The sequence below is a fragment of the Chiloscyllium plagiosum genome, unplaced genomic scaffold, assembly GCF_037043375.1.
Source record: "Chiloscyllium plagiosum isolate Xiang-an unplaced genomic scaffold, Cpla_swu_hap1 HiC_scaffold_14, whole genome shotgun sequence".
Taxonomy (NCBI): Eukaryota; Metazoa; Chordata; class Chondrichthyes; order Orectolobiformes; family Hemiscylliidae; genus Chiloscyllium; species Chiloscyllium plagiosum.
The window spans coordinates 118,805,327-118,876,321 of record NW_028270152.1 but is presented as its reverse complement, the minus strand read 5'-3'; the positions used below and the strand labels follow the sequence as shown (position 1 = coordinate 118,876,321).

Genomic DNA, 70,995 nt, shown 5'->3' with positions numbered 1-70,995 from the left:
CCCGAATCAAAAATGCCTCTCCCCCTCCTCTCTTGTCTCCCTTCCTATTCTTCCTATAGCATCTATACCCTGGAACATTAAGCTGCCAGTCCTACCCATCCCTGAGTGATGCCTCTGTAATTGCTATAATATCGCAGTGCCATGTTCAAAACCATACCCTGAGCTCCTCTGCCTTCCCGGTCAGGCCTCTTCTATTGAAGTAAATGCAGTTCAACTGCTCAGTCCGACCTCATTCTGTGCCTTGCCCTTGCCTGCCTTGACTATTTGACTTCTGAACTGTACCAGCCTCAGACATATCTCTTTCCTCACTATCTTCTTGGGTTTACACCCACTCCCTCACTGGTTTAATGCCTCCCGAATATAACCAGCAAGTCTCCCTGCCTAGACATTAGACACCTTCCAAATCAGGTACAATCCATCCTTCTTATGCAGGTCAACTCTACTCCAGAGGAGATCACAATGATCCAAAAAACGTGAATCCTTTTCCCCTGCACCAGCTCCTTAGCCACGCATTGAGCACCTCCTCCTCCTCTGTAATATGGACATTTTTCAAGATGTCACCATTTATTTCCCCACATTCTATATCTCCCTTTTAATTCTTCACAGTAAACACTGATGCAAAATACTTGTTTCCCTATCTCGCCCATCGCCTGCAGCTCCACACAATGGCTGCCTTGCTGATCTTTGAGGATCTCTATTTTCTCCCTAGTTAGCCTTTTGTTCGTCATTTATTTACAAAAGCCCTTTGGATTATCCTTAACCCTATTCGCCAAAGCTATCTCACGTCCCTTTTTTGCCTCCTGATTTCCCTCTTAATTATACTCCTACTGCCTTTATACTCAAAAATTTTTTGGATTGGAATAAATGCAAAATATAACATCCTGACAAAACAAACGAGGGTAGGACTTACACTCAATAAAAGTACGGCCTTGAGTAGTGATATGGGAACAAAGAAACCGAGGACTTCACGTCTTTGACGTTTGTGTCACATGTAGACAGGGTGGTTAAGGTGCTTAGCACACTTACCTTCATTGTTCAGACCTTTGAGTACAGGAGTTGGGACGTTATGTTGAGGATGTACAGGACGTTGGAAAGGCCTCTTCTGGAATACTCTGTCCAGTTCTGGTTGTGCTGTTATAGGAAGGATATTATTAAATTGGAGCAGGTTCAGGAGAGATTTACCTGCATGTTGCCATGAATGGAGGGATTGTGTTCTCAGGAGAGGCTGGATAGGCTGGGAATTTTTTCACTGGAGTGCAGGAGGTTGAGGGGTGACCTTATTAGAGGTTTATAAAATCAGAAAGAGTGTAGATAAGGTGAATGGACGAGGGAGAGGGGGATTCAAATCTCGGGTGCATTCATTTTGAGAAGAAACGAGAAAGATTTGAGAAAAGACATTAGGGTTTTAAAAAAAAATTTATATGTGTGAAATGAACTTCCAGAGGAAGTAGTAGCTGTGAATACAATTACAATATTTAAAAGACATTCAGATAAGTACATAAATAGGAAATATTTGGATGAATGTGGACTAAGCGGAGGCAGGTACAATTAGTTCAGTTTGGAATTATGGTTGGCATAGACTGGTTGGACCACAGGGCCTGTTTCCTTGCTGTATAACATTATGACTCTAATCCTCACTAACTCTAAATTCCTCCATCCTCAACTCTCCCGATCACTGTCACCTCATCCAGCCTCACAACTCTTCCTTATTTATATAATTCCTCACCAGCCACAGAACGCTCCCTATCTCATGTCCTCCAGTTTCTCAAATCTCTGCGATATGTGCCTTTCTTTAGTTCCAGCCTCATTCACTCCGATTGGTTGGAAGACAAACTGGTACGGCCTGGTCCTCCAGTCCTGCCCTCTGCCTCCTATTGGTCTGCGCTGACATCAATCATCGGGGCCCATTGTGAGGCGAGTGGTGGGATCCTGCCTCGCTATGCCCTGGGATGAGCTACAACATTCACAGTCAATGGGGCAGTATCACAGAGCACAGGGTCTGGGGCTATTCAGCGCATTTGGGCTGTACCCTCTCCCTCTGGAGATGCTGAAAATCTGTCCCAATTCCCTTCCCATTTGCCCATAGCCCCCCAAATCTTCCCTTAAAAAGTAAAATTCCAAGACTGTTTATGAATAACTGCTGAGTCTGTGTCCAGCTGCCATTCAGACTGTTCCAGATACTCAGAACTGACTGAATAAAATAATGTTCACATTATTTGCCAATTACCTGAAAATAGTTACTAAAATTGTGACATTGTTAACATTTCCACTCTCTCTGCAGATTAGATATCCTAGAAACAAATTTGCACCTGGTCAAAATCACTGCTTAACCTTCTCAGCTCCAAGGACAATTATCTGTGCTTCTGCTAGCTCTCCACAAAAGAGGAACACATCTTAATTTCATTTATTAGTGTCATAGACGTACAGCACAGAAACAGACCTTTGGTCCAATTTGTCCATGCCAAATAGGAATCCTCAACAAATGGAGCCCCATTTGCCAGCTATTGGTCTGCATCTTTGGAAACTCTTCCTATTCATGTACCCAATCGGATGCCTTTCAAATGTTGTAACTGTATCAGCTTCTACTACTTCATCTGACAGCTCATTCCACACATACACCACACACAGCTTGAAAACTTTGCCCCTTAGACCCGTTTTTAATCTTTGCCCTCTCAACCTAAGCCCATGTGATCTTATTTTGATCCCACCTAACTGGGGGGAAAGGACCCTGGCTGTTCACCTTATCCATGCCCTTCATGGTTTTATAAATCTCCATGAAGTCACCTCTCAGTCTTTGACTCTCCAGGGAAATTAACTCTGGCCTATGCAGCCTCTCCCTGTAGTCCAAATCCTCCAACCCTAGCAAAGTCTTTGTAAATCTTGTCTGAACTCTTTCAAGATTCACAACATCCTTTCCAGAACAGGGAATTTCGAACTTAAAACAGAATTCCTGAAATGGCTTAATCAATGTCCTGTCCAACCACAATTTGACGTCCCAGCTTCTGTACTCAATGCATTGACCAATAAATATAAGCATACCAAACCCCACCTTCACTAGTCTGCCTACCTGCGACTCTCCTTTCAAGGAACAATGAACCTGCACTCCATGGTCTCTATGTTCAGCAACATTCCCAAGGACTTTCCCATTAAGTGTACAAGTCCTGCTCTGATTTGCCTTTCCAAAATCCATCAATCATCTTTGTCACATCTTCAAAAAAACTCAATCAAGTTAGAGAGAGAGAATTTCCCACACACAAAGCCATGTTAACTATCCCTAATCAATCCTCGTCTTTCCAAATACATGTAAATCCTGTCCCTCAGAATCCCTTCCAACAACTTACCTACCACTGACGTTAGGTGGACTGTTCTCTTGTTCCCTAGCCTTTCCTTACCACCTTTTTAAAATAATGGCCACCCATCTTCCAGCACCTGACCTGTCACAAACAATGATATAAATACCTCAGGGAGGGGCACTGCCATCACCTTCCTAGCTTTCCACAAATTTCTGGGATACACCTGATCAGGTCCCAGGGATTTATCAACCTTGCTACTGTTTAAGACATCCACTATTTCCTCCTCTGTAATCTAGACACTTTTCAAGTTATCACTATTTATTTCTCCAAACTCTCTAGAATAGAATAGCATAGTATTTCTCCCACCTCCTGTTGTTCCATAGATGGCCTTGTTGATCTTTAAGGGATCATATTCTCTGTCTGGTTATTATTTTATCCTTAATGTATTTGTCGAATCTCTTTGGATTCTCCTTAAACTATTTCCTAGAGATATTTCAAGTCCCCTTTTTGCTCTCCTGATTACCCTCGAGTATATTACTGTAAAAACGTGATCCTGTGCTCCCAATTCCTCCGCCTCTGCCATATCTGTTCCCAGGAGAAGCAGTTCCACTCCAGGACATCCCAGAAAGGTTTCCTATTTCAAGGACCACATTTCCCTTCCACGTGATTAACAATGCGCTTCAATGCATATCCTCCACTTCCTGTACCTCCGCCTTCCCCCCACCCCTCCAACCACAATAAGAATATAACCCCCCAGTCCTCACCTGCCACCCACTAATCTCCATTAACCTCTGCTATGTCCGCTACCTACAGTCAGACCCCACCACCAGGGATATATCTCCCTCCCCAGCCCTTTCTATCTTCCGCAGAGATCATGGGATCTTTGGTGCTGATGTGCTGCCCCACGGATACCTCAGTCACTCACCCTGCCAAATGGCCTAGTGAGATTATCACTAGATGGATAATCCAGACACCCAGATAACATTCTGGGGCCCAGGGTTTGGATCCCATCACGGCAGAGAGTGGAATATGAATTCAATAAAAATTTGGAAGTAAGAATCTATTAAAGAACATGAATCCATTGTTGATTATTGCGAAAAAAAATATCAGATTCGCTAATATCCTTCAGGGAAGGAATCTGCCATCCCTACCTGATCTGGCACACTTGTGACTCCAGACCCACAGCAATGTGGTTGACTCTTTACTGCCCTTTGGGCCCAGCCAGTGACACCCTCATCCTGTGAATGAATAACAAAGAAGGTCAAGTCTTGTACACAACCATACTATTCTTACAGAGAAGTCATCTCTTAGTAAATTTGCTTCTCAACTCCCTGCTGACTATTGGGGAAGGGGGGTCAATAGTACCATCCCAAAAAGGAGATCATCCCTTTCTTATTTCTCAGTTCCACCTGTATCACCTGCCTGGATGTACTCCCAGGAATACCCTCTTGAAGCCCAGCTGTAATGTTATCCCTAATCAAAAATATCTCTCCCCCTGCTCTGTTGCCCCCTTTCTATCTTTGCGATAGCATCTATACACTCTAACATTAAGCTGCTGGTCCTATCCATCCCTGAGTCATGCCTCTGTAATTGCTATAATATCCCAGTGCGATGTTCAAAACCATACCCTGAGCTCCTCTGCCCGACCTATCGGGCCTCCCGCATTGAAATAAATGCAGTATAACTGCTCATTCTGTGCCTTGCCCTTGTCTGCCTTGACTGCTTGACGTCTGAACTGTACCAGCGTCAGACTTAGCTCTTCCCTCACTCTCTCTCTGGGTTTACCCACATTCCTTCACTGGTTTAATGCCTCCTGAATAGCACTAGCAACTGTTCCCTTCCAGTGCAGGTACAATCCATCCTTCTGATGGAGGTCAATTCTACCCCACAAGAGATTCCAATGATCCAACAATGTGAATTCTTCTATTCCTATGTTTTTGATACCAATAAACAACAGGCTCCCCTCAAAATGGTTATTCTCCCCTTTAAGAATATTCTGCTCCCTCTCTGAGACATCCTTGTACAAAAATTACACATTTGAATAATAAACCTTACACTCAGCACATCATCATAAAAGGATTACATGGCACATTGAAGGTTTGGGGAGACCTTTTGCGAGAATGCGATGATTCAAAGGAGAATTTTTAAGCAGCAAATGGGATTTATCTGGAACACAATACTCACACACACAATGCGAATATCCAGGTCCTGATATACTGAGTAATTCAATCAGAGTTTGGCAGAATATTTACTGAGATTACCATCTGAATGTCCACCTGTAATATCCTGTAATACAAGTTTATAAAATCTGTCACTACCAGTTCAAGTTAGAAACCCACACCATCCCCTCCTCGTGGCCCAGGATTACTGTACATATTACCCTTGAGGACAACAGCAGTCAACTCAGGGGGAAATCTGTGGGTTTCTAGGAGATTCCAACTTGAGATCTCATGTGACTGAACACAGCAGTTCTTTGACACGTTGGAGAAAATGATCCAAGCGTCAGTGAGATATGGGGAACAAGAATTACTTTCTTTTCTTTCATTCCGTGCTGCCGCTCTGCCTCATCAATAAGACATGGGTGTGAAAGGCTAACGATGGGCAAGTTGTCTCCATCCTGACCAATGGGTAGGAAGATCCTCCCAATCACTCCAAAGCGTATCCCTAAAAAGATAGCAACTCTGCCTGCTTCCCACTGCCCAGTGCTCCCAGTAAATGTTTGGAAGAATGGGAAGGGGAGATATCTCCTAGAAAAGGCATAACTGTAAAGGTCTAAGAGGATTATGAAAAGAGAGAGATGCTCAGGAGAAGGGGGCAACAAGTTGCCAGATGGGGTGTAACTTGGGAAAATGGGAAGTTGCTCATTTTGGAGGAGATAATAAAAGAACAAAGTATTATTTAAATGGTGGAAACTGTAGAAAGCTGTACCACAAAGGGACCAGGGGTAATTGTTCAGGAAACACAGAAAGCTACCACACAGTTACAACAGGGAATGAGGAAGGGGAATCGAATGTTTTGTTTCAAAGGTTCTCAGTACTAGAGTTTGGAGTATATACATGAGAGTAACGTGTGGAAGTGCTGGTGAGACCCCCATATCTGCAGTAATGAGAGCAGTTTTGGTGGCTTTAGATAAGGAAATGTGTCACTTTATTGGAGGCATTTCAGGGAAGATTCAATGAGATGATCCCTGGTTTGGAGGGATTATCTTTTAAATAAAGACTGAAAAGTTTGGGACTCTACTCACTGGATTTTGGAGAAAGAGAGGTGATCTCATTGAGACAGATGGGATTCTTAAGGGGTTTGACAGGATAAATACTGAGAGGATGTGCCTGAGGGTAAATACTGAGAGGGGAGTCTAAAACCAGATTCTGAGTCACAGAATCAAGGGTTCTGTTTTGGATTCAGGCATAAGGTGACACAGACTTGGGTAAGGAGTTTCAGTAGCAATGGAGCTGGGGTGAGGTGGAGAAAAGCAACGTTTAAGTGATTGGAATTCCTGCTGTTGTGATTGTGTGGAAGTCTGATTAGAAGGTCACCTTGGGGTCAGATATAACAGCAATATTGTGAAGAGTGTCGTTCTGCCTCAGAGAGTTCCCAGTGGGAGGGAGGGGCTCAGCAGAAAGGTAAAGGTAAGGCAATGGGTTTAACCGTGACAATGTTTCATTGGAGGAAATTGCAGCTAATCGAGTAGTGGGAATGTGATAGGCAGTTTGATAACTGAGTAACAGTGGAGTAATGGAGAGCGATGATGGGGAGGGAGAGCTGGGCATCGTCAGTGTACATGTCAAACCTAACAGTGTTTTTGGATGATATCACCTCCTGGCACAATGTACGTGAGATACAGGAGAGACCAAGGATAGATCGTTGAGGAACACAAAATGCAAGGAATTCAGAAAGGAAATGGAGAGTGGAGATGGAGCAGGATTTTCCAACAACGGTGAGGTCAAATATTAGTTTTTCACAAAATGGGAGAGAAGGACATAACCAGAAAAGACCAACAGACAGAACAAGGAACAATATCTATGAATTGGCGAGAGCGAGTGATGAGGCGGCAGTGGAGGAAAGAGAGTTGGAAAGTGAGTTTAGTGAGATTAGAGTAAAGGGTCAAGGTGAGCTCTGATAAGGCTTTACAAGAGACTGGAGAAAGATGTAGGTTTAGGATAAAAACCAGGAACACCACGTGAGGCAGTTTGGCTCAGTGGGCTAGTGGGAGGGAGAGTAGCAGCAGATCAGATTATCTCAGTCTTAGTGACAGAGAAACTCCATGTGCTCTTCACTCGTTGTTAGAGGGGAGGATGGAGGAGACAGGATGATGGACAGTGTTTTACAAAGAAACAAAACCAGGGTCAGTGATATTTAAAATGAGTGAACAAACCTGATGTATTTAGCTTTTATCCAGAATATTAAAAAAAACGACTGAAGTCCTGGTTCGAATCCCGTCTTGGCAGATGGTGGAATCTGAATTCAAGATAAAAAACAACGTATTAGGAATCTCCTGATCTCCATGAAACCATTGTTAATGGCGAAAAAGATCCTGCCAACCTGACAGTGGCCCAGCCAGCTACTCACTGTACTAATCACTGCAAAGTCTCAACATAGGAATGAAACTGGATGGACCAGTTGGCAACTAACAAGGCATCAGAAATTACAACCACAGAATCAGCCCTCTCAATGCTGCAACGTCCTCCTCACAAACATATGGTTTTTGGTGCCAAAATGTGGAGAGTTGTCTCACAAACCAATCAAGGAACAGCCTGACATACTCATACTCACAGAATTCATCCCTGACAAACACGGGATGTGGGCGGCACGGTGGCACAGTGGTTAGCACTGCTGCCTCACAGCGCCAGAGACCCGGGTTCAATTCCCGCCTCAGGCGACTGACTGTGTGGAGTTTGCACGTTCTCCCCGTGTCTGCGTGGGTTTCCTCCGGGTACTCCGGTTTCCTCCCACAGTCACAAAGATGTGCAGGGCCAGGTGAATTGGCCATGCTAAATTGCCCGTAGTGTTAGATAAGGAGTAAATGTAGGAGTTTTGGGTGGGTTTCGCTTCGGCGGGTCGGTGTGGACTTGTTGGGCCGAAGGGCCTGTTTCCACACTGTAATCTAATCTAATCTAATGACCAGACACCACCATCACCATCCCTAGATATCGAGAGTGTGGTGCTGGCAAAGCACAACAGTCAGACAGCATCCAAGGAGCAGGAGAATCGACGTTTCGAGCCTAAGCCCTTCATCAGCCTGACCTGCTGTGCTTTTCCAGCACCACACTCTTGACTTTGATCTCCAGCATCTGCAGTCTTCACTTTCTCCTGAAATCTCCTGGATATGTCCTGTCCCACCAGCAGGACAGACCAGGCAGAGGTGGTGGCACAGAAGCATACAGACAGGGAGGATTTGCCCTGGGAGTATACAGCATTGGCTCCGGAGACCAGGAAATCTCATGGCTCCTACTGATGACCACGTACCGTCCTCCCTTGGCTGATGGATCAGTTCTCCTTCATGTTGAACACCATTTGGAGGAAGCACTGAGGCAATAAAATGGTGTCAAACGTACTCTGGGTACAGGATTTCAATGTCCACAATCGAGATTCGCTCTGCAACAGAATTACTGACAGAGCTGGTCAGGTCCTAAAGGATATAGCTGCTCAACTGAATCTGCAGCAGGTGGTGAGGGAACCAACAAGAGTGTAAAACATATTTGATCTCATTGTTATGAATTGAGCAGCGGCAGATACATCTGGCCATGACAGTATCAGTAAGAGCGACCATAACACATTCCTTTCGGAGACAAAGCCTTGCCTTAAAGTTGAGAAAAACCTCCATTGTGTTGAGTGACACTATCACCGTTCTAAATGGGACAGACATTGAAGAGATGTAGGATCTCAAACTGGGTATCTCTGAGGCACTGGGGGACATCAACAGCAGCAGAACTGTACTCCAGCACAATCTGTAATCTCATGGGTTTGTAAATCCTGCTCTCACCCATCACAATGGACAGTAAAGGAGGGCATGCCATGAGCAGCACCAGGCAGACCTAAAAATGAAGTGCCAACCTGGTGAAGCTACCAAACAGGACCATCTGCATCAAACAGCATCAGCAGCAAGCAACACAGCTAAGTGATCCAACATCCAATGGAACAGATCGGAGCTCTGCAGTTCTGCCACACCCAGTTGTGAACGGTGATGGACAATTAAACAACTCACTGGAGGAAGCATCACAGATATCCCACCCTTACTGATGGAGGAGCCTCACACATCCATGCACCAGATTAGATGACAGCATTTGCAGCAATCTGCAGCCGGAAGTGCAAAGTGGGATGATCCATCTCAGCCTTCTCCAGTGGTTTCCAACATCACAGATGTGAGTTTTAAGACAGTTCGATTCAGTTTGAATAACATCAAGGAATGGTTAAGTAGTGCAAAGGCTACGGGCCCTGCCAACATTCTGGCAATAATACTGATGGCTTGTGCTCCAGAACTTGCCACCCACCAAGTCACGTACCGCTCCAGCACTGGCATCTACCGACAATGTAGAACATTGCCCAGGCATGTTCAACACAGGGCAATCCAACCGAGGCAATTTTCCTCTATCAGTCCACACTCGATCAGCAGTAAAGTGATGGAAGATGTCATCAACAGGGCTACCAAGCAGCAGCTGCTCAGCAACAGCCAGCTCAGCAACACTCATTTTAGGCTCCATCAGGGCCACTCAGCTCCCGATTGTGGTACCGCCCTGATTCACAACCTGACAACCAGCTGAATCCCAGAGGTGAGGTGAGTGTGATAACTCAGTCCCACGCCAAGACCACTATTTCTTGCTGATTCCACTCTTGTCTCAGCTCATACTTTCATTTTCCAAACACACTCAGGGCCAGCTTCCCTCATTCAACCTCCCTGTAATCTCAAGAAAGTCTAAATCTCTGCTTATTAATTCATCAAAAGGCTCCTAATTATAATCAACAGCATACAGCCATAGGTATGTACAGCAAGGAAACAGACCTTTCGGTCCAACCCGTCCATGCCGACCAGATACCCCAACCTAATCTAGTCTCACCTGCCAGCACCCGGCCTATATCCCTCAATTTAAAATTCTCACACTTGATTTAATTCCTGCCTGTGATAATCCCTAGCTCCCTGCACCACACACACTTTGAGACCCCGACAACCCTTTTTCTTCGAGATTCCCAACCATTTGTTAATGCATTACTTCACCTGTGTGGCTGTTTCTGCAGTTGCTGAAGCAGCATGGTCTTAAATTCGCAGCCATTTCCTCACAGGTCTGCTTTCCACCTTAAGATATCCCTCAAAACCTGCTTTTTGGCCATGCTTTTGGTCACCTGACCTAATATCTCCATCTCTGGCCATATGTTTAAAGTTGTCAATAGTATTTTTGTGAAATTATAAGCATGATAATAAAAATACAAACTGTTGTTGATTTGGACATTATTTTCAAATCATCACTGTTGCCGAATGAATAACCTATAATGCCACTTACCCAACCAAATTGTGAGAGCACCTTCACCACACAAACTGCAGCTGTACAAGAAAGTCAAACATCACCCTCTCCACAAGCAACAGGGCTTTGGCATTAATCACTGGTATCTGTGGAAGGAGAAACACAGTTGATGTTTCAGGGAGTGCAAAATTGATTCCAGGGAATGAAAATGGTGCAGAATTTGATAGTCAGAAATGGAAGGAAAATACACTTGCTTGTTGGAAAAAAAGAATTGTTGACTGTCAAAAATATTCAAGAAAAAAAGTAATCTGATAATAGAGCAGCACATGGTCAGGGGCTGGGCCGCAGCGAAAAACTCATTTACAAAGGGTCTAAAAAAGTAATAATACAGTAGTAAACAGACCAAAAATACACCCATGGTTCGAGACTGAGGAAGCTAGACATTGACAAAGTGGTCATGAGGGAGCCCAGAGGTGAATCAGAGCTGTATTGGCTGCTGTGATCACAAAGACTCGATACCAGAGAAAGGCTGCACATGCGCCTGGCTGCACCTTGCCCCCTACAAAGATGGCGGCCGCGCACGTGTCCCGAATAAAGATGGCGGCGCTCACTCAGGCCTGCAGCCGCGCTGAGGCAATTCCCCATTTACTGCAAGCACGGGACTGGGACATTCAAATTTGTGTTTTCTGACGTGCACAATTTGTTTGTAAAACCTCTCCGCTCATAGCAACACAGTTTTTCTCCCATTTCCCTGTTTATTTCTTTCCTTACCGTATCCTTTCTCTCCATAACTTCCCGAGCATTCATTACAGCGACTGTGCGCCGCGCGCGAGGATGATCACATGGTTTAGTTTAGCTCCGCCCTTCATTCACGTTGATTGGTTGGAGGACCAACGTCCCGCTAGGTCCTCCAGCTCCGCCCACCGTCCTTTCATTGGTCCGGTGCTGACATCAATCACCCGGAGTCCCTTTGTTGGCGAGAACATGCGCAATGCGTCCTGCTTTTGCTGATATATTGGGTAATGTGATGGGAGAGTTTGCTGAGGGTAAGAATTGCCTTTGTGTGAGCTCTGCAGTAGATTTCCTTTATTCATGGAGGAAATTACCTTCCTACTTATGACTGAATAGCTGTGATTGATGAATCAATGCCATCTGAATCAGTACATAAACACCACTTTTTCACAACATCTGAGATCTTTAGCACATTGTTTCCAAAGAAGAGCGTGAGACAAAAAAAATGAAAAGGAACTTCAAGGAATCGGAGCAGGAGTAGGGCATTCATTCCCTTCAGCTTGTTCCCCCATTCTATCAGATCATGGCTGGGCCAACCCAGACCTCAACACCTCTTTTATGCTTGATCCGCATAGCCCTCAACTGCTCAATATTTCAAAATTCTATCTGCCCTCTTTTAAAATAATTTGAGATAGAATAGCAGATTCCCTACTATGTGGAAACAGGCCCTTCAGCCCAACAAGCCAGAACAACGCTCTGAAGAGTAACCCAACCATTCCCCTCCCACATTTAACTTTCACAATTGTTTAGGTGAGAAAATTCTAGCCATTCACTGAGTAAAAAATTCTTTACGTTTTTTAAAATGAATGTTCCCTTAGTAATGTCCCCTGGTTTGAGACTTCACTGGTGCTAGAAGATCTAGTCAACATCTACTCTGTCAAGCTCATCAGAATCTTGTTTCCATAAGATCACCCCTGCTTATCTATTCTTGATAGGTCAACCCTTTCATCCTTGAAGCATCTAAAGTGAATCTGTTTTGAATGGTCTCCGATGTTGGTTTATCCTTCATTAAATATGGGAGCTAACATTGTATACAGCACTCCAAGTGAGGACTCAGCAACAGTCAGTGTGGTTAACCAATCCTCAGTCCATGCTAATACATTACCCCAATACCATGAGCTCCTAAATTGTGCAATTAACTTTTATGTAGCACCTTATCATTTACATTTTTAAAAACCAAATACAGAACATCATTGGATTGCCCTTTATCAGCCCTGCTTGTTATCTCCTCAATGAACTGTCATAAATTTGTCAAATATAGTTTCTCTTTCACAAAACCCCATCTACCATGTTTAATGATAAGCTTTTCTAAATGTCCTGCAATTTCTTTCTTTAATATTCGACTCTGTAGGTTCTTTCAGTAGATTTGCTAAGTATGATTCCCCTCTCTGAAATCCATGCAGACTTTGTCCAATCCTGTCACTGTTCTGTAAGAAACTTGACTGTACTCCAATATAGTTAGTAAATGTATCTGTATTTATTTTAAAAAATGATTACTTATAAATGCTAGACCCACGCAATAGCAATGAATTAGTGACCCTGAATTTGGGTTATAATGTTTTTTTTTGTTAATTCCTTTGCGTACTGTGTTAGGTAGACAGCACGAAGTGATCACTCTTAATTGTGAGTAACATTGAAAATAATATATTTTAAAAATGACATCCCAAAATGCTGCCTCATTATTATGCAAGGAGGATTTTGCATTCAATAGTTTGCAGATAAAATTGAACAGATGTTTCCTGCAATTTGGCCAGACTGCAGGTTACACCAAAGTGATAACTCTGTTGTCAAATTCTTACTTGACACTGCCCAAGGCGATACTGATGGGACTTCACTTTGCCATTCTTGTTCACCAGCTTTATTTCCAGGTTTAATCGTATAATCATTCTGGAGCTTGTAATTTTAGACAACTTCTCTTTTAGGTACATATGTAAATATCATACTGAAATGTTGCATGAATGGTATCAAATCTGAAATTAGTCTCTAATCTGATAGTAACGTGCTCTGACCCTTCTACATATGTATTGGTATAAGTCTGTCAGTTATTTTTCTGAAGCCTGTGATTCCTGATGAAGGGCGTATGCCCGAAACATCAACTCTCCTGCTTCTCGGATGCTGCCTGACTTGCTGTGCTTTTCCAGCATGACACTTTTCGACTCTGATGTCCAGCTTCTTTGGTCATCACTTTTTCCTTTGATCAACAAAAATTATTCTTGGTTTAATCGTCACAAAGTGCAACACAAACCAATTCATGAAATTCAGATATCTCACATTTGCCTTAACTGTGTGAAGGCTAAGACATGACTAAATTATTGTCAGTAAATTATTGAAACCGTACTGACAAACTTGTGCAGTATCAGTGCCTCACCTTTAGAGTGTTCCCAGATATCGCGCAGCTGCAGTATTTTGTTTTGCACTCAGCTATATGTTGTTCTCACTTGTTTCTTAGTGAAAGATTACAAAATTAACTTGGATGAATGAACTTATAATTTCTTTAACCAATGTTGGGAGAAAAAAAAAGTCAGTATTTCAAGTGCTGATAAAGTAAAATAAACTGATAATCAGTAGAAAGGGCTTAAGATGGATATGAAACAAATGCTGACAAATGGGATTAGATTAATTTTGGATATCTGGTCAGCATGAGCAAGTTGGACTGAAGGGTTTGATTTTGTGTTGTACAACTGTGACTTCATTCTCTCAGTTATTCAAGAAGTTGAATACTTCGAGGAGGAAAAGGAGAATGGATGCAGAGAATGCACTTGAAATGATGATTGAGGTGTATCAAACTCATTGTTTCATGATCTTTTCCTCTGGGTTCTTCAATGAACAAACTTGTTTTCTTATCTGAATAACTATGTATCATGTGATTTGTTTTGCACAAAATATTTCGTTCGGATCTAGTGAACTATTAAGAAGTGTTCATGTTTAAAAGTTAGGCAGCTTGATTGTTAAGCAAGAAAATGGTGGCGTTTTACTCCCACTGAATCATTGCTGTATAAAAGGTAACAAGCTTTTTATCTGTTCTGGGCACTGAATATATGGAAGTCAATTCTGAAGGAAAAAATCTTCGTCAGTAATGTTCCCACATATGTGGAGTAATTGCATCTGGTCACTCTTCAGGTTATAGAGGCTCGGAAAGAAATGAGTTGGCCAAAGTTAGTGTGGTGTAAAATTCCAAGCAGTGGAATGTGGTGAAACGGTTAAAAATTATGTCCCAATACATGTGTGAATCTTCTTATCTGTATGTAACCAGAATGGAATGTGTTTTTTAGCCTTGCTCTGCTGTTCACATGAATGTTTATATCTGTGTATGCTGATCTTCATCAAAAGGTTCATTCTCTGGGTCAGAGTCAGTGGTGTCCGAGTATCTATAGTCCTCTGGTTCATTATCACTAACATCTGGCGTTACTGTGGTTGAACTATTGCCCATGGGATGTTGTTGTTGTCGTTCCTCGACAGTTTTTGTGAATAACAGCTTCACCTTGAAATTTGGTGAGAAATATCTGTTGGCCTTGTCTTTGTTTGCCTTGTCAAGTTCATTTTTAGTCAATGTAAGAGCCAGATATTCTTTGTCATTATCTGTACGCCAACCATCATCATCCTTGTCTGTAACTATGCTGCCATTTTCTACTTTATCTAAGTTCTCATTTGGTTGTGGGATGAAGAACGTATTTATCCAAAAATGGAACATTTTATCCTTTTTCATCATCTTGTTCTGTTTGTGGAAGAATTCCACTTTAATATCTCCACACACTGGTAGAGGTTGAGGAAAATCAAAATACATGTACTTGTCTTCACGCCTGGTCGGTCCCAAAGAGGAAGTGAAGATCTTCACCTTCAGCTGCGAAACCACAAACATCGGGTTGCATGTCCCACCACTGAACATTGGAACAGTTTCAAATTGCATCTTGTGAAACAGTAATGCCACTGGCTTGTAATCCAATCTGTGCTTCAAAAGGTAGCTGTAATAGTATACATAGCGCATCTGGCTAGGAATTGTTACACCCTTCTTATCTATAGTCCTTGCTTGGCCATAGAATTCTAGGGCTTCTTGTGCTTTTAGAAATTTGCCACGGTGAAGCAAATAAGCACAGATCATTACTCCTGTCCGTCCTTTTCCAGCTTTGCAATGGATTGCTGCAACGTTATTATCATCTTCACTCAACCAGAGGTCTAGATCTTCACAAAATGGCTTAATGAGTTCTAGCTGTGGTGGATTATGGTCTTCAAAGGGATATTGTGCGACTCTGCAATTAAATTTGTTAGCATCATAATGTCTCTCTGCACATAGGTTGTATATTTTGTAATGGTTTTTATGCTTTGCATCCAGAAACTTTACAACATCGTCAATGTTATTTCGATAGACGCCTTCAAGTCTCTCAGCTGGAAACCCCATAGCGATGATGTTTGGATAAATATATGTCAAGTCCAAGTCGAATCCGTCTTCCTGGTATCTTCTCTTGTTCCTGCTGACAAGTTCTTTGATTCTCGAAGCCATGCCTATACGATCCTGGTTGAAGGGAGAGGTGGAGGTGGTGGTGGATGTGGAAATGGTTTTGTTGGCTCCCTTCTGGCTTGCTGTCACACATGTATTGGGACATAATTTTTAACCGTTTCACCACATTCCACTGCTTGGAATTTTACACCACATTCCACTGCTTGGCCCAATACATGTGTTACATTATGATTCACACATGTATTGGGACATAATTTTACACCACAGTTAGCAACATCATTTGGATGGACTATGCTCATTGGGGAAACTTGCAGGATCTGTAGAAGGAACACGTGTTTCAGAGTGTATGCAATAAACCTGAACATTGCTATATTTTTCACAGAGCTTGGGACCCGACTGGAGTAGCAATGAAGCTCGTATTTTTTTTTTTAAATTTCTGAGCTTGCCAAATTATTGTTGGTAAATGCGGTGACTTTTTCAAAGCACATTTCACACTCCCCAGCCAGGAATTTGATCCCAATTCTGTCAGTCCCTCTATTCCTATGGATAAGAGGTATTTTAAATGTGAGCACTCCATTTAACTATTTGAATTGAATACTTCAGTGGTTATGTCCTCTTGGATTCTTAATTTCAAATTACTCAATGTGATTTTTTGTCCCCCCTGAATTTGCCAAGCACTGGTCAGTTCTGGAATATTCCAAATATTTACAATAGATGCATTCACACGATTGAAGGCAACCTGATAGATTTGAATACCGTGCAGGTAGTCAACAACAACATATAAGTAACTTTATGAATTGCTTACTGTACACCAACAACGCAAGCCAAGTACTATTTAAACCACAGATTGTCTCCTAATGATTCCCAAATCTAAAACGTGCATTCCAGATATGCTCACTATCACCATCTGGGAGCAATCTCCCAAAGTGCTCCCAGAATTTAGAAAGCGCATACACTGCCCTCCAAAGCTCAATCTGCTGTCACAGGCTTCATTCTTATTGTATACAATGACATTTATTGTCCAGTTCTTTAATGTGACAAATGATTTTACAAACAATTTATAAAATACAATAAATCCTGAAGAAATGTGATGTCAGCCCTTTGTAGAAGTGAATGGAAAGTGTGATGTTTGCTTGACTTTGGCTCGATGTATCAGGCCGCACTGAACCTTTACCAAGATGTGGTATGTTTCCCACACACTTTGTTTAAAAAAGAAAAGATTATGCTCTGAGGTTTAAATGTTCAATCAGGTTTCATAAAAATCCTTCCAAAAATTGAGTTTGACTTCAGCTCCTTTAAAGAGACATGCTCTTGGCCTTCAATTTTGTGACGTGATCATTCTTTGATAAAGGTGGCTGTGTGCAACACTGCAGGATGTTGTGCTGAAGTGCCTCATTGGGTGGATGAGCTTTATTACTGGTGTAACTTGGCTAATTTTGAGATGGAATGTTACTTGGAGTTAAATCTTGTTTTTAAACTGAGACGTGCTTGTGTAACTCAAGTGTGGAAACTATGCTCATGTTTGCAATGAACCTTTCACTTTTGGAGATTATTTACAAACAGATCGGAAAAATACTAAAGTTCAATATAGAAAGCACAGTGCTGGAGAACCGCAGGTCCAGCAGCATCTCTGAGGGGAATTAAACATTGTAAGTTCCAAGTGCAGTGACCTTTGTCCGTTCAGATGAAGAGTCAGTGAACTTGAAATGTAACATTTTTTTCTCTTCACCGATGCCCTCAGAACTGCTGAGTTTCTCCAGCACTATGTTTCTGGGGTTCAGATCTCTGCAGTTTATTGTTTTGTTATCGATCCTATGGTTTGACGTGGGGAGCGAGAGGCAGCAACTGTGATCAGCGAGGATAAAACTCCCCAACCACGGAAAACAAACCGGTTCTTTATACTTTGCAAAACATGACTGTAAATAAGAAATGCAATTAAGCTAAGTGCAAGGCAGCATACCACCGGCCTTGTCTCAATCTTGCTACTCATCTTTGAGGACTAATCTGTCAGAATTGTGTTTGCTCGCTTCCTTTGAGATCACAGTCCACAAATGTCCCAGTTCCAATTCCTGGACCGGGCCCAGTTACCACATTGCAGTGGGGTGGGGAGCTTTGTGTCAGCCTGAAGTTTTTGTTAATAACAATATTGCAGTTTGAAGTTGACGGTTTTGACGAATGATGCTTCATCAAACTTGGAGGAAATCCTTCCGAATGTATTGATTAACTGGACTGAGCCTGTTCACATGCAGCCCTGTTAGTAGTGCTGTAATATTCTCAGTTAATAATCACACAACACAAGGTTGTAGTCTAACAGGTTTAATTGGAAGCACACTAGCTTTCGGAGCACCGCTCCTTCATCAGGTGTTTGTGGAGGGCACAATTCTAAGGCACAGAATTTATAGCAAAAATTTAGTGTGATGTAACTGAAATTATCCATTGAAAAATACCTTGATTGTCTGTTGAGTCTTTCATCTGTTCGAATACCATCATAGGTTCACTTCTTTCATGCGTAAATCACAAAACCTTTTTTTAAAAGTTGCATTCCTGACAGTGGCCCATCAAATCACTCATTGTATTAATCACTGCACAGTCTCAACAAAGGTACGAAACTGGATGGACCAGATTACATCTACCAATGCACTGGAAAATACAACAACTCAATCAGCCCTCTTGACCCTGCAACTTCTGTCTCACTGTGGGCCCAAACAGCAGCAGAACTGTACTCCAACCCAATCTGAAATCTCAACACCTGGTATATTCCCCATTCAACCATTAACATCAAGCCAGGGGATCAACCGTAGTTCAATGGAGAGTTCCGCAGAGCATGCCAGGAGCAATACCAGGCATACCTAAAAATGTGGTGCCAACCTGGTGAAGCTACCCAACCTGCAAACCAAACAGCGCAAGCAACACCAAATAGAACTATGTGATCCAACAACCAATGGATCAGATCTGAGCTCTGCAGTTCTGCCACACCTAGTCAGGAATGGTGAGGGGCAATTAAACAACTCACTGCAGGAAGCATCACAAATATCCCCACCCTTACTGATGGAGGGGTCTCACACATTCATGCAATAGACAAGACAACAACATTTGCAGCAATCTTCAGCCAGCAGTGCCAAGTGGATGAGCCTTCTACATTGGTCCCTGACATCACAGATGTGAATCAACTTGGTTGAAAACTTATTTCAAATCAGATCAAGAAATGGAGAAGTAGTGTAAAGGCTGTCAGCCCTACCAACATTGTGGCAATAATACTGATGGCTGTGCTCCAGAAATTGCTGCCAACCAAGACAAGTCCAGCACTGGCACCTACTGACATTGTGGAACATTTCCCAGGTTTATTCAACACACAAATGCAGGACACAGCCAACCCAGCCAATTTCCCTCCATCAGTCGACACTCGCTCAGCAGTGAAGTGATGGAATGTGTCATCAAAAGTGTTGTCACACAGCTGCTCAGCAATAACCTTCTGTGACACCCAGTTTGGGTTCTGCCAGGGCCACTCAGGTCCTGATCTTGTTCCAGACTTGATTCACAAACTGACAAACAGCTGAATTCCAGAGGTGAGGGGAGGGTGATAGCCCAGTCCCACTCCAATACCACTATTTCGACTTCAGTGATATCATCTGACCTCACCACAGTCTCAGCTCATTTGCTGAAACTCTCATTCATTCATTTTGTTAACTCTAGATTTCATTATCTAAACCCTCTCCTGGCCAGCATCCCACAATCACCCTCCCTATAATCTCCAGAATATTGAAAACTGTACCGCCCAAGTGCTCACTTGTACCAGTACTTGCTGATCCATCAAAAGGCTCCCATTGAAAAGCAACAACAATTTACTTTCACACCCTTGACTTAATTCCGGGCTGTAATCATTCCTATCTTCCTGCACCACACACCCTTTCATATCTCAATAACTCATTTTTGTTTAGACTCCCAATGATGTGTTTATTTTTGAGTTCGGCTGTGTGACTGTTTCTATAGATTCCAAGGCAACACGATCTGGAATTCCCACCCTCTGAGATCTGCTTTCTTCCTTTAAGGCATTCCTGAAAAATTGCTTATTTGGCAATGGTTTTGGTCACTGTACATAATATTCTCCAGCTGTGGCCTTATGTCAAAAGTTCTCAATATTTTTTGTGAAATTAAAAACATGTTGATTTGTACAGATATCTTCTACATTTCACTCTTGCTGAGTGAATAATCTGTAATGTCTCTTACCCTACCACGTTGTGGGAGCGCCTTCACCATTCAAACTGTAGCTGTACAAGGAAGTCAAACATCACCCTCTCCACAGGCAACAGGGCTTTAGCAATGATCACTGGTATCTGTGGAAGGAGAAATACACATGATGTTTCAGGTAGTGAATTATAGGGAATGAAAATGGTGCAGAATTTGACTGTCAGAAATGGAAGAAAAATCCACTTACTATTGGAAAAAAGAATTCTTGACTGTCAAAGATATTGTGGAAAAAATAACCTGATAATGGAGCAGCATACGGTCAGGAGTCAGGCAGCAGTGGACAATCCATTTACAAAAAGGTCTGTGAATGTAATAGTAAAATACTAAACATGGCAAAAATACACTCATGTGAGACTGAGGAAGCTAGATAACGAACAAGTGGACATCAAGGAGCCCAGAGGTGAATCAGAGCAGTGTTCACTTTTATGATCCCACTGCTAGAGGTGTCTAGCACAAAAACAGACTCTTCAGTCCAACCCATCTATGCAAACCAGATAGTCTAACCGAAACTATTCCAATTTGCCAGCACTTGACCGCCATCCCTCTGAACCCTTCATATTCAAATGCCTTTTAAATGTTACAATTTTGGTTGCCCTTTAGGCTCCTTTTGAATTTTCTCCTCTCACCCTAAACCTATATTCTCTAATTCTGGGCTCCACAACCCCAGGGTAAACACCTTGTCTATATATGCTATCCATGCCCCTCACGATTTTATAAACCTCTTCAACATCACACCTCAGCCTATGACACTCCAGGGAAAATGGCCCCAGCCTATTATGCCTCTCCCTGCAACTCAAATCCTGTCACCCTGGCAACATCCTTAAACAATCAATTCTCAAACCTTCCATGTTTCAGTGCCACTTTCTGATAAGAGGGAGACCAGAATTCCGCACAATATTCCAAAAGTGGTCTCACCAATGTCCTGTACAGCTCCTTTACTCAATGCTCGGACCAACGAAGTGAAGAATACCAAACAATGTCTTCACTATCCTATCTACCTGTGACTCTACTTTCAAGGAACCATGAACATGCACTCCAAGGTCTGTTCAGCAAGACCTTACAATTTAGTGTGAGTCCTGCTCTGATTTGCTTTTCTAAAATGCAGCACCTCACATTTATCTAAATTAAACCCTATCTGCCACTCCGCAGCCCATTGGCCCATCTGATCAATATCCCATTGTATTCTGAGACAACCTTTATCACTGTCAACAACACCTCCAATTTTGGTGTCATCTGCAAACTTACGAACTGTACCGGCTCTATTCACATCCAAATCATTTAAATGGATGAAGACACAAATCCAGAAAAAAACAATCCATTTCTCTGGGTTTGAATGTGCTCTGGGTAAACCCTGCCCGAGAACTCTCTACCAGGGAGGGCTGCACGTACACACCTCTGAACTTTGCCCCCGACAAAGCTGGCGGGCACACACGTGTCCAGTGAATCTCTGCCCCGAATAACGATGGCGGCGCTCACATGATGAGGTTATTTTCCAGTTTACTGCAAAAACGGGACTGTAAGTTTCAAATTTGTATTTTCCGATGTTCACCAAATATTTGTAAAATCTCTCAGCCCATACCAACACCATTTCCGTGCTGTTTATTTCTTTCCTTACCAACAGCTCTCCATCCACACGTCCTGCACACCCGCACCCACCGTGAGGATGATCACGTGGTATAGTCTAGTCCCGTCCCTCATTTACTCTGATTGGTCGGAGGACCAAATGCCCCGCCAGGTCCTCCAGCTGTGCCCCTGCCTTTCCATTGGTCTTCCGCTGACATCAATCACCCGGGGCCCATTGTTGCCTGGAGCATGCGCACTGCTTCATGGCTTTTATTGCTGTTGATCAGTTACAAGAGTGAGGCACAAAGTTAAAAATCACACAACCACCTGATGAAGAAGCTGCAAAGCGAGTGCTTCCAAATAAACCTGTTGAGCTTGCTCTGCCATTCATTAAAATCATGGCTGATCAATTTTTGGACGCAGAACCATTTACCAACGTTCTCACCATATCCCTTAATTAAATAGTTATTCCTTTTAAAAAAGTTACCTTAGCTTTAAAAAAGTTTACTGAACTAGCATCAACTACTTCCCTGGGCAATGAATTCCATCGAGGTCAAGAAGTTCCTTCTCAATTCAGTCCTAAATTTGCTGCCTCTCATCTTCAGGTGATGCCCTCTGGTCCTGGCTTCACCTGCCAGTGGAAACATTCTCTCCACTTCTATTTTATCCATTCCATTCATTATTTTATATATTTCCCATTCTTCTGATTTCCAATAAATATTTCCCATTCTCTGTTAAGCCAACCCCCTCAACTCCAGAATCAACCTAGTTAACCTCCTCTGCACCCCCTCTAGTGCCGGTGCATCCTTGAGCAAGGAAGGAGACAGCCCTCCAATCCCTCTGCTCCAATCCTAACCTCACCATTTCACCAGCAGATAAAGGGGGCACAGTGGTAGTCTGGCGCACTGACCTCGACACCACTGAAGCCAAACGCCAACTCGAGGACACCTCTTCCTACTGTCCCCTCGACCATGACCACACCCCCCATCCCCAAACCATAATCTCTCACACCATGCAGAACCTCATCACCTCAGGATATCTCCCACCCACAGCTTGCAACTTCACAGTCTGGGAACCCCACACTGCCCGGTTCTACCTCCTTCCCAAGATCCACAAGCCTGACCACCCTGGCCGACCCATTGTCTCAGCATGCTCCTGTCCCACTGAACTCATCTCTACCTACCATGACACTGTCCTATCCCGCCAGTCCAGGAACTCCCCACATACGTTCGAGACACCACCCACACCCTCCACCTCCTCCAAGACTTCTGTTTCCCCGGCCCCCAACGCCTCATCTTCACCATGGATATCCAATCCCTCTACACCTCCATCCACCATGACCAGGGCTTCCAAGCCCTCCGTTCTTTCCTCTCCCGATGTCCCCAACAGTATCTTTCCACCGACACTCTCATTCGTTTGGCCGAACTGGTCCTCAACCTTAACAATTTCTCCTTCGATTCCTCCCACTTCCTCCAGACCAAAGGAGTAGCCATGGGAACACGTATGGGCCCCAGCTATGCCTGTCGCTTTGTTGGCTACGTAGAACAGTTGATCTTCCGTAATTACACCGGCACCACTCCCCACCTCTTCCTCCGCTACATTGGTGACTGCATTGGCGCCATCTCGTGCTCCCACGAGTAGATTGAGCAATTCATCAACTTCACCAACACATTCCACCCTGACCTTAAATTTACCTGGACCATCTCTGACACCACCCTCCCCTTCCTGGACCTCTCCATCTCCATTAACGACGACCGACTTGACACTGACATTTTTACAAACCCACCGACTCCCACAGCTACCTGGATTACACCTCTTCCGATCCTACTTCTTGCAAAAATGCCATCCCGTATTCCAATTCCTCCGCCTCCGCCGTATCTGCTCCCAGGAGGATCAGTTCCACCACAGAACACACCAGGTGGCCTCCTTCTTTAGAGACCGCAATTTCCCTTCCCACGTGGTTAAAGATGCCCTCCTCCAACGCATCTCGTCCACATCCCGCACCTCCGCACTCAAACCCCACCTCTCCAACCGTAACGAGGACAGAACGCCCCTGGTGCTCACCTTCCACCCCACGAATCTTTGCATAAACCAAATCATCCGCCGACATTTCTGCCACCTCCAAACAGACCCCACCACCAGGGATATATTTCCCTCCCCACCCCTCTCCGCCTTCCGCAAAGACCGTTCCCTCCGTGACTACCTGGTCAGGTCCACGTCCACCACAACCCACCCTCCCAAACTGGCACCTTCCCCTGCCACCGCAGGTATTGCAAAACCTGCACCCACACCTCCTCTCTCACCTCTATCCAAGGCCCTAAAGGAGCCTTCCACATCCAAAGTTTTCCCTGCACATCCACTAATATCATTTATTGTATCCGTTGCTCCCGATGGTGTCTCCTCTACATTGGGGAGACTGGACACCTCCTAGCAGAGCGCTTTAGGGAACATCTCCGGGACACCCACACCAATCAACCCCACCGCCCTGTGGCCCAACATTTCAACTCTCCCTCCCACTCTGCCGAGGACATGGAGTCCTGGACCTCCTTCACCACCGCTCCCTCACCACCAGACCCCTGGAGGAAGAACGCCTCATCTTCCGCCTCGCAACACTTCAACCCAAGGGCATCATTGGGGACTTCAACAGTCCCCTCATCTCGCCTTCCCCCGCCTCATCCCAGTTCCAAACTTTGAGCTCAACACTGTCCCTGTGACTTGTCCTGACTTGTCCTGTCTGCCTATTTTCTTTTCCAACTGTCCACTCCACCCTCCGACCACCCCCGACCTATCACCTACATCCCCTCCCCCACTCACCTATTGTACTCTATGCTACTTTCTCCCCACCCGCACCCCCCTCTACCTTATCTCTCCACGCTTCAGGCTCTCTGCCTTTATTCCGGATGAAGGGTTTTTGCCCGAAACGTCGATTTTACTGCTCCTCGGATGCTGCCTGAACTGCTGTGCTCTTCCAGCATCACTAATCCAGAATCTGTACCCCACCACATCACTTTGCCCCACAATCGTGGTATCTGGCTGTGCACAAGGAGGAGTGGCACAGTCTGTACTGGGATGCCCTGGGGCCCTGAAACACATGGTAAAGACTAAAATCACCAGAGCACTGAGAGCCCCACCACATTGTTTGCATGTTCTATTGTTTTTACTCTGTTCCTGCCTTCCCTTGTTTTTTCTTAATAAAGTTGTTATTACACACACCTGAACAAGATGTGAAATAAACTCAGGCCTCTCGATCCAAGATTCGGGATACTTTCACCACATGACAAGGCATCGACTCTAACTTCCCTTGTCCCTTTGCCTGCTGAGTCGCGTCTGAATCAACTCCGCAATTGAGAGGAAGGGGCGGAACAGGAGGACCGAGCAGCGGCCGGTCGTCTAACCAGAGTGAGTGAGGAGCGGGGCCAAAGCATTCTCGGGGAGTGAACGCTTCAGGATTGGTCAGAAAGCCAACTATTTTGCAGGATTGATCATTTTCACTACATAATGGAGCATTAAACCTCTCCCATGAATCAATGTGAGATATTTAAGAAATAGTTGAGATAACGTACATTAGGGAGATTTAAACAATCCTTAGATAAACACATGGGTGATTTTGCAATAGTGTAGGGGACGAGCTGAGAATAATTCACAGGTCGGTTTACACAACTCGAGTAAGAAATTTATTTTCAAACTCCTAGAATGATTGGTAATTTACATACCTGGCTAATATGGTTAAATTGAACCGAATAATCTATTTACATAGTAATCATCTCAATGACTGTAACTCGACAGAGCAATTGTTAATGACTAATATTTCACCCATGATCCTGTGCAGGTTTGAATATTCTCTATAAACTCACCGGTAATCTCAGACGCACGCGCAGTTTGGTTTCTATGTAGAGCATGCGCAGTGTCGCATTGATCATGTGTGAGAGAGAGAGAGAGACATGGAGCTGCTTTCTCCGACAGCGGCTGCGATCGGCTTCAGAGAGCGGCGCTCAGAGCCGGTGTGTGGGAGCCTCGCTGGGAGAAAGAAGCGGAGAGAATTCACAAGTCCTGGATACAGGTTAAAAATAACTCGGAAAAGACCCTCCAGGCCCGTGTAAGGAGGCGGCGGTCCCTGATCAGGGAAGGGGCCCAGGGTCACGGCCGCCATTTGTTTGAGGGAAGAGGGAGCGCGGGCCTGAGGGCCGCCATCTTGAGAAGGTCAAGGTGCAGGAGGGCGGGGCCCTCGGGGTCTGTAGAACAATCAGAGGAAAGGGAAGACCCATTGTTACTGATTAATCCCACGGACACAGCGTCACTGGGCGGTCCCACAGGAATATCCTCTCTCAGTCCTGCTGGGATGGTTCACCCAGTCAGAACCAGCAGCTCTCCTCCTCTCTCAGCTCCCCTTCTGTCCTTCCTGCAGCATCTGTCCCCTGGAACATTGAGCTGCCTGTCCTGTCCCTCCCTCAGCTGTTGTTCTGTAATACCTGTGATATCCCAGTCCCACCTTAGGTTACTTCACTAAAGACAGGAATGCACCCGATGGATTTTTCTTAACATCAGCAATTGTTTAATACTCACTTACAGGCTTTTAATTACATAGTTTTTGAAGCATTTACTTCACATTCAATCATTTGCAATGGTGGGATTTGAACCTGTGTCCAGAGAACACTTGCTGAGTTTCTGGATAAATTGTCACACAATAATGCCCCTAGGCCATCACTTCGCCTGCTCACAGTTTGTATATCCCAGTGCAACATGAATCAAAACCCTTTCTTCCTGCACAATTGTTTGACCCAGCACTCTGGTGATGTGACTCAGTACCTCTCCATGTGGTATCCCTCACTGTGTGGGTCTAATTGCTGCCTCTGTCACCGTCTCTCACTCTTGAAGCTACTCCAGATCATGAGCCAACAGAATTCTCCACTCCAGAGAGATGAGGCAGCACAGGTCAGGAATGGAGACTGGGATTTTCCTGATCTCTGTGGGCTCAGTGCCATTCTATATGTGTAACCCTCAAAGCATTAGTCTACTTTCCCGTTCTGGCTACTTCTGTGTCTTCTACAGGTACTCATGGAGTTCCTGACTCAATAGACTTGCCAACTACTGGTTGGGACGATGGTTGGCCAGCCAGAAGACAAAGTCAGGGAGGTCGGGAGTTTTCAATAAATCCTGCTGCCAGGTAAGATCATTCCAGTGCACAGAGCAGAAAGTAATAAGGGGGATCCAAACATCAGCTAACAAGACATGACATAGAGAAAGTGCTGGAGGGGGAGCACAGTACAGACACAACCCAGGCTCAATCACCTCGCCTGCTACAAGTTTTGTTGTAATGAGACAGCATCGGGAGTTCCCAGTTATCAGTCCAGGCCTGTGCTTTCTTAGGAAGCATCAGAACAACTGAGGGGAAAGCAGGCCTCCCACGAGAGGGTGGTAATGCTGCCTGGGATCTTTCTGTTCCCTATTCCCTCTCCAACACTGTATTAATGGCTTGTATTGAGGACCAGTGTCTTCAATCATTCTAACTCCTATAACAGTTCCTATCTGTCATCTCCTCCCCTCTCATCAATTATTTCACATATTTGAAACCTCCAGTCCAGATGACCATCTGTATCGCTGTAACTTGCTTCAGTCACTACAACATGTCTTGTCTCGATAGTCTCCTTCTCCAATAACTGGAGACATGGGGTCTGTTTCTGTGCGGCATGACTCTTCGGCCAAGGTTCCCTAAATGGAATGAGTTGCGTTTGCCTGTTTTTGGCCCATACCCCTTCCAATCTTCTCCTCTCCATGTACCTGCCCAAGTATCTTTTCCATGTTGTAATTGCACTTGTTTTTACCATTTCCTCTGGCAGTCCATTCCGTCTATGCACCATCCTCTGTGGATAATGTTGCCCCTCAGCTCCCTCTTTAAATCCTTGCTCTCACACCTCACGGAAATGCCTCCTGCTATGGACTCACCTACCCTTGGCAATTCACCTTACTTCGGCCCTACATGGTTTCATAAACCTTTATAAGGTCACCCCGTGGCCTCCTCTGCCCAGGAGAAATATAGACGACAGTGTTACCAATATCTCCAACTCATGTACTCAATGCTCCGACCAATGAAGACAAGTGTGCCAATTGCCGCTTTCAACACCCTGTCACCCTGTGATGCCAGTCCAATGAACAATGTAACTGCACCCCTTGGTCTCTCCCTTTTCTGTCCAGGGCCCAACCATTACCGGTGTTAGTCCTCCCTGGTTTGTCTTAACTAAATCCAACACCTGAATTAAACTCCATCTTTCATTCCTTGGCCCAGTTGATTAACATCCCCCTCAATAACTATATTCCCTGCACACTCTTCCACTAATCTTTGTATCCATAAACATACTAACAAGGACTCCTTTATTTTCACTCAAAATGTTTATGTAAGTGGTGCACAACAGTGGTCCCAGCACCAATCCTTACAGCACACTGCTGGTCAGAGACCTCCAGTCTGAACAACAACCCTCTCCCACCACCCTCTGTCTCCCACTGTCATCCCATTTTGTATCCAGTTGGCTAGCTCTCCCTGATCCCTTGTGATCTACCCTTACTAACCAATGTATCATGCTACACCCTGAACAAGAGTTTGCGGAAGCCAGAAACAACGTCTGTTGCTCTGCCTTCATCTATCTTCTTGGTCACATCTTGAGCAAACGCCAGTCAAGTTTGTGAGACATGTTGTCCCATGCACAAAGTCATGCTGGCTGTCCGTAATCAGGCCTTTTCTTTCCAAATGCTTGTAAGGCCTACCTCTCAGAATGACGTCCAATAACTGACACACCCTGATGTCTCGCTCATCAGTCTGTAGTTCCCTGGCTTTCTCTTGCAGCCTTGCTTAATTAATGATGCAACATTATAATCATAGTCGGAGTCATACCGCACTGTTCGGTGAACGCTAACCATACTCTAAAATGGATCTCATCCCACCTGCCTGTTCCTGTATCATATCCCTTCCAACCTTTCCTATTCCTGTACTAATCCAAATGTCTTTTAAACATTGTAATTGTCCCCATGTTCACCCCTTCCTTGGGAAGTTCATTCCACACACAACCCACCCTCTGTGTAACAATGTGCCTCTCATGTCTTTTTTTTATATGTCTCTCCTTTAAACTTAAAAATGTAGTGCCTTGTCTTGAAACTCCCCTGTCCATGGGAAAAGACAACTCCCATTAACTCTATCTCTCCCCCTCATGATTTTATAAACTTCTATGAGGTCATCTGTCAACATTCAGGTTTCAGTGAGAAATACCAACCTATTCAGCCTTTCTTTATACTGAAGCCTTTCGTACCCAGCCACATCCCAGTAAGTCTCCTCCCAATCCTTTCCAGCTTAATAGTATCCTTCGTATAACTAGGCGACCAGATCTGGACACAGTATTCCAGAAGAGGACTCACCAATGGCCTGTATAATCTCAATGCGACATCCCAACTCCTATATCCAAAGGACTGAGCAATGAAATCAAGTGAGGCAAACATCTTTTTTTAAACTATCCTGTCTCTCCGTGTTGCAAACTTCAAAGAATTACGTAGTGAACCCCGAGTTTTACAAGACTACCGAAGGTCTTGCCATTAGTTGTATAAGCCCCGCCTGTGTTTGTTGTACCAAATGCAATACCTCATATTTATTCAGATTGAACTCCATCTACAAGTTTTTCAGCCATTCACACATTTCATCAGGATCCCTTTGTAATCTCAGAAAACCTTCTTCACTGTCCACAATGTCACCCTCCAGTCTAACAGCCTATCACACGTAGCTCTCTATGGTACAAATATCTCTGTTGGAGGCCCTACAATTTCTTCACCAGCTTCCCACAATGTCCTGAGATCCATTTGGGGATTTATCTACCTTTATGTTTTAAACCCTTCAGCACCTCCTTTTCTATAATGTGGACTCATTTCAAGACATTGAGTCATAGAGATGTACAGCACGGAAACAGGCCCTTCCGACCAACTCCTGCATGATGTATCTCGTCACATTTGCCACAATTTTGCCAATATCCCTCTAAACCTTTGCTATTCATACACCCATCCACATACCTTTTAAATGTATTTCTAAAAGCCTCCACTATTTGCTCTGGCAGCTTATTCCATCCACTCTTTAGACCCTCCACCAATTGTGGAGCCAATGTACCAACTTACTTTGGATCCCATGGGATCTTCCCTTTTGGACCAGCCTACCATGTGGGACCTTGTTAAAGACCTTAATGAACTCCATATAAACCACATCATCTGCACGGCCCTCATCAATATCAGAGGACAGTCGTCTAGCAAATCCATACAGACAATCCCTAAAGAAATTGCGGGGGTATCCATTTTTGGCGAATACATTGTAAATGTGTTCTTCTTCCTCTTTTTGCAGTTCTGGTGTACTGCTGTGTGTTGTGGCCCTTTTGAACAGTGTCTTGATGCAACTTATTTTGTGTGTGTTGGGCTGGTTGCTTTCATAGTTCAGGACTTGGTCTATGTGTTTGGCTTTCCTGTATACCTTTGTGGTGAATTCTCCGTTCGGTGTTCTCTGTCCCCTCACGTCTAGGAATGGGAGTTGGTTGTCCTTTTCTTCCTCTCTAGCGAATCGGATTCCTGTGAGTATGGCGTTGATTATCCAGGGTGTGTTCTCTATTTCTGTGTTTTTAATGATTACTAAGGTGTCATTCACATATCTGACCCAGAGTTTGGGTTGAATTTGCGGTAAGACTATTTGTTCTAACCTTTGCATTACTGCTTCTGCTATGAGTCCAGAGATGGGTGAGCCCGTGTGTGTGCCGTTGATTTGTTCATATATTTGGTTGTTGAATGTGAAGTGTGTTGTGAGGCACAGGTCCAGTAGTTTGAGTATGCCGTCTTTGTTGATAGGTTCACCGTCCTGTTGTCTGTTCTGTAGGTCCAGCAGGTTGGCTAGGTTTCTCTGGCTAGGGTTTTGTCGATAGAGGTGAACAGTGCCGTTACATCGAATGAGACCATAGTTTCTTCCTTGTCTATGTGTATATTTCTGATGATGTCCAAGAATTCCTGTGTTGACTGTACAGAGTGGCTGGATCCGCTGATCAGGTGTTTCAGTTTCTGCTGTAGTTGTTTAGCCAGTTTGTGTGATGGTGTCCCGGGTAGTGATACTATGGGTCTGAGTGGGATGTCTGGTTTGTGCACTTTAGGTAGTCCATAGAATCTGGGGGTGTTGTTGCTTTCAGGTTTAATTCTCTGTAGGTCAGACCTGTTTATCTGTCCGTCTTTTTTTGTAGGTTTCACACTGTGTTGTTTATCCTATTGGTGAGCTGCGGGGTGGGGTCAAACTCCACGCAATTTTATCCACAGGTGCCTCATGGAAAGACAATAGAATGAAGACATGCCACGACCCAAAGGACTAGCCACACTACCATACATCAAGAGCATTTCTGAACTGACAGCCAGACTACTGTGACCACTAGGACTCATAACAGCACACAAACCAACAGCCACTCTCAGACAACAACTCACCAGGACATAGGGCCTGACACCCAGCATGAGCAAAACCAATGTAGTGTACAAACTCCCATGCAAGGACTGCACAAAACACTACATAGGACAAACAGGAAGACAGCTAACGATCCACATCCATGAACACCAACTAGCCACGAAAGGACACGACCAACTATCCTTAGTAGCCACACACGCAGATGACAAGCAACGTAAGTTCGACTGGGACAACACTACCATTATAGGACAAGCCAAACAGACAACAGCCAGGGAATTCCTGGAGGCATGGCACTCATCCACAGTTTCAATCAATAAGCATATCGACCTGGACCCAATATACCGGCCACTGCAACGGACAGCTGGAACTGACCACCGGAAGCAGCAGAGACAAATCACTATAGTTGCCAGAGGAAACATCACAGAAGCGCTTCACAGGAGGCTCCCTGAGGATGTCACCTAGACAGGGGATGAAACATCTGCAACACAAATTCCCAGCTCGGCGAACAGAACCACAACAACGAGCACCCGAGCTACAAATCTTCTCACAAACTTTGAAGCCCTTTAGACTCTACAAAGCTCCGTCATGAACAAGTCACTATCTCTATATTTCCTTTGCCTTCTTCAGTGTCTGCAACTCTCACCCCAGTAACGTTCTTTAGTTACTGCAGGTCTGCCTAGCTCCCCAGACAACCTGTTTCATCCCCTACAGCTCCCTCAACCACTGTAACACCCTCTGCTCTGTCTAAGCCTCCTCTTTCCCACTGTCTTCCAGGCACAACGGCGATCCTGTAAGAGAGCGGTGCGGAATGGGATGTTATAAATCTCAGCTGAGGCTTGATGCCCACCATTACCTGGGAGTCACAAGGGGAGAGACCCTGAGAGAGAGCAGCACAAAGCGGGAGAATATAAATCAGCAGCGAGGATCAAGGCCGACCGGGACTTGGATTTGGATAAAAAGCAGAGCAGGAGGCTCGAAATCAGCACCGAGTCACGGAGGGAGTGACCGTGTGAGGGAGTAACTTGGAGCAGGAACTTGAGGCTGACTCACACCTGGGAGAATCAGCACTGAGGATCGAGGCCTAGTTATACCTGGGAGTCACAGAGACGGTGACCCTGTGAGGGAGCAGACTGGAGTGAGAGCTGGACAATTACACGTCCAAGGAGACACATCACTGTGTATGCACGTGTCCCTCCATTGTTCTGTGTTTGTGTATGTGTGTGTCCCCTTCCTTGGCTGTGTGTGAGCATGTCCCTCCCTCACTGTGTGTGTGTGTGTGTGTGTGTGCGTCCTCTCGCTTTCTGAGCACATGTCCCACCCTCGCTGTGTGTGCGTGTCTCAACCTCGCTATGTCTGTGTGTGTTTCCCTCTTGCTGTGAGTGTGTGTGCCCCTCTTGCAGTGTGTGAGGGTGTCCTCCCCTCGCTCTGTATGTCTGTGTATGCATATCACTCACTCACTGTGTGTCTGTGTGTCCCTCCCGTGCTGTGTGAGTATGTGTGTGTGCATGTCCCTCTCTCACTGTGTGCGTGTTGCTCTTGCTGTGTGTGTCCCTCATCTTGTGTGTGTGTGTGTGTCCCTCCCTCGCTGTGTGTGTGTGTCCCTCCCTCGCTGTGTGTGTGTGTCCCTCCCTCGCTGTGTGTGTGTGTCCCTCGCTGTGTGTGTGTGTGTCCCTCCCTCGCTGTGTGTGTGAGTGTGTCCCTCCCTCGCTGTGTGTGTGAGTGTGTCCCTCCCTCGCTGTATGTGTGAGTGTGTCCCTCCCTCGCTGTGTGTGTGTGTCCCTCCCTCGCTGTGTGTGTGTGTCCCTCCCTCGCTGTGTGTGTGTGTCCCTCCCTCGCTGTGTGTGTGTGTGTCCCTCCCTCGCTGTGTGTGTGTGTGTCCCTCCCTCGCTGTGTGTGTGTGTGTGTGTGTCCCTCCCTCGCTGTGTGTCCCTCGCTGTGTGTGTCCCTCCCTCGCTGTGTGTGTGTGTGTGTGTGTGTGTCCCTCCCTCGCTGTGTGTGTGTCCCTCCCTCGCTGTGTGTGTGTGTGTCCCTCCCTCGCTGTGTGTGTGTGTGTCTATCCCTCGCTGTGTGTGTGTGTGTCCCTCTCTCGCTGTGTGTGTGTGTGTGTCCCTCCCTCGCTGTGTGTGTGTGTGTGTGTCCCTCCCTCGCTGTGTGTGTGTGTCCCTCCCTCGCTGTGTGTGTGTGTCCCTCCCTTGCTGTGTGTGTGTGTCCCTCCCTCGCTGTGTCTGTGTGTGTCCCTCCCTCGCTGTGTGTGTGTGTGTCCCTCCCTCGCTGTGTGTGTGTGTGTCCCTCCCTCGCTGTGTGTGTGTGTCACTCCCTCGCTGTGTGTCCCTCGCTGTGTGTGTGTCCCTCCCTCGCTGTGTGTGTGTGTGTGTGTGTCCCTCCCTCGCTGTGTGTGTGTCCCTCCCTCGCTGTGTGTGTGCGTGTCCCTCCCTCGCTGTGTCTGTGTGTGTCCCTCCCTCGCTGTGTGTGTGTGTGTCCCTCCCTCGCTGTGTGTGTGTGTGTCCCTCCCTCGCTGTGTGTGTGTGTCCCTCCCTTGCTGTGTGTGTGTGTCCCTCCCTCGCTGTGTGTGTGTGTCCCTCCCTCGCTGTGTGTGTGTGTCCCTCCCTCGCTGTGTCTGTGTGTGTCCCTCCCGAGCTGTGTCTGTGTGTGTCCCTCCCTCGCTGTGTCTGTGTGTGTCCCTCCCTCGCTGTGTGTGTGTGTGTCCCTCCCTCGCTGAGTGTGTGTGTCTCCCTCCCTCGCTGTGTGTCTGTGTCCCTCCCTCGCTGTGTGTGTGTGTGTGTCCCTCCCTCGCTGTGTTTGTGTGTGTGTCACTCCCTCGCTGTGTGTCTGTGTCCCTCCCTCGCTGTGTGTCTGTGTCCCTACCTCGCTGTGTGTGTGTCCCTCCCTCGCTGTGTGTGTGTGTGTGTGTGTGTGTCCCTCCCTCGCTGTGTGTGTGTGTGTGTGTCCCTCCCTCGCTGTGTGTGTGTGTGTGTGTCCCTCCCTCGCTGTGTGTGTGTCCCTCCCTCGCTGTGTGTGTGTGTGTGTCCCTCCCTCGCTGTGTGTCTGTGTCCCTCCCTCGCTGTGTGTGTGTCCCTCCCTCGCTGTGTGTGTGTGTGTGTCCCTCCCTCGCTGTGTGTCTGTGTCCCTCCCTCGCTGTGTGTGTGTCCCTCCCTCGCTGTGTGGGTGTGTGTGTCCCACCCTTGCTCTTTGTGTATATCCCTCTCACTGTGTGTGCTCATCTGTGTGAGTGCATGACCCCTTTGCTGTGTGTGCGTGTGTCCCTCCCTCGCCGTGTCTGTGCGTGTCCCCTCTCGCTGTGTGTTTGTGTATGTCCCTCCCTCGCTGTGTGTGTGTCTCACTCCCTTGCTGTGAGCGTGCGTGTCCCGCCTCGCTCTGTGTGTGGGGGCCCCCTCTCGCTGTGTGTGTATGTGTGTGTGTCTCCCTCCCTCGGTGTGTGTGTGCGTGTCCCCCCTCACTGTGTATGTGTGAGTTCCCCCCCCCTTGCTCTGTGTGTGTGTGTCCCTCTTGGTGTGCGTGTGTGTGCGTGGCCCTCCCTGGCTGTGTGTGTGCGTGGCCCTCCCTGGCTGTGTGTGTGCGTGGCCCTCCCTGGCTGTGTGTGTGTGTCCCTCCCTGGCTGTGGGTGTGTGTGTCCCTCCCTGGCTGTGGGTGTGTGTGTCCCTCCCTGGCTGTGTGTGTGCGTGTCCCTCTCGCTGTGTGTGTGCGTGTCCCTCCCTGGCTGTGTGTGTGTGTGTCCCTCCCTGGCTGTGTGTGTGCGTGCCCCTCTCGCTGTGTGTGTGCGTGTCCCTCCCTGGCTGTGTGTGTGTGTGTCCCTCCCTCGCTGTGTGTGTGCGTGTCCCTCCCTGGCTGTGTGTGTGCGTGTCCCTCTCGCTGTGTGTGTGCGTGTCCCTCTCGCTGTGTGTGTGCGTGTCCCTCCCTCGCTGTGTGTGTGCGTGTCCCTCCCTCGCTGTGTGTGTGCGTGTCCCTCCCTCGCTGTGTGTGTGCGTGTCCCTCCCTCACTGTGTGCGTGCGTCTCCCTCTCGCTGTGTGCGTGCGTGTCCCTCCCTCGCTGTGTGCGTGCGGCGTGTCCCTCTCGCTGTGTGCGTGCGTGTCCATCTCGCTGTGTGCGTGCGTGTCCCTCTCGCTGTGTGCGTGCGTGTCCCTCCCTCGCTGTGTGCGTGCGTGCCCCTCTCGCTGTGTGTGTGCGTGTCCCTCCCTGGCTGTGTGTGTGCGTGTCCCTCCCTCGCTGTGTGTGTGCGTGTCCCTCCCTGGCTGTGTGTGTGCGTGTCCCTCCCTGGCTGTGTGTGTGCGTGTCCCTCTCGCTGTGTGTGTGCGTGTCCCTCTCGCTGTGTGTGTGCGTGTCCCTCTCGCTGTGTGTGTGCGTGTCCCTCCCTCGCTGTGTGTGTGCGTGTCCCTCCCTCGCTGTGTGTGTGCGTGTCCCTCCCTCGCTGTGTGTGTGCGTGTCCCTCCCTCGCTGTGTGTGTGCGTGTCCCTCCCTCGCTGTGTGTGTGCGTGTCCCTCCCTCGCTGTGTGTGTGCGTGACCCTCCCTCGCTGTGTGCGTGCGTGTCCCTCTCGCTGTGTGCGTGCGTGTCCCTCTCCCTGTGTGTGCGTGTCCCTCCCTCGCTGTGTGCGTGCGTGTCCTTCCCTCGTTGTGCGTGTGCGTGTCCCTACCTCGCTGCGTGTCTCAGCAAGCCTCTCGCTCACTGAGTGTGTCCCTCGCTCGCTGTGTGTGTGTGTGCATGCGTGTCCCTTCCTCGTGTGTGTGTGTGTGTACGTGTCACACTGTCACAGTATGTATTTGAGTGTCGCCCTTTCGCTGCATGTCCCTCACTTGCTGTTTGTGTGTGTCACTCCTTCGCGATGTCTGTATATGTCTCTCGCTTGCTGTGTGTGTGCATGTCTCACCCTCGCTGTGTGTGTGTGCGTGTCCCCCGTCGCTGTGTGTGTGCGCGTGTCCCCCCTCGCTGTGTGTGTGCGCGTGTACCCCCTCGCTGTGTGTGTGTGTGTGTGTGTGTGTATGTGCCTCTCCCTCGCTGTGTGTGTGTGTGTGCGGTCCCACCCTCGCTGTGTGTGTGTGTGCGTGCGCCTCCCTTGCTGTGTATGTGTGTGTCCCTCCCTCGCTGTATATGTGTCAGTTCCACCCCCCGTGTGTGTGTGTCCCTCTTGCTGTGCGTGTGTGAGTGCATGTCCCCCCTTGCTGTGTGTGCGTGTCCCTCCCACGCTGTCTGTGCATGTCCTTCTCTCCCTTGCTCTGTGTATGTGTGTGTGTGCGCGTGCCCCCCCTTGCTGTGAGTATGTGTCCCTCTTGATGTGTATGTGAGTGTCACTCCCTCGCTGTGTGTCTGTGTGTCCGTCCCTCGCTGTGTGTGTGTGTGTGTGTGTCTCTTGCTGTGTGTCTGCGTGTATCCCCTTAACTGTGTGTATGTGTGCGTGTCCCTCCCTTGCTTTGTGTGTGTGTCTCTCTCTCTCTTGCTGTGTATGCACATGTAACTCCCTAGCTCTGTGTGTGTGTCCCTCCCTCACTGTGAAAGTGCATATCCTCCCTTGCTGTGTGCACTTGTGTCCCTCCCTTGCCGTGTCTGTGCGTGTCCTCTCTCCCTGTGTGTGCATGCCCCCCTCACTTTCTGTGCACATGCTCTGCCCCTCGCCGTGTGTGTGCTTGCCCCTTCTTCCCTGTGTGTGTGTGTGTGCATGTTCCTCCCTCGCTGTGTGTATGTGTGTCCCTCCCTCCCTCGCTCTGTGTGTGTCCCTCCCTCGCTCTGTGTGTGTGCGTCCCTCCCTCGCTGCGCGTGTGCATGTCCCTCCCTTGCTGCGTGTCTCAGTAAGTCCCTCGCTCGCTGTGTGTGTCCCTCGCTTGCTGTGTGTGTCCCTCGCTCGCTCTGTGTGTATGTCTTGCTTGATGTGTGTGTGCGTCCCTCCCTCGCTGTGCGTGTGCATGTCCCTCCCTTGCTGCGTGTCTCAGCAAGTCCCTCGCTCGCTGTGTGTGTCCCTCGCTCGCTGTGTGTGTAACTCGCTCGCTGTGTGTATGTGTGCGCGCATCTCTCGCTTGCTGTGCGTGTATGTTTCCCTTCCTCTCGTGTGTACGTGTCACACTCTCACATTATGTGTTTTTGTGTCCCCCCTTCGCTGCGTGTTTCTCACTCGCTGTGTGTGTGCGTGTCCCTCCTTCACTCTGTGTGTGAGAGTGCGTCTCCCTCCCTTGCTGTGAGTGTGCGTCCCCCTCCTCGCTCTGTGTCTGTGTGTGTGTGTCTCACTCCCTTGCTGTGAGCGTGCGTGTACCCCCTCGCTCTGTGTGTGGGGGCCCCCTCTCGCTGTGTGTGTGTGTGTGTGTCTCCCTCCCTTGGTGTGAGTGTGCGTGTCCCCCTCACTGTGTATGTGTGTGCGCGTGTCCTTCCCTTGCTGTGTATGTGCGTGTCCCTCCCTCACTGTGTATGTGTGAGTTTCCCCCCCCCTTGCTCTGTGTGTGTGTGTCCCTCTTGGTGTGCGTGTGTGTGCGTGGCCCTCCCTCGCTGTGTGTGCATGTGTCCCTCCCTGGCTGTTTGTGTGCGGGTCCCCCTCTCGCTGTATATGTCTGTGTTTGTGTGCTTCCTCTTGCGCATGTCGCTCCCTCGCTGTGCGTGCGCGTGTCCCTCCCTCGCTGTGCGTGCGCGTGTCCCTCCCTCGCTGTGCGTGCGCGCATCCCTCCCTCGCTGCATGTCTCAGCAAGTCCCTCGCTCACTGTGCGTGTATGTGTGTGTGTGTCCCTTCCTCGCTGTGTGTGTGTACGTGTCACATCCTCATTGTATCTGTTTGTGTGTCCCCCCTTCACTGCGTGTCCCTCACTCGCTGTTTGAGTGTGTGTCACTCCATCGCGTTGTATGTATGTTTCTCTCTCGCTGTGTGTGTGCGTATCCCTCCCTCATTCTGTGTGTGTGTGTTTACGTGCGTGTTCCTCCATGTGTGTGTGTGTGTGTGTAAAAGTGTGTCTCCCTCCCATGCTGTGAGTGTGCGAGTCCTCCTCGCTGTGTGTATGTGTACGTGCCCCCCCTCACTGTATCTGTGTGTGAGTGTTCGTCCCTTCCGCGCTGTGTGTGCATGTACCTCCCTGGCTGTGTGTGCGCGTGTCCCTCTCTTGCTGTGTGTGTGTGTGTGTGTGTGTGTGTGTGTGTGTCCTTCTTGCTGTGCACGTGCGTGCGTGGCCCTCCCTGGCTATGTGTGCATGTGTCTCACCCTCGCTGTGTTTGTGAGTGTCCCTCTCTTGCTGTGTGTGTGTCTGTGTGTGTGTCCCTCCCTCGCTGTGTGTGCATGTCCCTCCCTGGCTGTGTGTGCGTGTGTCTCTCTCTCGCTGTGTGTGTGTCTCTCTCTCTCGCTGTATGTGTGTGTCTCTCTCTCTCGCTGTGTGTGTTTCTGTTTGTGTGCTTGCGCATGTGCGGGTCCCTCCCTTGCTCTGTGTGTGTGTGTGTGTCCCTCTTGCAGTGTATGCATATGTCCCACCCTCGCTTTGTGTGTGTGTGTGTCCCTCTGGCTGTGTGTGCGCGTGTCACTCCTCGCTCTTTGTGTGTGTGTGCATCCCTTGTGTATGTGTGTGTGTGTCCCTCCATTGCACTTTGTGTCTATCCCCCTCACTGTGTGATTGCATGTCCCTCCCTCACTGTGTGAGTGCATGTCCCTCCCTCACTGTGTGAGTGCGTGTTCCCTCTGTGTGTGTGTGTGTGTGTGTGTGTGTGTGTCCCATCTCAATTCCTGTATACATGCCCTCCCCCTCGCCGTGTGTGTGCTTGTCCCGCCTTCCCTCTGTGTGTGTGTGTGTGTGTGTGCGCGTGCGCGTGTCCCTCCCTTGCTGTGTGTGTCTCTCGCTCGCTGTGTGTGTGTGCGTGTCTGTCCCTCCTCGCTGTGTGTGTGTCCCTCGCTCGCAGTGTGTGTGTGCGTGTCACCCCTCGCTGTATCTGTGTGTGTGTGTGTGTGTGTGTCTGTGTGTGTGTGTGTCTCCCTCGCTGTGCGTCTGCGGGTAACCCCCTCACTGTGTGTGTTTGCATGTCGCTCCCTCGCTGTGTGTATCCCACACTCGCTGTGTGTGCACGTGTCCCTCCCTTGCTCTGTGTTTGTGCGTGTGTGTATCTGTGCGTGTCCCTCCCTCGCTGTGTGTGTGTGTCACTCCCTCGCTGTGTGTCCCTCGCTGTGTGTGTGTCCCTCCCTCGCTGTGTGTGTGTGTGTGTGTGTCCCTCCCTCGCTGTGTGTGTGTCCCTCCCTCGCTGTGTGTGTGCGTGTCCCTCCCTCGCTGTGTCTGTGTGTGTCCCTCCCTCGCTGTGTGTGTGTGTGTCCCTCCCTCGCTGTGTGTGTGTGTGTCCCTCCCTCGCTGTGTGTGTGTGTCCCTCCCTTGCTGTGTGTGTGTGTCCCTCCCTCGCTGTGTGTGTGTGTCCCTCCCTCGCTGTGTGTGTGTGTCCCTCCCTCGCTGTGTCTGTGTGTGTCCCTCCCGAGCTGTGTCTGTGTGTGTCCCTCCCTCGCTGTGTCTGTGTGTGTCCCTCCCTCGCTGTGTGTGTGTGTGTCCCTCCCTCGCTGAGTGTGTGTGTCTCCCTCCCTCGCTGTGTGTCTGTGTCCCTCCCTCGCTGTGTGTGTGTGTGTGTCCCTCCCTCGCTGTGTTTGTGTGTGTGTCACTCCCTCGCTGTGTGTCTGTGTCCCTCCCTCGCTGTGTGTCTGTGTCCCTACCTCGCTGTGTGTGTGTCCCTCCCTCGCTGTGTGTGTGTGTGTGTGTGTGTGTCCCTCCCTCGCTGTGTGTGTGTGTGTGTGTCCCTCCCTCGCTGTGTGTGTGTGTGTGTGTCCCTCCCTCGCTGTGTGTGTGTCCCTCCCTCGCTGTGTGTGTGTGTGTGTCCCTCCCTCGCTGTGTGTCTGTGTCCCTCCCTCGCTGTGTGTGTGTCCCTCCCTCGCTGTGTGTGTGTGTGTGTCCCTCCCTCGCTGTGTGTCTGTGTCCCTCCCTCGCTGTGTGTGTGTCCCTCCCTCGCTGTGTGTGTGTGTGTGTGTCCCTCCCTCGCTGTGTGGGTGTGTGTGTCCCACCCTTGCTCTTTGTGTATATCCCTCTCACTGTGTGTGCTCATTTGTGTGAGTGCATGACCCCTTTGCTGTGTGAGCGTGTGTCCCTCCCTCGCCGTGTCTGTGCGTGTCCCCTCTCGCTGTGTGTTTGTGTATGTCCCTCCCTCGCTGTGTGTGTGTCTCACTCCCTTGCTGTGAGCGTGCGTGTCCCCCCTCGCTCTGTGTGCGTGTCCCTCCCTCGCTGTGTGTGTGCGTGTCCCTCCCTGGCTGTGTGTGTGCGTGTCCCTCCCTCGCTGTGTGTGTGCGTGTCCCTCCGTCGCTGTGTGTGTGCGTGTCCCTCCCTCACTGTGTGCGTGCGTCTCCCTCTCGCTGTGTGCGTGCGTGTCCCTCCCTCGCTGTGTGCGTGCGGCGTGTCCCTCTCGCTGTGTGCGTGCGTGTCCATCTCGCTGTGTGCGTGCGTGTCCCTCTCGCTGTGTGCGTGCGCGTCCCTCCCTCGCTGTGTGCGTGCGTGCCCCTCTCGCTGTGTGTGTGCGTGTCCCTCCCTGGCTGTGTGTGTGCGTGTCCCTCCCTCGCTGTGTGTGTGCGTGTCCCTCCCTGGCTGTGTGTGTGCGTGTCCCTCCCTGGCTGTGTGTGTGCGTGTCCCTCTCGCTGTGTGTGTGCGTGTCCCTCTCGCTGTGTGTGTGCGTGTCCCTCTCGCTGTGTGTGTGCGTGTCCCTCCCTCGCTGTGTGTGTGCGTGTCCCTCCCTCGCTGTGTGTGTGCGTGTCCCTCCCTCGCTGTGTGTGTGCGTGTCCCTCCCTCGCTGTGTGTGTGCGTGTCCCTCCCTCGCTGTGTGTGTGCGTGTCCCTCCCTCGCTGTGTGCGTGCGTGTCCCTCTCGCTGTGTGCGTGCGTGTCCCTCTCCCTGTGTGTGCGTGTCCCTCCCTTGCTGTGTGCGTGCGTGTCCTTCCCTCGTTGTGCGTGTGCGTGTCCCTACCTCGCTGCGTGTCTCAGCAAGCCTCTCGCTCACTGAGTGTGTCCCTCGCTCGCTGTGTGTGTGTGTGCATGCGTGTCCCTTCCTCGTGTGTGTGTGTGTGTACGTGTCACACTGTCACAGTATGTATTTGAGTGTCGCCCTTTCGCTGCATGTCCCTCACTTGCTGTTTGTGTGTGTCACTCCCTCGCGATGTCTGTATATGTCTCTCGCTTGCTGTGTGTGTGCATGTCTCACCCTCGCTGTGTGTGTGTGCGTGTCCCCCGTCGCTGTGTGTGTGCGCGTGTACCCCCTCGCTGTGTGTGTGCGCGTGTACCCCCTCGCTGTGTGTGTGTGTGTGTGTGTGTATGTGCCTCTCCCTCGCTGTGTGTGTGTGTGTGCGGTCCCACCCTCGCTGTGTGTGTGTGTGTGTGTGTCCCTCCCTCGCTGTATATGTGTCAGTTCCACCCCCCGTGTGTGTGTGTCCCTCTTGCTGTGCGTGTGTGAGTGCATGTCCCCCCTTGCTGTGTGTGCGTGTCCCTCCCACGCTGTCTGTGCATGTCCTTCTCTCCCTTGCTCTGTGTATGTGTGTGTGTGCGCGTGCCCCCCCTTGCTGTGAGTATGTGTCCCTCTTGATGTGTATGTGAGTGTCACTCCCTCGCTGTGTGTCTGTGTGTCCGTCCCTCGCTGTGTGTGTGTGTGTGTGTGTCTCTTGCTGTGTGTCTGCGTGTATCCCCTTAACTGTGTGTATGTGTGCGTGTCCCTCCCTTGCTTTGTGTGTGTGTCTCTCTCTCTCTTGCTGTGTATGCACATGTAACTCCCTAGCTCTGTGTGTGTGTCCCTCCCTCACTGTGAAAGTGCATATCCTCCCTTGCTGTGTGCACTTGTGTCCCTCCCTTGCCGTGTCTGTGCGTGTCCTCTCTCCCTGTGTGTGCATGCCCCCCTCACTTTCTGTGCACATGCTCTGCCCCTCGCCGTGTGTGTGCTTGCCCCTTTTTCCCTGTGTGTGTGTGTGTGCATGTTCCTCCCTCGCTGTGTGTATGTGTGTCCCTCCCTCCCTCGCTCTGTGTGTGTCCCTCCCTCGCTCTGTGTGTGTGCGTCCCTCCCTCGCTGCGCGTGTGCATGTCCCTCCCTTGCTGCGTGTCTCAGTAAGTCCCTCGCTCGCTGTGTGTGTCCCTCGCTTGCTGTGTGTGTCCCTCGCTCGCTCTGTGTGTATGTCTTGCTTGATGTGTGTGTGCGTCCCTCCCTCGCTGTGCGTGTGCATGTCCCTCCCTTGCTGCGTGTCTCAGCAAGTCCCTCGCTCGCTGTGTGTGTCCCTCGCTCGCTGTGTGTGTAACTCGCTCGCTGTGTGTATGTGTGCGCGCATCTCTCGCTTGCTGTGCGTGTATGTTTCCCTTCCTCTCGTGTGTACGTGTCACACTCTCACATTATGTGTTTTTGTGTCCCCCCTTCGCTGCGTGTTTCTCACTCGCTGTGTGTGTGCGTGTCCCTCCTTCACTCTGTGTGTGAGAGTGCGTCTCCCTCCCTTGCTGTGAGTGTGCGTCCCCCTCCTCGCTCTGTGTCTGTGTGTGTGTGTCTCACTCCCTTGCTGTGAGCGTGCGTGTACCCCCTCGCTCTGTGTGTGGGGGCCCCCTCTCGCTGTGTGTGTGTGTGTGTGTCTCCCTCCCTTGGTGTGAGTGTGCGTGTCCCCCTCACTGTGTATGTGTGTGCGCGTGTCCTTCCCTTGCTGTGTATGTGCGTGTCCCTCCCTCACTGTGTATGTGTGAGTTTCCCCCCCCCTTGCTCTGTGTGTGTGTGTCCCTCTTGGTGTGCGTGTGTGTGCGTGGCCCTCCCTCGCTGTGTGTGCATGTGTCCCTCCCTGGCTGTTTGTGTGCGGGTCCCCCTCTCGCTGTATATGTCTGTGTTTGTGTGCTTCCTCTTGCGCATGTCGCTCCCTCGCTGTGCGTGCGCGTGTCCCTCCCTCGCTGTGCGTGCGCGTGTCCCTCCCTCGCTGTGCGTGCGCGCATCCCTCCCTCGCTGCATGTCTCAGCAAGTCCCTCGCTCACTGTGCGTGTATGTGTGTGTGTGTCCCTTCCTCGCTGTGTGTGTGTACGTGTCACATCCTCATTGTATCTGTTTGTGTGTCCCCCCTTCACTGCGTGTCCCTCACTCGCTGTTTGAGTGTGTGTCACTCCATCGCGTTGTATGTATGTTTCTCTCTCGCTGTGTGTGTGCGTATCCCTCCCTCATTCTGTGTGTGTGTGTTTACGTGCGTGTTCCTCCATGTGTGTGTGTGTGTGTGTAAAAGTGTGTCTCCCTCCCATGCTGTGAGTGTGCGAGTCCTCCTCGCTGTGTGTATGTGTACGTGCCCCCCCTCACTGTATCTGTGTGTGAGTGTTCGTCCCTTCCGCGCTGTGTGTGCATGTACCTCCCTGGCTGTGTGTGCGCGTGTCCCTCTCTTGCTGTGTGTGTGTGTGTGTGTGTGTGTGTGTGTGTGTGTCCTTCTTGCTGTGCACGTGCGTGCGTGGCCCTCCCTGGCTATGTGTGCATGTGTCTCACCCTCGCTGTGTTTGTGAGTGTCCCTCTCTTGCTGTGTGTGTGTCTGTGTGTGTGTCCCTCCCTCGCTGTGTGTGCATGTCCCTCCCTGGCTGTGTGTGCGTGTGTCTCTCTCTCGCTGTGTGTGTGTCTCTCTCTCTCGCTGTGTGTGTTTCTGTTTGTGTGCTTGCGCATGTGCGGGTCCCTCCCTTGCTCTGTGTGTGTGTGTGTGTCCCTCTTGCAGTGTATGCATATGTCCCACCCTCGCTTTGTGTGTGTGTGTGTCCCTCTGGCTGTGTGTGCGCGTGTCACTCCTCGCTCTTTGTGTGTGTGTGCATCCCTTGTGTATGTGTGTGTGTGTGTCCCTCCATTGCACTTTGTGTCTATCCCCCTCACTGTGTGATTGCATGTTCCTTCCTCACTGTGTGAGTGCATGTCCCTCCCTCACTGTGTGAGTGCGTGTTCCCTCTGTGTGTGTGTGTGTGTGTGTGTGTGTCCCATCTCAATTCCTGTATACATGCCCTCCCCCTCGCCGTGTGTGTGCTTGTCCCGCCTTCCCTCTGTGTGTGTGTGTGTGTGCGCGCGTGCGCGTGTCCCTCCCTTGCTGTGTGTGTCTCTCGCTCGCTGTGTGTGTGTGCGTGTCTGTCCCTCCTCGCTGTGTGTGTGTCCCTCGCTCGCAGTGTGTGTGTGTGCGTGTCACCCCTCGCTGTATCTGTGTGTGTGTGTGTGTGTGTGTGTCTGTGTGTGTGTGTGTCTCCCTCGCTGTGCGTCTGCGGGTAACCCCCTCACTGTGTGTGTTTGCATGTCGCTCCCTCGCTGTGTGTATCCCACACTCGCTGTGTGTGCACGTGTCCCTCCCTTGCTCTGTGTTTGTGCGTGTGTGTATCTGTGCGTGTCCCTCCTTCGCTGTGTGTTTGTGTGTGTGTGTATCTGTGTGTGTCCCTTCCTCTCTTTCGGTGTGTGTGTGTGTGTGCACGCGCATGATTGTCCCTCCCTTGCTCTGTGTGTGTGCATGTCCCTCCCTTGCTCTGTGTTTCTGTGTGTGTATGTATGTGTGCGTGAACCCCTCTCGCTTGTGTGTCCGTCCCTTGTGTGTATGAGTGCGTGTCCCCCTTTGCTGTGTGTGCGTGTCCCACCCTTGCCGCGTCTGTGTATGTCCTCTCTCGCTGTGTGTGTGTGCCTCCTCTCAATTTCTGTGCACGTGCCTTCCCCCTCGACATGTGTGTGCTTGCCCCTCCTTCGCGGTGTGTGCGTATCCCTCCTTCGTTCTGTGTGTGTGTTTACGTGCGTGTTCCTCCGTTGTGTATGTGTGTGTGTGTAAAAGTGTGTCTCCCTCCCACGCTGTGAGTGTGCGGGTCCTCCTCGCTGTGTGTGCATGTGTCGCCCCGTCGCTATGTGTATTTGTGTGTGTCTCTCCCTCGGTCTCTGTAGTGTGTGGTCCCACCCTCGCTGTCTGTGTGTGTGTCTCGCTGTGTGTATGTGTCACACCCTCACAGTATGTGTTTGTGTGTGTCCCCCTTCGCTGCGTGTCCTTCAGTCGCTGGTTGCGTGTATGATTCTCTCTCTCGCTTTGTGTGTGTGTCTCCCTTCCTCGCTGTGTGTGTGTGAGTGTGTGAGTGTGTGTGTGTCTTCATCCCTCCCTCTGTGTGTGTGTGTGTGTGCACGTGTCATTCCCTTGCTGTGTATGTGTGTGTCCCTCCCTCGCTGTGTGCGCATGTCCCTCTCTCACTGTGTGTGCACGTGTCACTCCCTTGCTGTGTGTGTGACCCTCCCTTGTGTGTGTGAGTGTGTGTGTCTCCCTTGCTCTTTGTGTATATCCCCTCACTGTATGTGCGCATCTCCCCTCAGTGAATGCATGTCCCCCCATGCTGTGTGTGCGTGTGTCCCTCCCTCGCTGTGCCTCTGCATATCCTCTCTCGCTGTGTGCGTGTGTCCCTCTCAATTTCTGTGCAAATGCCCTCCCCCTCGCCGAGTGTGTGTGTGTGCTTGTCCCTCCCTCGCTCTGTGTGCTTGTCCCTCCTTCGCTGTGTGCACGCGTGTCCCTCCCTCGCTGTGTGTGTGCGCATCCCTCCCTCGCTGCATGTCTCAGCAAGTCCCTCGCTCGCTGTGCGTGTATGTGTGTGTGTGTCCCTTCCTCGCTGTGTGTGTGTACGTGTCACATCCTCATTGTATCTGTTTGTGTGTCCCCCCTTCACTGCGTGTCCCTCACTCGCTGTTTAAGTGTGTGTCACTCCATCGCGTTGTATGTATGTTTCTCTCTCGCTGTGTGTGTGCGTATCCCTCCCTCGTTCTGTGTGTGTGTTTACGTGCGTGTTCCTCCGTTTTGTGTGTGTGTGTGTGTCTGTAAAAGTGTGTCTCCCTCCCACGCTGTGAGTGTGCGGGTCCTCCTCGCTGTGTGTGCATGTGTCGCCCCGTCGCTATGTGTATGTGTGTGTGTCTCTCCCTCGGTCTCTGTAGTGTGTGGTCCCACCCTCGCTGTGTGTGTGTGTGCGTGTCCCTCCCTGCCGTGTATTTGTGTGTCCCTCTCTCGCTGTGTGCCTGTGTTTGTGTGCTTGCGCATGCGCGTGTCCCTCCCTCGCTGTGTGTGCGTGTCCCCCTCTTGCTGTGAGTATGTGTGTCACTATTGCAGTGTATGTGACTGCCCCTCCCTCGCTGTGTGTGTTTGTGTATAACTCTCCCTCGTTGTGTGTGTGCATGTCTTTCCCTTGCTGTGTGTGCGTGTCCCTCCCTCGCTGTGTGTGTGTCCCTCCCTCGCCGTGTGTGCGCTTGTACCTCCCTCACTCTGCGTGTGCGTGTTCCTCGCTCTCTGCATGTCTCAGCAAGTCCCTCCCTTGCTGAGTGCCCCTCGCTCGCTGTGTGTATGTCCCTTCCTCATTGTGTGTGTGTATGTGTCACACACTCACAGTATGTGTTTGTGTGTGTCCTCCTTCACTGCGTGTCCCTCACTTGCTGGTTGCGTTTGTGTCACTCCCTCACGTTGTGTGTATGTGTCTCTCTCTCGCTCTGTGTGTGCATGTCCCCCCTCGCTGTGTGTGTGTGTGTGTGTAAAAGTGTGTCTCCCTCCCACGCAGTGAGTGTGCGGGTCCTCCTCGCTGTGTGTGTGTGTGTATCCCCCTTCGCTGTATCTGTGTGTGTGTGTCCGTCCCTCCCTCGCTCTGTGTGTGTGTGTACGTGCCCCCCCTCACTGTATCTGTGTGTGTGTGTCCCTTCCTCGCTCTGTGTTTGTGTACGTGCCCCCCCTCACTGTATCTGTGTGTGTGTGTGTGTTCGTCCCTCTCTCGCTGTGTGTGTGTGTGTGTGTGTGTGTGTGTGTGTCTTGCAGTGTATGCGCATGTCCCACCCTCGATTTGTGTGTGTGTGTCCCTCTGGCTGTGTGTGTGCGTATCCCCCTTTGCTGTATCTGTGTGTGTGTGTCCGTCCCTTGTGTATGTGTGTGTGTCCCTCCATTGCACTTTGTGTATATCCCCCTCACTGTGTGATTGCATGTCCCTCCCTCACTGTGTGTGCGTGTCCCTCCCTCACTGTGTGAGTGCATGTCCCCTCTCGCTGTGTTTGCGTGTCCCCTCTCAATTCCTGTATACATGCCCTCCCCCTCACCTTGTGTGTGCTTGTCCCTCCTTCCGTGTATGTGTGTGTGTAAAAGTGTGTCTCCCTCTCACGCTGTGAGTGTGCGCGTCCTCCTCGCTGTGTGTGTTCGTATCCCCCTTTGCTGTATCTGTGTGTGTGTAGTCCCTCCCTCACTATGTGTGTGTGTACGTGCCCCCCCTCACTGTATCTGTATCTGTGTGTGTGTGTGTGTCCCTCCCTCGCTGTGTATGTGTGAGTTTCCCCTTCTTGTTGTGTGTGGGTGGGTGTGTGTCTCTCTTGCTGTGCGTGGCCCTCCCTCGCTGCGTGTGCATGTGTCTCCACCTCGTGTGTGCGCGCGTAGCCCTCACTTGCTCTGTGTGCGTGTTTGTGTCTAACTCTCCCTCGCTGTGTGTGCATGTCCCTCCCTGGCTGTGTGTGCGCGTGTCCCTCTCTTGCTGTGTGTGTGTGTGTGTATGTGTCTGTGTGTCTCCTTCTTGCTCTGCGCGTGCGTGCGTGGTCCTCCCTGGCTGTGTGTGCATGTGTCTCACCCTCGCTGTGTTTGCGAGTGTCCCTCTCTTGCTCTGTGTGTGTGTGTGTCTGTGTGTGTGTCCCTCCCTCGCTGTGTGTGCATGTCCCTCCTAGGCTGTGTGTGCGCGTGTCTCTCTCTCTCGCTGTATGTGTTTCTGTTGGTGTGCCTGCGCATGTGCGTGTCTCTCCCTTGCTGTGTGTGTGTGTGTGTGTGTGTATGTGTGTGTCCCTCTTGCAGTGTATGCGCATGTCACTCCCTCGCTTTTTGTGTGAGTGTGCATCTCTTGTGTATGTGTGTGTGTCCCTCCATTGCACTTTGTGTATATCCTCCTCACTGTGTGAGTGCATGTCCCCTCTCGCTGTGTGTGTGTGTCCCTCCCTCACTGTGTGAGTGCATGTCCCCTCTCGCTGTGTGTGTGTCCCTCCCTCACTGTGTGAGTGCATGTCCCCTCTCACTGTGTGTGTGTCCCCTCTCAATTCCTGTATACATGCCCTCCCCCTCGCCGTGTGTGTGCTTGTCCCTCCTTCCTTGTGTGTGTGTGTGTGTGTGTGTGTGTGTCCCTCCCTTGCTGTGTATGAGCGTGTCCCTCCCTCGCTTTGTGTGTTTGTGCATGTTCCTCCCTTGCTGTGTGTGCATGTCCTTCCCTCGCTGTGTTTGCATGTTCCTCCCTCGCTCTGAGTGTGTGTGTGTGTGTGTGTGTGCGCGCGCGCGCGCGTGTACCTCCCTTGCTGTGTGTGTCTCTCGCTCGCTGTGTGTGTGCGCGTGTGTGTCCCTTCCTCGCTGTGTGTGCGTGTTCTTTCCTCAGAGTGTGTGTGTGTGTGTGTGTGTGTGTGTGTATGTACGCGTGTCCCTCCATCGCTGTGTGTGTCCCCCTCTTGCTGTGCATTTGTGTATGTGGCCCTCCCTCGCTGTGTGTGCATGTGTCTCCTCCTCGCTGTGTGTGCGCGTGTCCCTCTCTTGCTCTGTGTGTATGTGTGTGTGTGTGCGTGTGTGTCCCTCTCACTGTGTGTGTCTGTGTTTGTGTACTTCCTCATGCGCGTGTCACTCCTTCACTGTGTGTGCGTGTCCCTCCCTCGCTGTCGGTGTGTGTATGTGTGTCCCTCCCTCGCTCTGTGTGTGTGTATGTGTGTCCCTCCCTCGCTCTGTGAGTGTGCATGTGTGTCCCTCCCTCGCTCTGTTGTGTGTGTATGTGTGTCCTTTCCTCACTCTGTGTGTGTGTATGTGTGTCCCTCCCTCGCTCTGTGTGTGTGTATGTGTGTCTCTCCCTCTCTGTGTGTGTGTGTATTTGTATCCCTCCCTCGCTCTCTGTGTGTGCATGTGTGTCCCTCCCTCGCTCTGTGTGTGTGCATGTGTGTCCCTCCCTCGCTCTGTGTGTGTGTATGTGTGTCCCTCCCTCGCTGTGTGTGTGTATGTGTGTCCCTCCCTCGCTCTATGTGTGTGCATGTGTGTTCCTCCCTCGCTCTGTGTGTGTGTGTATGTGTGTCCCTCCCTCACTGTGTGTGTGTATGTGTGTCCCTCCCTCGCTGTGTGTGTGTGCGTGTTCTTCCCTCGCTGTGTATGTGTGAGTTACCCCCTTGCTCTGTGTGTGTGTGTCTCTTGCTGTGCGTGTGTGTGTTGCCCTCCTCGCTGTGTGTGCGCATGTCCCTCTCTTGCTGTCTGTGTGTGTGTTTGCGTGTGTCCATGTCCCTCACTAGCTGTGTGTGTGCGTGTCCCTGTCTTGCTGTCTGTGTTTGTGTTTGTGTGTGTCCATGTCCCTCACTGGCTGTGTGTGTGCATGCCCCTCTATCGCTATGTGTCTGTGTTTGTGTGCTTGCGCATGTGCGTGTTTTTCCTTCACTGTGTGTACGTGTCCCCCTCTTGCTGTGAATATGTGTGTCACTCTTGCAGTGTATGTGTGTCCTTCCCTCGCGCTGTGTGTGTTTGTGTGTGTGTGTGTGTGTATGCATGTGTGTCCCTCCCTCACTGTTTATGTGTCAGTTTCCTTCCCTGTATGTGTGTGTGTGTGTGTGTATGTGTGCTAGTCTTGCTGTGCGTGTGTGTGTGTGGCCCTCCCTCGCTGTGTGTGCATGTGTCTCCCCCTCGCTGTTTCTGCGCGTGTCCCTCTCTTGCTGTGTGTGTGTGTGTGTGTGTGTGTGTTTTTGCGTGTGTCCATGTCCCTCCCTGGCTATGTGTGTGCGTGTCCCTCTCTAGCTGTGTGTCTGTGTTTGTGTGCTTGAGCATGCGCGTGTCCATCTCTCGCTGTGTGTGCGTGTCCCCTCTTGCTGTGAGTTTGTGTGACCCTTTTACAGTGTATGTGAGTGTCCTTCCTTCGCTGCGTGTGTGTGTATATATGTTTTACTCCCACACTGTGTGTGTCCCTCCCTTGCTGTGTGTCTGCGTGTATGTGTGCGTGTCTCTCCCTCGCTTTGTGCGTGTGTGTGTGCGCCTCTTGCTGTGTGTGCGCGTGTCACTCCGTCGCTCTGTGAGTGTGTGTCCGTACCTTGTGTGTGTGTGTGTGTCCCTCCCTTACTCTTTGTGCATATCCCCACCATTGTGTGTCCGCATCGCCCCTCGCTGTGTGAGTGCCTGTCCCCCCTTGCTGTGTGTGCGTGTGCCCCTCCCTCGCCATGTCTGTGCGTGTCCCCTCTCGCTGTGTGTGCGTGCCCCCTCTCAATTTCTGTGCACATGCCCTCCCCCTCACCGTGTGTCTGCGTGTCTCTCCTTCCCTGTGTGTGTACATATCCCTCCCTTGCTGTTTATGTGCGTGGCCCTCTCTCGCTCTGTATGTTTGTGTATATCCCTCCCTCGCTGTGTGTGTGTGTCCGTCCCTTGAGTGTGTGATTGCGTGACCACCTTGCTGTGTACGCGTGTCCCACCCTTGCCGTGTCTGTGTATGTCCTCTCTCGCTGTGTGTGTGTGCCCCCTCTCAATTTCTGTACACATGCCCTCCCCCTCGACATGTGTGTGTTTGTCCCTCCTTTGCAGTGTGTGCGTGTCCCTCCCTTGCAGTATATGTGCGTGTCCCTCCCTCACTGTGTGTCTGCGTGTATTCCCCTCACCGTAAGTGTGTGTGTTTGTCCCTCCCTCGCTGTGTGTGCATGTCCTTCCCTCACTGTGTCTGTGTGTGTGTGTGTGTGTGTGTGTGTGTGTGTGTCCCTTCACTGCATGTCTGTGCGTGTCCCTCACTTGCTGTGTGTGTGTGTGTGTGTGTGTGTGTCTCCCTCGCTGTGTGTGTCCCTTCCTCATTGTCTGCGTGTTCCCCTTCGCTGCGTGTCTGTGCGTGTCCCTTCCTCGTTGTGTGTGTGCGTGTCCCTCCCTTGCTGTGTGTGTGCGTGTCCCTACCTCGCTGTGTCTATGTGTTCCCCTTCGCTGAGTGTCTGTGCGTGTCCCTCACTCACTGTGTATGTGTCCCTCCCTCGCTGAGTGTGTGTCCCTCCCTCGCTGTGTGTGTGTGTGTGTGCATGTCCTTCCCTCGCTGTGTGACTGCGTGTATCCCCCTCACTGTGTGCGTATGCATGCCCCCCCTTTGCTCTGTGTGTGTGTGTCCCTCCCTCGCTGTGTGTGTGTGTGTGTGTCCCTCCCTCGCTGTGTGAGTGTGTGTCCCTTCCTCGCTCTGTGTGTGTGTGAGTGCGTGTCCCTCCCTCGCTGTGTGAGTGCGTGTCCCTCCCTCACTGTGTGAGTGCATGTCCCTCCCTCGCTCTGTGTGTGTGTGTGTGTGTGTGTGTCCCTTCCTCTCTGTGTGTCTGCGTGTATCCCCCTCACTGTGTGTGAGTGCATGTCCTTTCCTCGCTGTGTGTCTGCGTGTATCCCCCTCACTGTGTGTGTGTGTGCGTGTCCTTCCCTCGCTGTGTGTCTGTGGGTATCTCCCTCACTGTGTGTGTTTGTGTGTCGCTCCCTTGCTCTGTGTGTGTGTGTGTGTGTGTCCAATATTTGCACCATCAGTGGATTGGCGATCATAAATTGACTGTCGTATTCAGGAATGTGTGGTTTAAGTAAGTTCACCACGAGAAATGCAGGGTTTAATGTACAGGTCAAGGGGTGGGTCTGGGTAGGATGCTCTTCAGAGGTTTGGAATGGACTGGTTGGGCCGAATGGCCTGGTTACACACGATGGCGATTCTATTCAGGTTATTGTCCAGCCCTGTCAACCATCCCCGTCTCCTACACCTGGCCTGATCCCCAATATTCTCCTTAACACTGTAATCTCCTCCAGACTCTAAAACACTCCTTGGCGATGTAAGCTTCTCCAGTCCTTGCAAAGATCGATATGTCTGTCACCTCTTCCTGCGTTTAGAACCCTCCCTATAACTATTACCATTTGGTACAGCACTCCCAATCATTGCTCCCTCTTGAAACTCCCATAAACATTTGTATCTCTGAAAACTCATCTGGACTGTCTCAACTTTATGGGCGGCATGGTGGCACAGTGGTTAGCACTGCTGCTTCACAGCGCCAGAGACCCGGGTTCAATACCCGCCTCAGGCGACTGACTGTGTGGAGTTTGCACGTTCTCCCAATCCAGTCCCTACAAAACCCACTATCTATTTAACACCCTCCTGTCACTATCATCCCCATGTCAATGTAAGCTCCTTCTGTGTCTCCACCATCTACCCATCTTCATAACCTTGTCCAGCTCTTACATCACTATCTGTTTAAACGTCACCCTCCCCTACAACTTCCTCCTGTTTGTGCTATGCTCCCTTATCTGTGAAACTGTTTCTGACCCCAATTGTTATCCCAGTCTCTGAAAAGTAATCCAGATTCCACAGCCTCCATAAGCCCCAGAACCGAAGCCTTCCTATGTCTATAAACATCTTCAGTCATGACTACCCTGCATATCTCTGTTTGTTCTTCCAGTCGATACAAACAACTTTATCTCTGTAATCTGCTCAGCTCCCTAAAACAGTCCCTGTCTGTGATCCAGCCCTGGCCTACAAACATCCTTATCCCTGTAAACTTCTCCATCCCTCACAACATTCCCATCTCCATGAGCCCGTCAGCCCTACAGCTCTCTCCATTTCTGTAACCTCCTGTGGGTCTATGGTCCTCCCTCCCTGTGAAACCACCTCCAGTCCCCAAATCCTTCCCAATCTGGGTCATCTGCTCCAGATCAGACCATTGCTGTCTCTGTAAACACCTCCACGCCTGACAACTCTTCCCATTTGTGTAACCTCGTTCAGATCCCATACTCTCAAGCTTCCTGAATTCTCTTTCTGCATTGCAACTAAAACCACGTGTTTATGTAATATCCACCAGTGCTTTACACCCTCCCCAACTCAGTAACCACTTGCAGCCCTAACAAAACACCTAAACTGTGAAACCTCTCATTTCCCTACAATCCTCCCTCCCTCCTCAAATGCCTTCATCACCATGAAACCTCCCAATTACTGAAGCCTCCTTTTGGCACTGCAAACCTCCTAATGTCTGCAAAATCCTCCTGTCCTGATATCCCTCTCTATCTCTGTAATCCTCACCACCCTCCAGTGCCCTTCTGGGGAACATGGCAGAGGAGGGAAGATTTGTAAAGTCCGAGCCATGTTACAGGGATAGAATTCTTGGAATTACAGATTTGGTCGAATGTCTGTGGTGTGCAGATTATTTGCGAGGACTCAAAAGACAGGATTTATGACTACTTGGAAAACCATAGTTAAATTAGCCACAGTCAGTATGGGTTTGTGAGGGGTCAGGTCATGCCTCACAAACCTTATTGAATTCTTTGAGGATATGGCAGAATATGTTGATGGTTCATTCAGAAAAGAAGGAAAATTGGGATACAGGAAAATCTGTCTGTCTGGACACAGGATTGGATGGCCTAGAGAAGACAGAGGGTGGCACCAGATGGACAGTTTTGAGCCTGGGGCTCAGTGACCAGTGGTGTTCTGTAACAATCGGCTCTGGGACTCTGCTCTTTGTGATTTTTGTAAATGACTTGGATGTGGATGTTGGAGAGTGGGTTAGTAAGTTTGCCAATCGCCTGAAGGTTGGTGGAGTGGTGGGGAATGTGGAGGGCTGTTGTAGGTTGCAATGGGACATTGACAGAACGCAGAGCTGGGCTGGAAGTGGCAGATGGAGTCCAATCTGGAAAAGTGTGAAGTGATTCATTCTGGAAGGTCGAATTTGAATACAGAATACAGGGTGAAAGGCAGAATACTTGGCAGTGCGGAGGAACAGAGAGATCATGTTCCATAGATCCCACAAAATCGCCACGCACGTTGGTAGGGTTGTTAAAAAGGCATATGTTGCATTGGCTCCCCTTAGAAGGGGATTGACTGGAAGAGCCGTGAGGTTTCACTGCATCTTTATAGCGTCCTGGTGAGACCACACTTGGAATATTGTGTTCAGTTCTGGTCCCCTGTTTACAGGAAGGCTGTGCAAGTTTTAGAGAGCGTACACAGGAGATTTATCAATATGCTGCCTGTAATGGAGGGCAGTTCTTACGAAGAAAGGTTAAGGGAGCTAAGGTTTTTTTCTTTGGAGTGAAGAAGGGGGCGGGGTGACTTTGTGGAGGTGAACAAGATGATGCGAGGCACAGAGTGAGTGAATAGTCAGAGACTTTTCCTCCTATGGCATAAATGGCTATTACATGGGGGTGTAATTTTAAAGTGAATGGAGGATGGATCAGAGGATAGAGAATGGTAGGTGGTTGGATGGACTGCCAATGGTGGTAGTAAAATTAGACACATCTGGGACATTTAATAGACTCTTGGACAGACACATGGATAATAGTACAACGAATGGTATGTAAGTTAGTTTGATCTTACAGTCGGATAAAAGATTGGCATAGCATCATGGCCGAAGGGCCTTGGGCTGAACTGTTCTGCGTTCTGTGTTCTGCCTGGTAAACTGAGTAATAAGCTCAGATCAGTGTAAAAAGGATATGGCATTCAGGAGGAGCTAGTGAACTGGATACAAAATTTGCTTGATGGTTGTAGACAGAGGGTGGTGGGAGACATGTTGTTTTTCTGACTGGAGGCATGTGACCAGCGGTGTAGTGGGTCCCCTGTTGTTTGTCATTTGGATAAATGGTTTGGATGGGAATATTGGTTTCCTGGTAAGTAATTGTTTTGGGTGACACTGAAATTGGTGGTAATGTGGACAGTGAAGAAGGTTATATATGATACAACAGGATGAACAGTCCTGCTGGGATAGTGGGCTGAAGAATAGCAGATGGAGTTTAATTAGATAAATGTGAAGTGTTCCATTTTGGTGAAACAAATCTGGGTGGGACTTGTACAGTTAATGTTCGGGCCCTGGGTAGTGTTGTCAGTCAGTGACCCAGGGATGCAGGTACACAGTTCTTTGAATGTGGTGACACAGGTAGACAGACTGGTGAAGCAGGCGTTTGGGATGGTTAACTTCACTGGGGAGAGCATTAAGAGTAAGAGTTGGAATGTCATGTTGTGGCTGTAAAAGACATTGGTGGGGCCACCATAAAAACATTGTTGATCAGTAGGAAGAACTCATCTAGTTCACTAACCTCCTTTAGGGAAGGACATCAAATATTCTAACCTGGTCTGGCCAACGTTTGACTCTAAACCACGAAATATGGCTGACTCTGAGCTGCCCTCTGGGAAATTATCAGTTGGGTCAAAGAATGTTAGTCCAGGCAGTGACACCCACATCCCATGAATGAATAAATAAAAATACCTTTGTCCCTCCATACCTCTGCAAACCCCTCCAGCTGCAGCAATCCGTACTGGCTTTGTAACACCCTGACCACTCTCTGTAACACTCTCACCACCTCCAGCACCTTCACCTCACCGTGTTCCTATCGTGTCAATGAACCCTGACCGTGGCTTCCCTTCCCACAGCCCTCCTCCTGTGAGCAGACCCAATGCAATCCATTAACATGTACTCCTAAAACTCTCTCTGACTTCAGGATTTTAAGTACTTTTTGGGGATCTTCTCAGCCCATAATCTAGTATGATCCCTTTTGTCCTGCGTGCGGGACCAGTGGAGATTTCTTGCTGGGGTTTATACTGTTTCAATGGAATGTCCTTCTGTTGAGTATTTTACACTGTTCCTTCAAATATTTTCTGCTGTCCATTTACAGACACATGTCTCAGTCTGTTTAGCCTGTTTACCTTGGTCAGTTCTCCTCTCACACACATGTAACTGGCTATTTTTGATTCTAGTTGTAGCTTGTCCTCTGTGAATCACTTTAAAACTTTATATTTATTTAAACTGCACTTTATCACAATTTCCCGAAGGATCTCTCCCGGTGACATTACTCATTCACTAAGTTTCATCACATGGTCGCTCTGCGATAGTTATGTCCCTTAACAGTTGCACAATTTATTTTTCAAAGAAACACTGAAAAGAAAATTAACCGAAGTCCTCTTCCAATATCAATGTTGACCGTGTGTTGTCCCAGATTATATGAATATTGAAGTTTTCCAAAATTATCACAATGCCTTTGTTAAAAAGTTCTAATGAGTCCCTGTGTAATGCAATGATAAGCAATGGAATACTGTTCAGTGGCTAAAACTTTTCTGCTGCTTGTGTCTTTGGCAAGTAGTAATTTACATTCAGACTGACTCTACTTCATGATGTGCAGCCAAATGCTTTCTCTGTAATGCCTTTGTTATCCATTATTGTTAGCGTTGCCCATTTTGCCTGAGTTTGCACTGAATATTTTTGTTCACCCTGTATCTATGTCTCCCTGGTGTCGAAATCTCTTTTATCTCTGTGTCACGAATCCATCTACCTTATGACAGTGACGTTGTCCATTAAAAAAAAACATAACTTACTCTTTCCCACAATTTTCTGTCACAAATCTTTTCGCTGATGTACAATTTTAGTTAAACTCTGTCCCATCCTGTACCTTTCTGCTTGTCTTCAGCCTCATCCCCATGCTGTTCCATTGCTTCACCTTTTCTCTTTGGATTTGGAAAGTGCCTTTCACCTGGACCCTGTCGCTGCATCCTCTCTGTCAGTTTAAAGCCCTGTCCATAAACCTACCGACACGATCGGCCAGGACCCTGGTCCCAGCACGGTTCCAGTGGGACCATCCTAATGGATTATTTATTAAATCAGGTCTGGGATGTGGGTGTCTCTGGCTGACCAGCCTTTCCTGCCCAGTCCTAGCTGCCCTTGAACTGAGTAACTTGCTTGGCCTTTGAAGAGGGTAATTGGGAGGCAAATACTTTGCTGTGGCTATGTCGTGCAGACCACGTGAGGATGGGTAGATTTCCTTCTCTGAATGACATAGCAGCCTGAGATACCTGCAGCGGTGTTTGTGCAGTCTGTCCAGGAAGCTTTTCTAACTCAGTATGTAGATTGTCCGACCAGAGGGGAGGCCATATTGGATTTGGTACTTGGTAACAAACCAGGACAAGTGATGGGCTTGTTAGTGGGTGAACATTTTAGTGATCGTGACCACAATTCTGTGAATTTCATCTAGGTTATGGAGAGAGATAGGTGCGTGCAACAGGGTAGGTTTTACAATTGGTGGAAGGGTAAATACGATGCTGTAAGACAGGGTCTGAGGAGCATAAGTTGGGAGCACAGGCTGTCAGGGAAGGAGTTCATGGAAATGTGAAACTTTTTCAAGAAACAGATATGACATGTCCTTGATATGTATGTACCTGTCAGGCAGGAAAGAAATGGTCGTGTGAGGGAACCTTGGTTGACGAGGGAGGTTGAATGTCTTGTAAAGAGGAAGAAGGGGGCTTACATAAGGTTGAGGAAACAAGGTTCAGACAAAGCATTGGAGGGATACAGAATAGCCAGAAGGAAGCTGAAGAAAGGGATTAGGAGAGCTAAGAGTGCGCATGAAAAATCTTTGGCGGGTAGGATCAAGGATAACCCCAAGCTATTTTATGCGTATGTGAGAAACATGAGAATGATGAGAACGAGGGTAGGTCCGATCAAGGACAGTAGTGGGAAACTGTGTATTGAGTAGGAAGAGATAGGAGAGGTCTTGAATGAGTACTTTTCTTCAGTATTTACAAATGAGAGGGACCGTATTGTTGAAGAGGAGAGCGTAAAACAGACTGGAAAGCAAGAAGAGATACTTGTTAGGAAGGAAGATGTGTTGGGGGGCATTTTGAAAAACTTGAGAATAGACAAGTCCCCCAGGCCTGACGGGATATATCCTAGGATTATGTGGGAAGCAAGAGAGGAAATTGCAGTACCGTTGGCAATGATCTTTTCGTCTTCACTGTCAACGGGGGTGGTACCAGGGGGCTGGAGAGTGGCGAATGTTGTGCCCCTGTTCAAAAAAGGGAATAGGGATAACCCCGGGAATTACAGGCCAGTTAGCCTTACTTCGGTGGTAGGCAAAGTAATGGAAAGGGTACGGAGGGATAGGATTTATGAGTATCTGAAAAGACACTGCTTGATTAGGGACAGCCAGCATGAATTTGTGAAGGGTAGGTCTTGCCTTACAAGTCTTACTGAATTCTTTGAGGAGGTGACCAAGCATGTGGATGAGGGTAGAGCAATGGATGTAGCATACATGGATTTTAGTAAGGCATTTGATAAGGTTCCCCATGGTAGGCTCATGCGGAAAGTCAGGAGGCATGGGATAGAGGGAAATTTGGCCAATTGGATAGAAAACTGGCTAACCGGTCGAAGTCAGAGAGTGGTGGTAGATGGTAAATATTCAGCTTGGAGCCCAGTTACAAGTTGAGTTCCACAGGGATCAGTTCTGGGTCCTCTGCCGTTTGTAATTTTTCTTAATGACTTGGAAGAGGGAGTCGAAGGGTGGGTCAGTAAATTTGCAGATGATACGAAGATTGGTGGAGTTGTGGATAGTGAGGAGGGCTGTTGTCGGCTGCAAAGGGACTTAGATATGATGCAGAGCTGGGCTCAGGAGTAGCAGATGGAGTTCAACCCTGCCAAGTGTGAGGTTGTCCATTTTGGAAGGACAAATAAGAATGCGGAATACAGGGTTAATGGTAGGGTTCTTAGTAAGGTGGAGGAGCAGAGAGATCTTGGGGTTTATGTACATAGATCTTTGAAAGTTACCACTCAGGTGGATCGAGCTTGTAAGAAGGCCTATGGTGTATTAGCGTTCATTAGCAGAGGGATTGAATTCAAGAGTCGTGAAGTGATGTTGCAGCTGTACAGGACCTTGGTTAGGCCACATTTGGAGTATTTTGTGCAGTTCTGGTCGCCTCACTTTCGGAAAGTTGTGGAAGCATTGGAGAGGGTGCAGAGAAGATTTACCAGGATGTTGCCTGGAATGCAGAATAGGTCGTATGAGGATAGGTTGAGAGTGCTAGGCCTTTTCTCATTGGAACGGCGAAGGATGAGGGGTGACTTGATAAAGGTTTATAAGATGATCAGAGGAATAGATAGACTAGACAGTCAGAAACTTTTTCCCCGGGTGAAACCGAGTTTTACAAGGGGACATAAATTTAAGGTGAAGGGTGGAAGGTATAGGGGGCATGTCAGGCGTAGGATCTTTACCCAGAGAGTGGTGGGGACATGGAATGTGCTGCCTGTGGGAGTGGCAGAGTCAGAATCATTGGTGACCTTTAAGTGGCAATTGGATAGGTACATGGATAGGTGCTTAAGCTAGGACAAATGTTCGGCACAACATCGTGGGCCGATGGGCCTGTTCTGTGCTGTATTGATCTATGTTCGATCTATGTTCTATACATTTCATTGAGTACTGGAGATTTCTCCACATTTATGCCTGTGAAAACATTTAATACCTCCTCTTTATGGATCTGAACATGTTCTGGAACCTCAGCATCCCAACTTAAATCCCCGGCTACAATGCCTTTCTCCTGTGTGAATACAGATGGGAAGTATTCATTGAAGACCTCACCTGCTTTCTCTGGCTCCATGTACCGATTGTCCCTTTGGTTTCTCACAGGCCTCCCTCTTTCGCTGGGAATCCTCTTACTCTCACGATGCTGATAAAATACCTGTGGCTTTTCCACAATCGTATCTGCCAAATATATTTCATGACCATTGTTTGTCCCTCATTTTCCACAATCCCCTTGCACTCTCTATCCTTGTGAAGGGTGTCACCTGATTTTATTGCACTGTATTTTCTTTATCAAACTCACGATATCACTTGATCAGTATTCCCTGGACTTGCTGCCTTTACTATTCACTCTTCAAGGAGCACACCGGCCCTGCGTTCTCACTGCATCCCTTTAAATTACTCCACTTTTCTAATATGCACCCAATTGCAGGGAGTTCCTCCCAGTCTATGTTTACCAGATCCTCTGTAATGATCGTGATACAGATAGGAGACTCAGTTGTGAGAGGGACAGACAGGAGACTGTGTGGCTGCAGAAGAGACTCGAGGATGATGTTCTGCCTCCCAGGTACCAAGGTGAAGGGTGTCTCTGAGCGGTTACTGAATATTCTGAAGGGGAGGGTGAACAGCCAGAGGTCATTGTGCACATCGGTCCATATGTCAGAGGTAGACAAAGGGATGGGGTCCTGTGAAATGAGTACAGGGAGTCAGGTGAGAAGTTAACAAAGCAGGATATTGACATTAATGATCTCCAGATTACTCCCAGTGCCAAGTGCCAGTGAGGATAGAAATAGAAAGATAGGCCGGATGGATGTGTGGCTGAGGAGCTGGTATAGGGGGCAGGGTTTTCAGTTCTTGGGTCATTGGGATCTCTTCTGGGGTAGAGGTGACCTGTACAAAGGGGATGGTTTGCACTTGAAGCAGAGGGGCACCAGTATCCCACGGAGGAGATTTCCTAGCGTTACCCAGGAGGATTTAAACTAGTTTGGCAGGGAGTTGTGACTCTGAGTAAGAGAGGGACCATCGAAAAGTCAGGGGAAATACATCATCCATCAAGAGCAAGTTATCTATTCAGGATATCCAGGGGCACAGTCAAGGGAGGGAAAGATATCTGGTTTGAAGGGCATTTATTTCAACACACGAGCCCTGACTGGTAAGGCAGACGAGCTCAGAGCATGGATTAGCTCTGGGGACTGGGATATTATAACCATAACAGAAACATATCCGAGAGAAGGGCAGGACTGGCAGCTCAGTGTTCCAGGCTACAGAAAGTACAGGCGTGACAGAAGGACAAGTAAGTGACGAGGGGGAGTTGTCCTTTTGATTAGGAAGGACATAACAACAGTGCTTCCAGTCAATACTGTTAAGCAGTCGTCAAATGAGGCCATATATATAAAAGTTAGAAACAAAAAGGGGATGGTCAGTCTGCTGGGATCATGTTCTAGACCCTCAACTAGCCAGCGGATATGAGAAGAGAAAATGTGTAGTGAGTTTGCAGGTACCTATAAAAATAATGGATTAGGATTGGTTGGAGATTTTAACTTCCCCTGTATTGCCTGGGCCACACAGAGTGTAAAAGGCCCGTACTGAGTGGAATTTGTCAAATGTGTTCCAGAAAGTTTTTCTAAATTAAGACGTAGAGGGCTCTATGCTACTCAGGCGGATGCAACACGAAACCTCTCCTCAGAAACCGAGCTCAGGCAACTGACTGAAGTATCAGTCGGAGAGCACATTGCGTCCAGTGACCACAACTGTCTTTGTTTTAACATAGTTATGGAAAAAGATCTGACGGGTTGACAGATTTAGGTCTTAAACTGGAACTGGGCCAAAATTGGGGCCATTCAGCGAAGGTAAAAATCACACAACACCAGGCTCTTGTCCTGATGGTTTACAGAGGAACCTCGATTATCTGAACGAGATGGGCGGGCACTATTTCGTTCGGATAATTGATTATTCGGTTAATCGATTCAATGCCTTTGCTCTGGGGCTCGGAGTTTTCAGTCCAGTCTGCTCCCTGTTCAGGTGATTAGACAGCAGCAAGCTATGAGCAAGCCCCCACACCCTGACAGCCCCCCAAAACACACCCCGCTCGACTTCAAACCCATCCAATTCTGCCCCCACCCGACCCTCAACGTTGCCCCCCCATCTGCCGCAAACTCACCCAACAGCGACCCCCAAAACCGTCCGATGCAACCTTCCACCCGCCGCCTGCCCCCACCTCCCAAACACGTCCGACATCACGCTCAGCCCGTCCCCAAACCCCTCCAATACCGCCCCCCACCACACCCACCGTCTAATCCATGTCCACGCCCATGCCCCCGTAAGTGTTACACATTTAAGCGGATAGTGAAGAAGGTGTTTGGTGTTCTTTCCTTTATTGGTCAGAGCATTGATTATAGGAGTTTGGAGGTCATGTTGCAGCTGGACAGCACACTGGTTAGGCCACTTTTGGAATATTCCATGCAGTTCTGGTCTTTTTCCTATTGGAAGGATGTTGTGAAGTTGGAAAGTGTTTAGAAAAGTTTTACAAGGATGTTGCCCGGGTTGGAGGATTTGAGCTATCGGGAGAGGCTGAAACGATGGGAACTGTTTTCCTTGGAGCGTCAGAGGCTAAGGGGTGACATTCTTGAGGTTTATAAAATCATGAGGGGCATGGATAGGATAAACAGACAAGGTCTTTTCCCTGGGATGGTGGAGACCAGAGCTGGAGGGCACAGGTTTAGGGAGAGAGATGAAAGATTTAAAAGGGACCTAAGGGGCTACATTTTCACGCAGAGTGTGGTTATGTATGGAATGTACTGCCAGAGGAAGTGTTGGAGGCTGGTACAATTGAAGAATTCAAAGGCATCTGGATTGGTATATGAATAAAAAGGGTTTAGTGGGATATGGGCCAAGTGCTGGCAGACGGAACGAGATTAGGAAAGGATATCTGGACGGCGTGGACGAGTTGGACCGAAGGGTCCGTTTATGTGTTGTATGTCTCCAGCACTCTCTGGCTCTAAATGCTTTCCACTGTTCATTTACAGACTGATATTTCAGTCTGTTTCCCCTGTTTATCTTGGTCAGTTCTCTCTCAAAATCATATAATGGGCTTTGTTACTGATGCTCGGGTGCATTCTGGTCACTTTAAAATGTCATAATCATTTTGAATTCCGGTATAATTTCTTGAAGGATCTCGATGTGATGTTACTCATTCACTCAGCTTCATCACCCAACAGTCGATCTGAGGTAGTTACATCCCTAGCCATTTGCACAATGTGTCATTCAAAGAAACACTGACTAAAACATTCAAGGAGGATCTTGGATAATATCACTCTTGCCAATGTGTCTGTCCCAAATTATACAAAGATTTAAGTCTCCAAAAATTATCACACCACCTTTGCTACAATTTCTCATTAATTCCTGTTTAATGCCGAGATGAGCAATGAAATACTGCAAGGCAGCATAAAAAAACTATTGTCCTGCTTGTGTTTTTGACACATAGCACCCAGAATTTACATTCAGGCTGATTCAGCTGCATAATCCGAGACCAAATGTTTTCTCTGTAATGCCTTTTTTATCCATTAGTATCAGGGTTCCCATCTTGCTTTCCCATTCTCCCTGAGATCCTGTAAGGTTGTTTACTGTTGAATATTTATGTTCCACCTTTTGTTCAACTTGTAATCGCGTCTGTCTGGTGACTAAGTCTCATTTATCTCTGTGTCACAAGTCTATTACCTTATTGTAGATACTTTGTCCATTCCGAAAAAAAGCAACATTATAATTTCCTCTTCCCCACAATGTCCTGTCACAAACCGATTCATTGATGTACAGTTTTAGTTAAACTTTGTCCCATCCTGTTCTTTTCTGCTTGACTCAGCCACATTCCCATGCTGTTCCGAGGCTTCACGTTTTCTCTTTGGATTTGGAAAGCTCCTTTCACCTGAACCCTGTCCCTGCATCCTCCATGTCAGCTTAAAGCCCTGTCCATAAACCTACCGACATGACTGGCCAGGACACTGCTCCCAACAGTGTTGATTTTAAATCACTCGTGAGATATTGCTGTCTCTGGCTGCCCAGCATCGCATGCCCACCCTGACCAGCCTTAGAGCTGAGTGGCTTGACAGACCATTCCAGACGGTATTTGAGAGTCAATCCCATTGCTCTGGGTCTGGATTCATATGTCGGCCAGACCGGCAGCCTATAACAGATTTCCTGACTGAGAGGGTATTAAGCAGTTAGATGGGTATCCCTGACACCGGCATTAAATTCTGGATGAACAGTCTAGTGAGAGTAACACGAGGCCATTGCCTGGCCCACTGATAGCCCCCTCACCCCTGAGTACTGATCCCAGTGCACCTTCTTCCTGACCGTGGTTTGATCGTGATGCCTTCCTGCACTCTGGTGATATCACACAGTCTCTCTCCATGTGTTATGTGTCACTGTGAGGGTTTAATTGCTGCCAGTGACTGCACCTTTTGCCGCTACTCCAGATCCTGAGCCAACAGAATTCTCCACTCCAGGGAGATGCAGCAGCACAGACCAGGGATGGAGACTGGGATTTTCCAGATCTCTATGGGACTCAGTGCCATTCTCCATGTTTAACACTTGATGCATCAGTCTAGTTTCCCATTCTGCCTGTTTCTCTGTCTCCTGTAGGTACTCAGGATGCTCCAAACTCTGCAGAATTCCCAGTTCCTGTTTCATTCATCACCACATTGAAGAGAGTTGGTCAGCCAGAGAGATGGAGAGTAAGATCTGGAGCCTTCAGTAAATCCTGCAGTGAGGTAACATCACTCACAGTGAACAGAGCAGAGTGTATTTAAGGGATCGAACTTTGGTCCGGAAGACATGACATAGATACAGTGTTGAAGTACGAACACAGAGCATGATGGTCCCAGGCTGAAACCCCACCGTCTTGTTTACTTTCATCTCTGCTGTTCTGAGCCTTCCTCTGTCAGTATAGGAAGTTGACAGTTATCAATCCAGGCCTGTGCTGTCTTAGTGAGGATCAGTACAACAGAGGGGAAAGCAGGTCTCCCTCAAGGAGATTGCATTGAAACCTGGGATCTTTCTGTTCTATATTCACCCCTCACGCTGTCTGTTGTGTGATACAGTCATACAGCAAGGAAACATGCCTTTTGGTCCAACTCATTTGTGCCAGTGAATGCTTGTAATTCCCAGAAAAGTTTATATTTCTGTAACCTCCACCCTCCCCATATTCCCGCTGTATATTTGAAACCTACTCCAATGCTGACGACTCTCCCTGTGTGTAAATTGCTCCAATGTCGATAACATGCCCAATCTCAATAATCTCATCCTGCACTCAGTACAATAATTCATATTTCTGTAGTCTTCCACAATACTTACGGTGCCCCCATCTCTGTAAAATCATCCACCCTGGAGCAAAATACCCACCTGTGTACCTTCCTCAAGCCCCAGGAGAACATGCTATCATTGTAACCTTCTGCAGGCCCTATAACACACCTGCCTCGTGGCCGATAGAACCACACGACCTCAAAAACCTTCTCCCATCCCTACCGACCTTCTTATCTGTATGAACACCTCCAGACCCTTTTCAAACCACAACAGCACTCCACATCTCTATTTGCTCCTCCACTCCCTACAGTCCTCCCAGCACCTCGAATATTCTCTCTCTGCGTAATTCTTCAATTTGGGGCAGCACGGTGGCTCAGTGGTGAACAAAGGTGCCGCACCCCGCCAGGGACCCAGGTACAATTCCAGCGTTAGGTGATTGTCTGTGTGGAGTTTGCACTTTGTCCCTGTTTCTGCGTGGGTTTCCTCCGGGTTCTTCGGTTTCCTCCGACAGTCCAAAGATGTGCAGGTCAGGTGAATTGGCCGTGCTAAATTGTCCATAGTGTTACATGCATTGTCAGAGAGAAGTGGGTCTGGGTGGATTACTCTTTGGAGAGTTGGTGTGGCCTTGTTGGGCCGAAGTACCTGTTCCCATGCTCTTGGGAATCTAATCTAAACTCTCCCTCTGCATTCCATATTACTGTCCCTAAATATATCCCTCTATCCATAAACAGCCCCAAACCCTTCAAACCTCCAAGTCCCTGTGAACTCCCACTGCTTCAACATCCCTCCTTAACTGTGTAACCTCTTCCAGTCCTGAAACACTCTAAAAATGTGGACATCCTACAATCCGCCCGATCTGCGTAATCCTCTCAGGTCTCTGCAACACCATCGATCTGTGGAACCAGCTCCAATGCCTGTGACTCTCCCACTCAGTTTCTACAAGACTGGCTATCTATGTAACATCCTCCTGTCGCTATCACCCACCCTGTCAATGTAAGCTCCTCCAGTCTCCCCACCAATCTAACCTTCTCCAGCTCTTACACCCCTATCTGTGTAAACATTACACTCCCCTACAACCATCACTAAAGCAGAAACCTCCTCGAGTGAGTGCAATGCTTCCTATCTGTGTTTGTGTCTCCAGGCTCTATTGCTGTTCCTGTGTCTGTCAGTTCTGACAGATTGTCCAGCTTTCCGGTCCATATAATTTCCAGAACCTCAACATCCGACATCAACAAATGTCTTCATTAACTACAGCCTTCCTTATCTCTGTTCATTCCTCAATTCTATACAAGTTCATAATCTCATAAATTAGCAACATTCCAAAAAATTCTCCCTGATGCGTAAACTGCCCCAATCCTACACTGAGAAGCCTCACTGTCCTTTTGATCATCTGTAGTCCCTTCAGATCGCCCTGTATCTTTCCTGACTCCATTGAATACAGCTCATCTCATGTTATAACTCCTCTAACTCATATGTTACTCCCCATCTCTGTGATATTCTTCAGTTGCTGCAATTCTCTTTCTTTATCTCCAGATCTTCCAATCCTCCTGATCGATGTAAGGTTATTGATCCCTTGCAGCATGTTTAATACCTATAGCAGCCTCCAACTCCTCAATGCATCCTATCGCTGTAACCTCCTCAAATACTACAGCTCACTGTCTTTGTAATATCTTCCAGTATCTGCAACCCTGTCGATTTCTGTAACCTCTTCCAGAACAGCACTCCACATCCCTGTGTAACTGATGGGAATGCTGCCAACCTGCCTTCACAGTCCTCACTAACTCTCTGAACTCCTGCAGCCCTACAACCCTCAGTATCTCTGGTCCCTCCAATCCCTACACTTCTCCCTGGCTGTATGAACTGATCCAGCCCCTTCAACCCTCCCTATCTCACTCACTCCTGCAGCTCCAACTGTTGTGCATGTCAGTGTAATCCCCAACACCAATAATCATCCATTTCTCTATAAACTCCTGTAGCTCCAAATACCACCCAATCTGTCTAATCTCCAGTGCCTACAACCTTCCATTTCTTTAAAAGCTTCTTTAGCTCAAACTACCACCAATACCGGTGTAATCTTCAGTCCCCACAACCCTCCCAGTCTCTGTATCTCCTGAATATCCAGTGACCACCCCTATCTGAGTAATCTCTAGTCCCTGTATTCCTCCTGATCTCTGTAACTCCTTCAGGACTGATAACCCTGTAACTCTCCTTAACATCTTTCAGCCCGACGACCATCTGATCTCTAACCACCAACAGTGATCTCAAACCACCCAAACTCTGTAACATTCTCCAGTCTCTACAACCCAGCTTTTCTCTGTTAGCTTCGCTGGTGTCTGTATTCCCCTTTATCTTCAGTTACAGATCCTTGCTCAGGAGAAAATGTCTCAGTACCGAATCTGTAAGAACACAAGAATCTTTGGTGTATCAATAAATTTGCCTCATTTTCTAAATTTTAACGACTGCAAGTTCAACCTTCTCCACCTCTTCTCATCAATATCCCTCCATTTTGAAGACCAGCCTGGTGAACCTTCTCTGGGCTGCCTCCATTGCAAGGACATTTTCCCTCCAGATAGGGGACCAAACCTGCTCACAGTATTCTCAGTGCGAGCTGACAGGAATCCTTTATTGTTGTGATAAGCCTTCCCTATTTTTATTCTCCATTCCCTTTGGAATCAATGCCAGCATTCCATTTGCCTTCTCTATGTCCTGCTTGCCCTGTATGCTACCTTTCTGAGATTTATACACAAGGATTTCCAAGTTACTCTGTGGTGTAGCTCTCTGCAGTTTATCTGAAACCAAGAAGTGACATCAATAATCAGGAAGGTGCTGGAATGTATGGTAAACAATATGCCAGAAATGATAACTGCACAGTTAGAAACCTATGGAAAAAGTGCAGTCCATACGACCATCATTTATAGGAGTAGAATTAGGCTATTCGGTCCATCGGGTCTATTCCACTATTCGATTATGGTTGAATTGTTTCTCAACCTCGTTCTCTCACTTACTCCCTGTCACCCTTGATCTCCTTACTCATCCAGAACCTAGCTATCTCTGAATCACTTAGCACCCACAGCCCCATGAGGTAGTGAGTTCAACAGATCCATCACCCTCTGGCTGAATAAATTCCTCCACATCTGTATTCGAAAGGGTCGTCCCTTCACTCTGAAGCTGTGCCCTTGGCCTCTAGTCTCTCCTGCTCATGGAAACATCTTGCCCACGTTCACACCATCCAGGCCCCTCAGTATTCTGTAAGTTTGAATGAGATTCTGCCGCCGCCTCTGAAACTTCATCAAGTGCAGACCCAGAGACTTCACCTGCTCCTCTTTAGACAAGCATTTAGTCACTGGGATCTTTCTTGGAAACCCATTTCTCGTACCCCTTCACATCCTTTGTCCAGACTCTGAATGAATAACGTGTAGAGTGTAGTCCCAACACTGAACCCTGCGGAGCTCCCCTCATCACCAGTTACCATTGTGAAAAAGACCCCTTTCTTCACACTCTCTGTCTTGTGCCAATGGGACAAATCCTCTATCCATGCTAAGCATGTTGTTCTGAAACGGAAATTTCATTTCACACCCACTGCAGGATTTATTTTTCTGTCTGGCTGTAAACGGCAGAGTTTCACCATTACATTCCCATCTGTAATTCCCTGGAGAAGGTGGTGGTGAGCTGCCTTCCTGACCCATTGCAGTCCTTTAGGTGTAGGGACAGACACAGTGCTGGGAGGATGGAGCGTGGCTTGAAGGGCACCTTGGAAATGCTGGTGTTCCCGTGCAGCTGGATCTCCTGTCCTTCCAGGGTATAGTGGTTCCGGGTTTGGGAAGTACTGTTGAAAGAGCCTGCCTGAGTGACCTCAGTGCTACTTGTAGATCTTTTATTCCTTCATTCATTCACAGACATGAACTTTGATGGATGAGTCAGCAGTTCTTGTTGACTTTGTGTTGTTCCTGAGAAGGTGGTGAGCTGCCTTCCTGAGCCACTGCATCAGCCGTTGGAAATTCTGATCACCTAAAATTTCTCCCTTTTTAGATTTGTCACCCCTTCAGCTTCTGTAACTCTCCATATAACTGTAATCAATGACAGCACAGATTCCCTTCCTAAATCTCTATAATTACAATGGTAGCGTGTGCTGAATTGGCACTTTTCGTCCTCTTTATCCATTTCATGACTTCCAGCCCCTACCATCCCACTATTTGGAATGCTTCCATTCTCTGCACCTCTTCATGTCCTGAGGGACCTTGAACACCACCAGTGCTTGAAAGTTTATATTCCGCCCAGTTACTGCGAGTCTTCTAACTCTGTAACATCCAACAGTTTCCAGTACCATACAACACTTGCTGGCTCTCAAATTGCATTTGTTGAAGTCTGCACATCTCGGTAAGCAGCTCAGAAAAAGCCCTTTAGACTCTACAAAGCTCCATCATGAACAAGCCACAATCTTTCTATTTTCTTTGCCTTCTTCTGTGTCTTCAACTCTCACTCTATCTTCCAGTAGACCTCTTTAGTTGCTGCAGGTCTCCCTAGCTCCCCACATAACCTGTTCCATCCCATACAGCTCCCTCAATCACTGTAACACCCTCTGCTCTGTCTAAGCCTCCTCTTTCCCACTGTCTTTCAGGCACAACAGCGATCCTGTAAGAGTGCAGTGCGGAACGGGCTGTTATAAATCTCAGCTGAGGCTTGAGGCCTACCATTACCTGGGAGTCACAAGGGGAGAGACCCTGAGAGAGAGCAGTAGAATATTAATCAGCATCGAGAATCAAGGCCAACTGGGACTTGGAGTTGGAGAAACAGCAGAGCAGGAGGCTCGAAATCAACGGCGAGTCACAGAGGGAGTGACCGTGTGAGGGAGCAACATGGAACCAGATCTTGAGGCTCACTCACGTCTAGGAGGTGAATGCACCAACATGGGACGATATAAATCAGCACTGAGGATCGAGGCCTAGTCATGCCTGGGATTCACAGAGACGATGACGCTGAGAGTGAGCAGACTGGAGTGGGAGCTGGAGGTTTGCACGCCCCTGGCAGTCACAGAGATGGTGACACTGTGAGGGAGCAGAATGGACTGGGAGCTGGAGGATCACACGTATCTGGGAGTCACGGAGAAAACCTTCTGCTACTGGGACCTGCCTGCACCGAGTTTGAATGAAGTGCAAGAGCCATCACAGAAAAGGTTGTATGTTCATTGGCTGATAAATACACCGTTATTAGTGACTGTCAGTTAATTGCTGTCAGCAAATTTATTTTTTAACTTCTGAAGTAAAGATTGATCTCAGAAATATGAGGGGGATGTGAAATTCTGAGCCAGTATAATAAATTACGCTCAGTAAGCCACAGTGGAATAAGGGACTTAACCATATTATGATGTCCCTGATGTTAACTTAATTCTAAGTAATTAAGTAAGTTACTCTAGACATGTTGCATTTTAAGACATGGCACGGCATGTTTGTCAAATGGAAAATGTGTTCTGTTACATTGGGAAGTCAGAGCGCCTGCTCGTGTCCTCGATGAACACTGGGTCGTGGAGCTCAGAAAGTGACTAGAGGCTCTGCCATGCTGAGAGTTATGGGGATAGCACACACACAGAACAGACCACCCTGCAGACATGACAGCCTGGAATAAGTAAGGGATGGGGTCTAGGCAATCGAAGAGAAACAGCCAGGGAATCCATGTATAGCCTGATGTCTCCCTCCCAATTCAGTTTCCCATTTCGGAAGCTGATGAAGGTGCAGTCAGACCCATGTCTGTGGCCCCACAAGCAGCCTGACTGTACAGGAGGGGAGGGAGAAGGAAGGAGGAGCAATAGTCACAGAGAAGTCAGGAAAGTGAATAAGGTGTCAGCGTGTCTGTAATTCCAGGATAGTGGGGTTAAGAACGTTACTGCGTCTGCACGACAATCGTCTGGTGGCCAGTGAGCAGTCAAAGGTCATGTCCACGTTGGTAGGGATGGCATGGGTAGGAAGAGTGAAGTGGTCTGGGAATCAGAATTTAGGGAGCTAGGTGGATGGTTAGCAAATGGGAACTCAAATTTATCAATCCCTGGAATACTCGCAGGGCCGTGTACAAGTGAGAACAGGACTCTGAGTTTTAGGTAGATGAGTGTGTGACTGGAACGATGGTGTAGCAGGAAGGGCTTCAGATTCCTGGGTCATTGGGACTGATTCTGGGGAAGGCAGCAACTCTACAAACT

At 48.5% G+C, this 70,995-nt stretch overlaps 2 long non-coding RNA genes and 1 pseudogene across 2 annotated transcripts in view; 1 reads left to right on the top strand and 2 right to left on the bottom strand.

Annotated features, from left to right (window-relative positions):
- The window catches only part of LOC148148171 (uncharacterized), a 14,235-nt gene extending 3,338 nt beyond the window's left edge, over positions 1-10,897 (bottom strand). The window contains exons 1-5 of the long non-coding RNA XR_015759330.1: positions 10,790-10,897; positions 7,669-7,751; positions 5,480-5,579; positions 4,445-4,531; positions 1,027-1,131 (exon numbers count right to left, since the gene is read on the bottom strand). This is a non-coding gene — a long non-coding RNA (uncharacterized LOC148148171). The remainder of the gene's footprint in view (positions 1-1,026; positions 1,132-4,444; positions 4,532-5,479; positions 5,580-7,668; positions 7,752-10,789) is intronic.
- Positions 10,898-14,840: 3,943 nt separating this feature from the next.
- LOC148148170 (phosphatidylinositol 3,4,5-trisphosphate 3-phosphatase and dual-specificity protein phosphatase PTEN pseudogene) lies at positions 14,841-16,124 on the bottom strand (annotated as a pseudogene).
- Positions 16,125-26,853: 10,729 nt separating this feature from the next.
- LOC148148169 (uncharacterized) lies at positions 26,854-69,542 on the top strand. The gene is made up of 3 exons (XR_015759329.1): positions 26,854-26,973; positions 64,146-64,273; positions 69,424-69,542. It is a non-coding gene; the product is annotated as an uncharacterized LOC148148169 (long non-coding RNA).
- The last annotated feature ends 1,453 nt before the right edge of the window (positions 69,543-70,995 follow it).